The 70,931-nt window shown below is 46.5% G+C and overlaps 6 protein-coding genes and 1 long non-coding RNA gene across 9 annotated transcripts in view; 2 read left to right on the top strand and 5 right to left on the bottom strand.

Moving 5' to 3' along the window:
- Nucleotides 1–31,438: 31,438 nt before the first annotated feature.
- On the top strand, nt 31,439–32,011 carry LOC112270859. The gene has a single exon (XM_024459296.1). It carries the CDS (start codon nt 31,491–31,493, stop codon nt 31,710–31,712), a length of 222 nt encoding a protein of 73 aa, XP_024315064.1. The 5' UTR covers nt 31,439–31,490; the 3' UTR covers nt 31,713–32,011.
- A 3,516-nt stretch (nt 32,012–35,527) lies between these two features.
- LOC100840308 (aspartic and glutamic acid-rich protein) lies at nt 35,528–38,827 on the bottom strand. The gene is made up of 3 exons (XM_003568761.4): nt 38,190–38,827; nt 36,358–36,604; nt 35,528–36,182 (listed from the first exon to the last, which is right to left on the bottom strand). Exons 1-3 carry the CDS (start codon nt 38,508–38,510, stop codon nt 35,818–35,820), a joined length of 933 nt encoding a protein of 310 aa, XP_003568809.1. The 5' UTR covers nt 38,511–38,827; the 3' UTR covers nt 35,528–35,817.
- Nucleotides 38,828–39,817: 990 nt separating this feature from the next.
- Nucleotides 39,818–41,352, bottom strand: LOC100827367 (strigolactone esterase D14). The gene is made up of 2 exons (XM_024459294.1): nt 40,580–41,352; nt 39,818–40,451 (listed from the first exon to the last, which is right to left on the bottom strand). The coding sequence occupies exons 1-2, from the start codon at nt 40,933–40,935 to the stop codon at nt 39,995–39,997; spliced, it is 813 nt and encodes a 270-aa protein (XP_024315062.1). The 5' UTR covers nt 40,936–41,352; the 3' UTR covers nt 39,818–39,994.
- Nucleotides 41,353–42,925: 1,573 nt separating this feature from the next.
- On the top strand, nt 42,926–45,423 carry LOC112270862. 2 transcript variants are annotated; one of them, XR_002963389.1, is made up of 5 exons: nt 42,926–43,134; nt 43,263–43,381; nt 44,128–44,195; nt 44,822–44,892; nt 45,063–45,423. It is a non-coding gene; the product is annotated as an uncharacterized LOC112270862 (long non-coding RNA). The 2 variants fall into 2 exon arrangements; XR_002963388.1 differs by having other exon boundaries at nt 44,128–44,892.
- A 2,082-nt stretch (nt 45,424–47,505) lies between these two features.
- On the bottom strand, nt 47,506–49,685 carry LOC112270858 (cyanidin 3-O-rutinoside 5-O-glucosyltransferase-like). The gene has a single exon (XM_024459290.1). The coding sequence runs from the start codon at nt 49,527–49,529 to the stop codon at nt 47,859–47,861; it is 1,671 nt and encodes a 556-aa protein (XP_024315058.1). The 5' UTR covers nt 49,530–49,685; the 3' UTR covers nt 47,506–47,858.
- A 6,714-nt stretch (nt 49,686–56,399) lies between these two features.
- On the bottom strand, nt 56,400–58,512 carry LOC100840002 (leucine-rich repeat extensin-like protein 4). Its single transcript, XM_003568760.4, has one exon. The coding sequence runs from the start codon at nt 58,265–58,267 to the stop codon at nt 57,035–57,037; it is 1,233 nt and encodes a 410-aa protein (XP_003568808.1). The 5' UTR covers nt 58,268–58,512; the 3' UTR covers nt 56,400–57,034.
- Nucleotides 58,513–69,150: 10,638 nt separating this feature from the next.
- LOC100827057 (MAR-binding filament-like protein 1) overlaps nt 69,151–70,931 on the bottom strand; it is a 6,905-nt gene continuing 5,124 nt past the window's right edge. For both annotated transcript variants that reach the window (XM_010233347.3, XM_003566430.4), the window contains exon 3: nt 69,151–70,931. This exon is cut by the window's right edge and continues 425 nt beyond it. In XM_010233347.3, coding sequence (XP_010231649.1) covers nt 69,599–70,931 — 1,333 coding nt within the window. In that variant the 3' untranslated portion in view covers nt 69,151–69,598.

The following is a 70,931-nucleotide window of genomic DNA, read 5'->3' as shown; positions in this document are numbered from 1 at the left end:
TTTATTAGTTCGAATCTCTGGCCTCTTTTCAGCGCTAATTTGTGCGATTCGGCACCAAACAACGTAACGTCTAAACAAGGGCCAAGAAATTTTTTGGACCTCGGTTCTAAATGGCCAGCGCGCGACCAATTGTTTTACACTAATCAGCTGTCATGTTAATGGGCATGCTCATGGATTTGGGTATGGGTATGTCATACGTTTGTCCGGCAAACCTGACCCCGACAGCCATCTTTAATGGCTGGTATGCACGACTTCGACAGTGTGCAGTGTTGGTTAAAACATGGTAAGAGAAAAAACATGGAACCTATTTAACTAGGAGCACCAATTTTTGACGAAAATAGAGTCAATTCCGGTCAAAAGAGAGAAAGAAATAGAATTTTGGAGAAAAACAACCATCTTCTCACATGGAAGCTGTTAAAATAGAGTAAAAAGGGTATTGGTGGTTCCTAAAACTAGAGTTTATTCCAGTAAAAATATAGAGTCTAATTAAGCAAAACCACGCGCGTTCTGATTCTATACGCCCCTCTTCAGACGTGTGGAAACACAAGACGGCTACGATTGACTCGTACCCTTCGGCCGTTAGGGCAGTTCTATAAATATCGCGGCCGTACAACCCAACGTATGGCCCTCGAAAACACATACGGGCCGCAAGGGAATTATACGCGTGTATTTCGTAGGCGTAGCCCTGGCTGATGTTCTCTTGTCGTAACGGACCCGTCATTTAATTCAGGAGAGCAAATTGCTTAATTAGTTCCCATGCATGCCTATAAATAAGGTGGGCCATTAATTGCTCTGGGAATTAAAACGGCAACATGATTACGTAGTTTTTTGCGATTTTTTCGTGCCTACCGTTAACGACGCAGACGATGTTGAGTACATTTTGCCGGCCGGCCGATCGATCCATGCGTCGAGTTCCAGGTAAAATAAATAGCGAACCCCGCATTAGCTATGTTCCGGTAGGCGGTCACAGTAATAAACCGCAGAAGTGAAGCGATCACGTGTATTTAGTGTCTGTTTGGTTCATGTCCAAATTTGCCCTACCAAAATTTTGGCAATCTATATTTATTTGGTTCATAGCCAAAATTTTAGTTGCCAAAAGAAATGTTGCCAACTCTACACACATCTCTTCACAAATCTTGCCAACTTTTTGGCAAACCATGTGCTAACAAATCCTTAGAAAACTAAAGGAAAAATTGAGAAACGGCCGGGCTCGTGGATCACACGGTGACGTGCCACCACGGAAGAACAGGATTTTAAATTGTTTCGACACGGCGTGCTTGCAGCGACCGGGTACGTACGATACACCATCGCGGTAGGTGTGGCTCCTGCAACGCGCCGGGGATCATGTTTTTCTTTTCCGGTGCAGCATTGGAGACCTGGATTAACTTCCGATTTTCCAAATTGCCCAATTAGCTGCCATGCATCGTGCCTATAAATAAGGTGGGCCATTAATTGCTGCGGGAATAAAAAAAGCCGACATGATTTTTTTTCCGCGGTTTTTCTTCTGCGCCTGCCGTTAACGACGCCTGAGAATTTGCCTTGGAAGATCAGCTCAACTAACCAAATCGGAGGGAGAGTAACTAGGGAGCACGTGGTTATACCGGGCTTGGACATGGGTTTCCGGGGCTATACCAAACAGGGCCTGACTTAAGTCGTCACACCCGAAAACCCGATGACTTTGAAGTTTGGGGGTGTATTGAATAACACTTCTTAGTTTTTTAGTATTTCTTATCACCCGTGCATGTGACCTTTTTTATAGCATCACCACATTGCTCATGGCATAAGAGTCTTGAAATGAATAGTGCTAAAAAGGTATAAATGTAATTATGAAAAGTCAAATCTATTCGGATGTCTGTAAAAAATAGGTGAAATTTAAGGTAAGGATGCAAGAAGGACCTACTTTATATCCACTTCTAAGTCAAATTTTAAATCCACTCGTCAAATATCGTGTTCATATTTGGCTTGTGAATTTATAGATGACCTAGAAATGGAATCCCGCTCGCATGCGTAATTCAAAACATCTCTTTTTCTTTAAGAGAGATAAATTCTCGCTATAATTAGACAAGAGAGAAAATCCCACATTAGTTCTTGGCTCACGTCTTTACGTACTTGTTGCTAGCTAGTACTCCGTACGATTGCTATATGTTAAATAAAAATTGAGGGAAAGAAAAAAAGTTTTTTTTAAGAAGAGCCTGCACAAGTCCGTCAAAGTGATATTCTAATAATACAGTAAGAAAGAAAAAGGCCTCTCTTAGTTCGATATAGTACAGATCGATCTTAGTTTCAAAAAAATAGAGTACAGATCGATCACATGGTTTTTATTGCTGTCACCATGCGAGGCTATGTGATTTGCGTGTATGGTTGGGGATGGGGGGAGGGGAGGTGGACCGGGGGGTATCGCTCACGGTTGAGTAACAGTGTGTGATGGGGGTTTCGATCGCACACGGTTAAAGAAAGGAAACATGCAAAATAGGACGATTTATCGCACACTTACGGTTGACCCTGTTCACCCGTGTGGGATCCTTATCACAAACACTTTAACTCGTAGGTGTTAACATTTCATAGTGACACAAATTTATACATATTAATATTCACAATAGAATGACATTGACATTTTTATATTGACACATATTAACAACGATAGCACCCAAAAGCTAATATCACAAGTTCTAACTACTCCATTACAACTGCCATCAAAGGGAGGGAACAACAGGTAGGTGGAGACCCTCTTCGTCTTCGACGAAAGAAAACACACGCATCTCGATCACGTCCACAACCATTCCCCAATTTGTAGTCATCGTCGCACGCCCATCAATCTTGTTCATCATCCGGACATGAAGATAACCTACGTAGAATTCTCAGAATACACATATTTCAATTGGAAATTCAAGAAACCTATTGGGATAGGTCTAGCTGTAATTTTCTGCAACGCTCGATCTGATCCATATTTAAAGTTATATGTGTAGTCTTCGTTACTTGTTCATTGTGTATTGAAAATAAAGGCAAGTGCTTACCATCTTGCTCTTCCCTCAGATGGCTGTTGACTTGTCATTGTGCACATAGTAAGGAATTTATGGTTTGTGATGGTTTCCTTTTCCTTTTTTGAGATATATAATTCTTAACTTTGTCATGTTCACATCATTTCCGAACACACATTGCCTTACGTACTTTGTAGTCCCCTTAATGTAGGGACCTACATGCAACATTTTCTTAGAAAGTAATCTCTAACTAGTCATATATAAATCTTGCCAATCTTTTAAATGATGACATCTCCATTAGCCATTAGGGTCAATATCATCATCGCTAATTGCATTCTATGGGAGCAGCTTATCAACTCCACTAGAACATTTTGTCCTTTTTCTCAGGGAAACAGGCCCTACTGTTTGAAGTAGTTGGAGATATAGTAGAACAAATGATTGGTGTTCTGCACGTTTTAATATAGGAACTTTCTTCCACGGTACAAGCTAACCATACAAAAAGGGAGATTCCTTTAAAAATGGCTTTCAAACCCAAACAAAATTTAAGCACGTCTGTGGGGATGAAATGGAATAGTAGTAGAATTGTTTAATTACGCATGACTTGGGCAACTGGCTCTCTCTCATATATAAAAGATCATGTGACCCGAGGCATTGCTCGTATATATCATTGTTTTGTTTGTACGTGGAAATTAAATACAGTTTAATTTGTCTACATCCCCGAACTAATCACCCTGTTCAAAGCCACCGGTTCATGATGTTGCATCCAGATTAATCATCATGAGACAAAATAAATAATGTTTTCTATACTCTGCCACTGACAAAAATGTAATTTAGATTCCAATCCGCGGATATGTATCTTACCGATATTATTAATTTGTTCCATCTTCATTTGTATGGTTCAAACTTTAAACTCGCATGGGACCATGTTTTCTTGTTCTCCAACCGTCAGTCCTCTTGGTGGCTGCTTGAGCCTTACCTAATCAGTCTGCAATCATCGCTAATCAATATCAGTACTTTCCAGTGCAGCGCAAAGCTGAGAATTCAATTATTTTTTATATGTACGTGCAAACACTGTAAAATCTGGTGGGTCAACTGAGGCAGATTCAACTGACAGTCTGATGGCAAGCTAGTTAGTTAACTCTGCCCTTGCTTTATCTCTTAATTTGGTCATGTTCTCAGCTTTGTGCTTTGAACCTAACTTAGTTAGGAATTGCTCTTTTAGTGCTACACTTGTAAATTGCACGCTACGTACGTTAATTATGTGAGACTTTTCATGCACAATCCCTCCTGGCTTCTTGCATTGCTTGGGTAATACAAAACCTAGCTTTTTTCTGGAGATTTAATTTGTGAAAAATAATACAAAGCTCCTCGAAATAATGCAACATATATTCAGAAAAGGAACGGGAAGGATAAGGCAGACACACATATACGTAGTACCAGACAACAACATGTACCTCATCTAGTCACATATCGAAAGTTCTGAAAGAAAGAAAAAAACATAGTGCCTATCTACATCTATTCATATAATTATAATTGTATATATGCAAATAAATAAGATAAGTGTGTGCATAAATCCAACAAATGAGAAAAAACTGCCAGCTCGCAGTGATGTTTGCATATCAGCTAACTACGAAACAAGGCCGTTAGGGAGTCAAAGCTTGCTGCCAAATTGGCTTCTGATATCACACTCTTTGGTGACTTGTGGGTCTTTCTGCAATGAAATCAACGGGAGAAAGCAAGTGGGGACAGCAATCTTCGTGGAAACTTCCAAAAGGAATTGCACTCATGCTGCACGCATTGATCTTGGAATATGCATGTATCATGGTTTGAAGGAATAATGACAGGGTTCTATGACTTATCTAGCTACCTACCCTTCAATTAGTTGGAAGTCTCTCTGTTCTTGACGTACATTAGCTACTAGTCTTTTTCAAAAACAAGAAAAGGTAGCCACTCGTAGCCTGTCCTTCCAAGTTCGAAGTTGGGTCCCCTTCACATTTCTACTCCCTCTGATCCATCCCCTGGCAGTGGACGTATTTTAAAACTTTGACTATATATCAATTACATCAAAACATATAGTTTTGTGTGCATCAATTGATGCAGAGGCCGGGGACTCTTCTCTTTTTCAAAAAAAAATATAGTTTTGTGTGCTAAAAAATTTATTATACCATTGAATTCGTGTTCGGAACGGTTTATAATAACATTTCTTTTGCAACTTATAATGACATTTTTTTGTGACACGTAATCAGCTATTATTGATTTAATTGATGGTCAAACTTAAACTTCAGGATGTTTGCATGCCCACTATCATGTGACGGAGGAGTACCCTGAGAACGTTGCCATTTTTTATTTTCTTGTTCTAACCGCCTCATAGGGGCAGCCTCGCAGGTGCGCCGTCTTGGTGGAGAAGTCTCCTGAGCATGGCCTTGTGGCTGACAGACGGCCTCACCCGGCCGCCTTCTCACCATAGCCACCTCCCAGACACACAAGAGGGACAAGAAGAGGAGAGAGATATGAGGAGAGGGGGGGAGGGAGGAGAGCTCGAAACAACCAACGCTTGCGACAGGTAAATGTCAGCATAATCAAGATCGATTTGGTCGAAGGAGGAGAGTGCAAAAGGGATCAATAAGAAATGGGTCGGCAAGAGTTTTGTAGGCCCATAGACCATTACTGATGGGTTTGGTTAGAGCCATTCAGTGATGGTGAAAATCCATTGAGAGGCAAAAGACCTCGGCTATTTATGTTATGATTAAAAAAGGACTCGGATGGCACCTACATCGATAGACAGACCACCGTCCATAGTTACTCTCGATCCTTTACCGCCGGGTTGTTCTCTATCTGGCCGTTAGTGATGCCCCCTCTGTTCTAGCACGATTTTGAATTAGCTGTAGTTTAAATCCGTGCCAATTTTTATAGGACGGAGGGAGTAGTAAACACCACTGACGACGGACGTCAAAGCGCCTTTCACTGAAGATAACAATGAGTTTGAGTCTGAATCAAATGTTTGCTAGCAGGCAACTGAGGACCAAATAAACACCTTTGGGTAATTTGAATTCGTGAAAAAGAGTGGCAGTGACCGGAGTACGGGACTCGCGCGCCCATCAAACCATAATAGTAAGCTAGCGATCGAGAAACGATGCGTACACACATAATTATTGTCCCCTGAGTTTGCTAAGTCTACAAGGAACGAATATGCTACGACGCACTCGACGGCACATCACTTTCGTGGATGGAGGTCGTTGTGTAGTGTGCACTGGGTCGTTGTGTTGCGCTGAATCGTTGTAGTATTTCCTCCTTGATGAACGCCGCAACTGCGCTGAAAGGGATCGACGACGATCGATGAAATGACTCAGCATCGCACCGTACCGAAACTTGTCGTACGTGAAAATGTTGTGCTAGCTGCATTCTCCCGTAAACTTCATGTGAACTGCACAGGCAGGCACATAACGAAATAATGCGGCTAGAACAGCTGACTTGAGTCAGACCATCGATGAAACGGATGTGGTACGTCTAGCTAGCGATAGCACGCCACCGTAAGTCATCACTCAATTATTTGAGCCAAGGTGACATGGATATGTGACTGTATATTCGCAATAATTATATTACTGGTACTCCTCCGGTCGGAATTACGTGTCGAAATATTACATGTATTTAGACACTTTTACTTTGGACAAATTTGAGACAAGTAATACCGGCCGGAGTGAGTACATGGTATCACGATCAATTCAGCATGCATGTAAAATTAAATCATCCATTTTTTTATCACTTTATTGCTTAATTATGAGTAAACAGCCGGTTAAGTATGGTCACTGATTAATTAATCAAACCACTCAGGAGCGCTAGCTGGCTACCAAATGCAGGGCTCATTGAGAACATGCATGCCATATAGTCGTGCACAGTAGGATTTGGGCAGATATTCTGCATGCAACTTAATTAAGGGGGTAGGCAGGGCCACTAACTTTCGCTATAGCCGCCCGCATGCTTTCGTGCCTACCTTTCATGCTGATGAGACAAACCCAGAAAGTACTGCCGATGAGCACACAATAAATATCATGCTGACAAACAATTTAGGAGGCAAAAACTTCGATTATTTATTAATACACTGGACTTAAAAGACACACTAGGTAGAGTGTGTTGTCAAAGGCTCAAAGCCACTGCTGTAGCAACAAGAAGTAATGTTATATATAAATACAACATGACATACACGAGCTCCATTGTCATGGAGAGAGAAGAAAACACAAGTTGGACTCGTCCGGACTCCGGAGGCTCAGCCATCATCATGATGGTCCGGAGACCGGAGGCAGTGGCAAACCTCGTTTTTCAATATTGTAAATATTGTGTTGGGCAAAAATGCGGTTTCTTTACGAATGAAAACAGGAGAAAACAATCCATTTGTCGGGGATGACCTCGGATAGGGTCATGGCGACACAACTCTAACCGAGATAACGGAGAGAAAGCCGGCATAGCAACGTATGCTGGCATCATAAAGTTAAACTAACGCTAAGCCGGCATCCCGTGCATATGCCGGCATAGTTTTCTTATCTTGTAAGTTTGCAGGATAAGGACGAGCCCCTTGACCTCGGCGGTGCCGAAATCCTTCAACGGTCTTATCCTGACCACGCGGTGCAAAGTAAAGCAGTGCCATCATCATCTCAGAAAAGCAGTCAGCGCCTGCGTCCCGGTGTCAGGTGACCACGCTAGAGAAGCACCGAAAGCGAATCTATGACGGAAGCCGGCAGAGGATAACTGTACCCGTTGCAGGCTAGCAGGGAAAAGTAAAGTTGTCTTGTCCCCTGCGATACCGCCTGGAGGGAACCGAGCCGCATGGCCGGCGGGGCCCAAGAAAGGTGACGTTAGATTCGGTCCGCATGTCAATGTGACATGCATGGCCCATAAATAGAGCACTACACCTCCCTAGAGGAGAGCGAGCACTTAGACATTTTAGGATTTCCTCTTCTTCTTCTTCTTCTTCTTCTTCTTCTTCTTCTTCTTCTTCCTCTTCCTCAACAATACAGCTCAAGGAGCGCCATTGTAAAGCTTGCCTATCTCGGCTAATACAACAAAGTAGGAGTATGAGTCTTTCCTCGACAAAAGGGCTCCGAACCTAGGTAAATCTGTGTGTTCTTGTGTGAATCGTGCGTGTTCTTCTTCACGTCCTCCCTCCTCCGGTTCCTCCTTCGTCCATCGGCCCCAAGTTAAGCCATCCTATGGCATCTGCCGTGACACCACCACGACAGTTGGAGCCCATCGTGGGGCACGCAGCGGCGCTGGCTGGAGTTTTCATCCGGACGGGAACCTTCCTCGTCACCAGAGAACGCGTGGTCTCCGGTTTGGTCCAGAGATTCGGCTCTCTAGGCTTCATCGACAACAACGCGGGCTGCTTCAATGGAGCACCGCTTCCCTGTGCAGGCCGCTTCATCAACTTTGGCATGCACGAGGTCTATGTTGCCACTGATAGCCCTTGCAGGTATCCGGAGCAGGTGGTGATGGCCGAAGATCCCCCCGCCATCCGCACGGGTCGCGGCCGGCACGTCGACTGCCCTACTGACCGTGTGGAGGTCATGGTGACCGCTCACGGTGTTGATACGTGAAGGGCGCTGCAGGAAGTGGCGCGGTCCCAACCAAGTCCGAGAGAACGGCGAAGCTCCCCTTAGAGAAGCCGGAGAACATCGCTGCTCAAGCCGGCACATCGGCTCTGTCGCCAAAGCCAACTCCGATCCAGGCCTCCATCGAGCAGCTAACTGCGCCGGTAGCATCGAACGCTAACCCGACCCAGCCGCAGGCGGAGTTGGAGTTGGAGAGACAGAAGCTGCTAAAAGAAGCAGTCGACGTCGCCAACGCCCGACAACAGCTCGAGATCTCGCTTCGTGAGTATAACAAAGCTCATGGTCTTAGTTCTACTGCGTTTACTAACCCTAGCAGAGTTGGGGAGGTGCATAATCGTGGCAAGAACTTGAATGCCGTGATGACAAGAGATGGCAGGGGTGTGCCAGCTGTGTCGGCAAGTTTTGCCTTGGCACTAAATCCGAAATACAATACCCCAGTCAAAAATCTCAGGGCTGCCGAGGCTGCGGCTGAGGGGTTGCCGAATCTTACGGGAGAGGCACTTTGGCAGCAGCAGCTGCGCGTAAAAGAGCTGCTACAAACAGCTAATGAGCAGAATGAGCCATACATGAGAATGCACGGTAAACCCGGTGCATCGCAGGTCATTCACTTGGCGGCAGATGCTGGTGGCCGGGTTGACAAGCAAGAGTCTTCGCCTGGTGGTAAGCGGGACAAAAGCGTTAACTCTGGCCGGGATAAGCAGTTAGAACGCTATGACCCAGCCCTGGCCGAGAAACAAATATTCAGGAGTGTTGATGACAGTCAAAGTGGTCTGCGTCCCGACAACAATCGTCGAGACCAGCAAGAACGTTACTCGTTGATCATGGGCACCGACCTCGGGGTCCGGCGCCCAATACTGCTGCGGGACAGCAGGGTGTCGGGCGCAACCCCCTGTATCAAGGTGAAGATCGCCGTTATGACTATAATGATGACGGATACTCGGCCATGGCTGACGAGGGTTATATCAGGCGGGAGCGCGACAATCTCGGCCCGCTTGGAGCCAGAGTTGGGAACAGACAAGTATCACCTCTGGATGCCCGACATCGGCTTGACAGGATTTATCTGTCCGAACTTCTTGAGGAACAAGGCCCTCTGGGACCGCATTGCTTTGCGCATCGGATCATGAGGGAGAGACCAGCTGCCCAGGGGTACAAGAACATATGACGGTAGCACTAAGCCGGAAGATTGGCTGGAAGACTATGTCACGGCGGTGAGCGTGGCAGGCGGCAACCGCAGATGGGCGGTACGCTATGTGTCCCAGATGCTTGTAGGGCCGGCAAGGATATGGCTGAACAACCTGCCGGAGGACAACATCAATTGCTGGATAGACTTTGAGGAAGCTTTTGTCAGTAATTTCACTAGCACTTACAAAAGGCCAAATCGCCCCCAACAGTTGTCCATGTGCAAGCAAAGAGACAACGAAACCGACCGGGATTACCTGACAAGATGGAACAATCTCCGCAATTCCTATGAAGGGATAGTGGAATCGCAAGCCATAGCGTGGTTTGCTCAAGGATGTCGACACGGCAGCATGTTGTGGCAGAAGCTGCAAAGAGAGATGCCGGCCACTCTGTCAGAAATGATCAGGATCGCCGACATGTATGCGCTTGGTGATCCGACTCAGCCATCGCTGATGCCGGCAGAACCAAAAGGGAGCAGCCGACATACAATCCTGCTGGGGCTTTCCGGAGGAATGATCATCAAGATCACCGCAACAAAAGAAGGGATGACAGGCAGGATTACCGATATGGGCCAGCCCATGTCGCTGCGATTCAGGACCAACCTAATGCCGGTTCCAACCAGCGTCAGAAAACAGGAAATCAGCAATGGGTTAAGAAGGGGGAGCAAAAGAAGCCCTGGCAGGATAAGCCGAAGTATACGTTCGAGGTGATGTTGGATCAGCCTTGTCGTTTTCATACGACTAAACCCAACAAGCCGGCGAATCATACCACTTGACAATGTAGCTGGATGTAGCGAGCCGAGAAGGGTGAGGCCCGTCGGTTACCCCCCCCCCCTCCACCCCTCACAGGTGCAAACGCACAGATTTAGGGACCCCCTCAGGCAAACAACGTTGTTAATCAGGTGGAGGAACAAGAAATCCAAGGGTATGTCGGGTGAAATGAGTACAAAGAGCATCACCAAAGCTACATGATTTTCATCACTGAGCCTACTGACAAGCAAAGTCAGCACAGGCGAGAGATGGAAGTCAATGCTGTTATGCCGGCAGTCCCAAAACTCATGTATTGGTCGGAGCAGGAGATCAACTGAAACCGGGCATACCATCCAAAGTTTATGACCAATCCTGGCGGATACACCCTGGTGGTTGATCCGACACTCATCGGGCCCGACATTAACGTCAAATTCACTCGGGTTCTCATTGATAATGGGAGCAGCATCAATATCCTATACCGGGACACGATGCTCAAGCTCGGCATTATAGATCACATGCTTGAACCCAGCCGGATTACCTTTCACGGTATTGTGCCGAGAATGTCTTGTGCTCCGGTAGGCAAGATTCGAGTGGATGTCTTATTCGGCACCAAGGAGAATTGTCGGACTGAGAACCTAGTGTTCGAGGTGGTGGATCTCAACAGTTCGTACCACGCCCTGCTTGGCAGACTGGCACTCGCCAAGTTCATGGCAACTACTCACATCGGCTATCTCAAGATGAAGATGCCGGGACCAAATGGTACCATAACCATCTCTGGCAATTACAAGCGTTCAACTGAATGCGCGGCGGCAAGATCTGCTCTGGCCGAGTCACTGGTCATCGCTGGCGAGAAGAAAAAATTACAAGAAGCTGTTGCGATGGCTCAGGGGGCACAAATTGGCCTGCCGGTTATGACCAATTGAAAGGGCATTTCGATCCCTAAGTGTTTTGGTGTTAATGACAACATGACTCGTGGACTAACCGTGTGCTCGAGTGTTTCAGATTTGAGATCATATGGCATAAGACGGTTCGTTGCCCTCAAAAAGGAAAGAAGCGTAGCGGTGTTTAGCGGCTTTTTATTTATATTGAGTCGTAGGAACTCCGTACTATTAAGAGGGAGTCCACATGGGAAGGTAATGGGTGAATCAACTTCACGCACACAAACTACCTTATTTGCACCCACATAAAGCCTACCCGTGCGAGAGAGAGCCACCCAAAGTCTAACTGTGTTGCCAGGTCTGTTCCAGGCCCGGAACTTCCGGCCTACCTCCAGTAGGGCGGAACTTCCACCCAACGTCCGGCCTACCTCCGTGATGCTACTGGAATTCATTTGTGTTTGGCGGAGGTTGAACCGGAACAAGGGCGGATGTTCCGGGGAACCGGAACTTCCGGGGTATGACCGAAACTTCCTCCCCTGGCAGACTTAGTGCATAACGGTTAGATTTCGAGACCCCCATAAATAGTCATCCCCTACCTTAGGATGAACTGATCCGAAGCCCAACTCTCTCCACACCATTTCTAAAACTTCAAAGTGCTATATCTCCCTCCATAGAGCTCCCCCCTTGTTGATTCTTTGAGAATTGGAGGAGGAGATCTAGATCTAGGGTTTCACCAAAGCAAAACGTTGATTCCCCTTGTTTCCTCTGTGGATTTGTTACTCTTGGGATTTTGGGATCCCTAGCCGGAAGGTGTCTCCTCAAGGCCACTAATCTTGTGAGGTTGTGCTTGTGGATTCGGGAAGAAGCCTCCAATTAAGTTGTGGAGACGTGACCTTCTCCTCGGATTGAGAGCTTCCAATTAAGTTGTGAAGAGAGCCCCAGTCAAGTTTGTAACGGTTGGCATTCGCCCTCAAGGAAGCCACTTAGCGGAACTCACCTCACCTTTGTGGTGTTGTGAGACCTCATCCCACCTTTGTGGTGTGGTGAGTTGGAGAATAGAGTGAGCCTTTGTGGTGCCTCTACCTTTGTGGTAGAGCACTCCTCCAAACAGAGACGTACACCGACCCCAATAGGTGGAACTCCGGTGAAATCTTCGTCTCCCCGTGTGGTATCATTCTTGCCCTTTTACTTACTCGCAAAGCTTAATTGTTTATCTTGTGCTTCGGCTATCAAGCAAGTTTCAATTGATTATCTATTGCTTGTGCTTGTGCTTCAGCTATTGCATCATACTAGGGGTGTTCATCATTTAGACGTTTTAGTGAACCCATGTATTGATGCTTGTATCCTTAAAAGTGAAAAGAAAAAGTAAAATTGTTAGTCGCCTATTCAACCCCCCCCCCCTCTAGTCGACCATACCGATCTTTCACCAATCCCCATGGAAGTTTGGCTTTTCAGGCAGCCAAGGAGACAAAGAAGATACAGGTCGACAGCAAGTTCCCGGACCGCACCGTCATCATTGGTGCCGGCCTGGGGGAGAAATAGGAAGGCGAGCTCAGCAGCTTCCTCCGTGAGAATCGGGATATCTTTGCATGGTCAACTCAAGACCTGCCAGGAGTTAGCTGAGCACTCATTGCATGTTAGACCAGACGCAGGACCGGTGAAGCAGCCCCTTCGACGCTTTGCTGACGACAGAAGGATAGTCATATCGGAAGAGGTATCCCGGCTTCTAACTGCCGGCTTCATCATGGAGGTGTTGCATCCCGACTGGCTGGCAAACCCGGTCATGGTCGAGAAGTAGAAAGACGACCAAACTGCTGCCAAGGTGTGGCGCATGTGTATCGATTACACCAGCCTCAACAAGGCATGTCCCAAAGATCCTTTTCCATTACCTCGGATCGATCAAGTGATCGACTCCACTGCCGGGTGTGAGTTGTTGTCTTTTGTGGATGCGTATTCTGGTTTTCATCAGATACCGCTGAACCCTAATGATCAAATAAAGATATCATTTATCACCCCGTTCGGGACTTATTGCTATCGCACTATGCCGCTTGGTTTGAGAAATGGAGGGGCTACCTATCAAAAGTGCATGCAGAAGTGCTTGCACGATCAACTCGGCAAAAATGTGCAGGTGTATGTCGACAATGTCAACATAAAAACCAAGAAAAGCGCCACGCTCCTGGATGATATCCGAGAAACATTCGCAAATCTGCAGAGATTTCGAATGAAACTGAACCCGGCCAAGTGCACATTCGGTGTGCCGGCAGGAAAGTTGCTCGGTTTCCTGATATCAAGCCGAGGAATAGAAACGAACCATGTGAAAATTGCTGCTATAAAAAGAATGAAACTGCCAAAGTGCCTCAAAGATGTGCAAAAATTCACGGGATGCCTAGCGTCGCTGAGTCGTTTCGTTAGTTGGCTAGGTGAAAAGGCTATGCCCTTATACCAGCTGATGAAGAAAATCGACAAATTTGTGTGGACACCACAAGCGGACCTAGCTTTTCAAGAGCTGAAGAAGATGATTGCTATAGCACCTATATTAGCTTAGCCGATGGAGAAGGAGCCTATGTTGTTATATATTGCAGCGACAAATCGAGTTGTCAGTGCTGTCATCGTAGTGGAAAGGGATGAAAATGGCAAATCGGTGCAGAGGCCAGTATATTACTTGAATGAGGTGTTATCGTCGTCCAAGCAAAATTATCCCCACTACCAAAAGATGGCGTATGGCGTATATATGGCGGCAAAAAAGCTAAAGCATTACTTTGAGGCACATCAGATCTGAGTTATATTTGAGGCACCGTCTCGGAAATCATGAGTAACAAAGATGCAAGCGGCCGAGTCGCAAAATGGGCCGTCGAGTTGGCGCCCTATGCGCTGCAGTACGACAGACGGGATGTGGTGAAATCTCAGGCTTTGACGGATTTCTTGGTGGATTGGGCCGAGATGGAGTACGAACCACCGCCCCGGAAACTAACTATTGAAAATTACATTTTGACGGCTCTAAGATGAAAAGCGGGCTTGCCGCCGGCATAGTTCTGACCTCGCCAAAGTGCGATCAGCTTAAGTACGTATTGCAAATTCACTTCGCAGCATCCAACAATGTGGCCGAGTATGAAGCGCTTGTACATTGATTGAAAATGGCAAAGGAAATTGGAGTTCGCCGGATCCAATGTTTTGGTGATTCAGATCTTATCGTCCAGCAGGCTTCTGGTAACTGGGATGCATTGGATGCCAATATGGCGCTATACCGGTTTCACGTTCAGAAAATCAGTGGTTACTTCGACGGGTGTGAATTTCACCATGTACCTCGGGCAGAAAATGAAGCAGCCGACACATTGTCGAAACTCGGCTCGACACGACAGGCTATTCCAGCTGGGGTGGCGTTAGAACATTTACACAAACCGTCCATCAAACCCTCGCCAGGATCGGAGTCGATATTTATCTCGGCAAGTTCAGAAGCTGACGCCACCCCCATGGACATTGACAGTGGCAATGGTTCCAATAACCCGGGGACTGAGCGCCTTAACTCAGCGGAAGCAATGGCGGTTGAACCAATGGAGATAGACAAACCACATGAGCCGATCTTCACCACTCACCCCGTGCCGGCCTGGGCGCAACCGATAATGTCTTACCTCAAAGATAGGAGTCTCCCGGAAGAGGAACTATCGGCAAGACAAATCCAGAGAAGAGCGAAAGCCTACACCATCATCAATGGCGAGCTTTACAAGAGGAGCGTCACTAACGTCCTACAGCGGTGCGTCGAGCCGGAGGAAGGACAAGAAATGGGATATTCATCAAGGAGAGTCTGGCCCATCACGCATCTTCGAAAATGCTAGTGGGCAAAGCTTTCCGGCATGGTTTTTATTGGCCGAGCGCACTACAAAAAGCAGAAGACATAGTCAGGAAGTGCAACGGCTGCCAGAGATATGCCAGCAAGATTCATATGCCGGCATCCGAACTCAAGACTATTCCAATCACTTGGCCTTTTGCCATCTGGTGTTTGGATATGGTAGGACCGTTCAAGCGGGCGCGAGGAGGCATGACGCATATCCTGGTCATGGTCGACAAGTTCACCAAATGGATTGAGGTCAAGCCGATAAAGAAGTGTGACGGCAAAACCGCGGTATCATTTCTGAAGGATATCATCTTTGAGATATGGGTACCCGCACAGTATCATCACGGATAATGGAATGAACTTCGTGGAGGAACCTTTCGCGCGATTCTGTGCTGAAAAGAAAATCCGGCTGGATGTTGCTTCCGTAGCACATCCTCAATCCAATGGGCAGGTTGAAAGGGCGAACGGCATGGTTTTGGCCGGCATAAAACCCCGGCTAATCGAACCATTGGAGCATACTCCGGGATGCTGGCTGGATGAACTCCCGACTATGCTATGGAGTCTCAGGACGACTCCCAATCACTCTACAGGCTACACGCCATTCTTCCTTGTGTACGGGGCGGAAGCTGTCCTACCAGCCGACATTGAACATGACTCTCCACGAGTAACCATGTATACGGAGGCCGAGGTGAAAGAGGCCCGAGAAACTGATGTCAACCTGCTTGAAGAAGCACGGGAATTGGCTCTATCTCGGTCGGCCATCTATCAACAGCACCTAAGGCATTATCACAGCCGAAAGGTCAGCCCGCGAGTATTCCGGGAAGGAGATCTTGTCATCCGGCTTGTGCAGCGCACAGCCAGCATGCACAAATTATCACCTCCATGGGAAGGACCCTTTATTGTGAGCAAAGCACTCCACAATGATTCTTACTATCTTATAGATGCACAAAATCCCAAGGCGAACAGGATGGACCGGTCAGGCGAGGAGACCAAGAGGCCGTGGAATGTAGCGTTGCTTCGTCCGTTCCATACTTGAGAGCTGAGTATTTGTATCATTTTTTCATTATGTTGAAAGTTTTAATTAAGACAACGAAATTATCCGCCGGGTTCTTAAAAGAAACTTGGGGACTTAAATTTAAGTGCTTTGTTACAATTCTCTTTTGTATGTCGACATGGCTTGGTTGCGTAATCTTGTGTTAATCCAGTAGGGTGTCGGTATTGAAAAAACTCCTCTATGACTTCATTGTTGTCCGCAACCCGGCTACATGGCAAGCTAGAGATGGGTATAAAATAACCGAGCACATGAAAAATAACTGCAGAAACAAGCAAAGAGGCGATCCGAGATACATGTTATGTTAACTCGGGATTTCTTTGTAACTCGATTATTGCCGAGCGAATTCTTCAAGTTACTTTTTCCGAGAGAGTGGCTTTATGACTTTGCGATTCATACGTCGAACGCCGGTTGGGCAGACAAAAGAACTGAAGTTGTAAAATTTCACTAAGAGAAAAAAATGCACTCGGGGACTCGGTCGGGAATTTGATAAACAAAAGACTTAGTTAAAATTGAGAGCATAGAAGTATGTCGGTTACACTTGCACCCGGCATTCCGGGGATCTAACCATTCTACAATTTTTCATGAATAAACTAAAAAGATACAACAGGGTTATTGCTGCTGGAACTCGGCGCAGTGGAGCCGACTCCACAACGGCTTCTTCTTCTTTCGCTTCCTCTTCCCCATCCGTCATCTCAGCCTCGGCGTCGGAGATTGGGCCTTCAAGAAACTTATGCACGTCGGCATATTTTATGAAGGAGTAGGCCCGCTCTTTGCGTTTGGCCACCAACTCCGGATCCGAGAGATGGGGGGAGCCAGCCCGCATTGTCTGCAGCACATCGAGGTTGATGCCTCGTACCAGGATAGTACGAACGACAGGGCCTCGTCGGCACCGACGCGTGCAGCCGACTCCCGCCATTCTTGCAGCCGGGACGGGGCCTCGTTTAGCCGCCTCGCCAGGTCCGGCATCTCCATCGGAACCTCTTCGACGGGCCACAACGCGCGGAAGGTTTGGAGGGCGGCGTCCAGCTTGTCGACACCGAATGACTTGAGAGGCTTAACCCGGCTCGCGATGCTCACCAGGTAGTCCACCAAGTCCCATTCGTAGGGCTCCCCCGCCGCTACCGCCGGATCCCTCTTCCGGCGAGCGACACTCACGCTCTCTTGAGCATGCTGGACGGATAAGGGGAAGAATTCTGGCAGAAGCAGAGGAATTGTAGTCAATCTCGGCATGTTAGTGCTACTATTCAAACAAGTAACTGAATGAAGAAGTTCAACTTACTCGTCAGCATGCTGTCGATCTTGATGATGTCACGACGGAGGACCTTAAGCAGGCTAGCCTTCTCGGCGTCCTCCAACTCGGCGGAGGTGGAGCGAGTCTCGAGCTGGGCAGCGAGGGCCTTGCCCTCCTTCACCTCGTCTTCCAGGCGGATTTTCTCATCAGCCTGGGAAGAGAGGGCCGAGGTGACTTGGTTCACCACGGTCTGGTGCGCCTCAGCCCGCGCCAAGATCTGCTTTTGCAGCCGAGTAATTTCTTCCCGGTGCTGATCGGCCAGCCGAGTCTTCTCGTTTGCTTAAAACGGATGTAGCTTACAGAGGCTGACATTTAATATGAATGGAACCCGGACTGAGGATGAAATGTTACCTTGAACCTCGGCGACGCGCTTTAGTAGTTCCGCTACTTGAGCGTTGTCCCCGACTATGAACAAGAACAAGTGTTAGTGTGTACAGAATACTGATACTCGGACAGAGATCTTATCTCGGTAGGATATACTTACTCTGGCTCTCGCGCTCAGCCTTTAGAGCCTTGTGCTCCTCCTCCAACTTCTTGTACTTCGCTAGCAAAGTCTTGAAGATGGCGGTGCGCTTATTCATGCAAAGCTGCAAAATAGTGATTCACGGCTAAGATTACTGCAGCAGGAAGTTAATACCTGAATCTCGGGGAATAAGTGCTCGAAGTATTCTAAGCTTCGGGCCGACTATTCTAAACCCGACCTGAATCTCAGGAAATAAGTGTTCGAAGTATTCTAAGCTTCGGGCCGACTATTCTAAACCTGGCCTGAATCTTGGGGAACAAGTGTTTGAAGTATTCTAAGCTTCAGGCCGACTATTCTAAACCCGACCTGAATCTCGGGGAATAAATGTTTGAAGTATTCTAAACTTCAGGCCGACTATTCTAAACCCGGCCTGAATCTCGGGGAATAACTATTTGAAGTATTCTAAGCTTCAGGCCGACTATTTTCTACTCGCCCTAAACCTCGGGGACTAGGAATACAGATATGATGCTAAATTTAGAAGTTAAAGTTTTTTGAAGGATTGTTCATACCTCGGTGGCTCGGCCGGCCTCGAACAAAGCCACCCTGGCTTGGTACATCCGGGTCGAGATCGACTCCGGAGTCGCTACCGGCGGTGGCCCCACCAAGGGGCTCTGCCGCGCCCACTGCACGCTGCTGGAGGTCACTTCATAGTGATCAGCATTGTTCCAGTCCATGACGGACTGGCCCAATGACCCCTAGCTGTGCCCACCGGTTGTCCGATGGGGAACCTCCTGCGGCCTGCCGGAAGGCCGCAAGCCAGCAGAGCCTGGGGCTGCCGACTTTGTTGCAGCAGCAGGGCCCTTGGCTTTCTTAGCCTGTGCGGCAGCAACTTGGGCGTCCTCCGGCCGCGACGTAGACGGAGGCGGTGTCGGAGTCTGCTGCGGCTCTTGGGGGTCCTGGCGACCCGTCGCCGGCTCTTGCGGCGTCTCGGAGGCCTGCGGCTCCGTTGATGTCTCGGCTGCGGTCGAGGAAGGGGCTACCTCGGTTGCAGCCTCGGTCACCGAGACCTCGGCCGAAGGAATTTCGGTCTGGCCGACGACCGTGGCGTCGGCACTTGAGCCGACATCCCGGGCGGGGGATGTCGGACCCCCGGCAGTCTCAGTCCCGCCCGTAGCCGGGTTTGAGGCCTCGGCATGGGAAGAACGAGCCACCGGGATCTCAGACGCGATACACGTCTGAGATTGTGTGGCCGTCAAAGCCTCCCTGCAGAAGTAAAACTTAGCTACTTGCTTGACAACGAAAGAAGAAGACCGACATAAGCGATCGAGGTGAGATTGACCTTACCCGACGACCAAGGGCTTGGGCTTGGGGCCACGAGCCGCAGCCCTCTTCCGCTTCACATTCGCCAGAAGGTCCTTTTCGGTGGCGCGCTTCTTTGAGACGGCGCGTTTCTCCTGAGTCGGCGCCTCCGCGACAGGCTCGCCCGAGTCGGCTATATCCTGAAAAAAGCAAGTATGAGTATTTTACTAACAGATATTGAAGAAATTACAGAAGAGTGTCAAAGGTCCTTACTTTCAGTACGGCGAGGACCGGCATGGGGGATCGGCATGAAATCCTCCGAGTCCGGATCCTGAGCGTCAGCGGATCTGCGCGGGGCAGCGAAGCACTTGTGGGGAGAGCCCCCGTCTTCCCTCCGCTGAAAAGAGAACATCTGCACAAAGGAGTCGGGTTGAACCGAGATAAGCTTATATCGGACAAGTGCCGGCGTAGCAGTATGTCGGATACAAGCATGAAAGGAGTAAAAGTTGAGGCTTGCCGGAGGAGCGCGACGATCCCGGGCATATGCCGGCATACCCCACGCCCATTTCTCCTACATGCTGGTTTTGACGATCGCCTTGACCCGGCGCCGAACCTCAGCATGGGAGAGCTTGATGGTCGACACCATATCCAGGTCAAATTGGCCGCCGTAATAGCACATCTTGTGGATCTGGCGCTGGAGTGGGCATAGGCGCCGGTATACGAAGGTTGCCAGCAGGTCGTCGGCCGACATCCCCTTCTCCTTGAGCTCGAGGATCCTGGCATGGATCTCGGCACCTTACGGGAAAGAATCCTTCGGGTCGAAGGACCAGTTCCTCTTCTCTTCTGGAGGCCGACCTCGAATCCCGGAAGGTTGATGAAGTCGGTGGCGGAGGAGTTCTTGATATAGAAAAAGGTCTTGAGCCATTTCTTACATGACTCAAGACCTTGGATCCTCGGAAAATCCGAGTTGCGGCGAGGGACGATGGTGGCGGCGCCGCACTGCGTCATCGGCTTTGGAGCGCCGGGATTGTCTCTGTCGGGGAGAACCTGTGGCCGGAACATGAACTACCGGGACCACAAGTCGATGGATGGCCAAAGGCCGAGATAACCCTCATAGCGGGTGACGAATGCTGAGAGGGTGAGAATGGCGTTTGCCGGAAGATTGTGCGGCTGGAGGCCAAAGAAATCTAGGAAAGCCCTAAAGAAATCACTAGCGGGGAGAGCAAAACCGCGCTCGAAGTGTGAGAGGAAGACGACGTACTCACCGGTTTCGGGGGTCGGCATGATTTCTCCACTGGGAACGCGGCACTCGACCTCCTCCGGGATTCACCGGGAGCGGCGGAGCCACGCAATATCTGCCGGGGTCACATCGGAGCCCTCCCAGGCGGCGCGCTCGGAGCTGGTCCTCTCCTCCGCCTGGGCAGCAAGGTCGACGGCTGGGTTGCGAGAAGAAGACGCCATTGAAGAAAAACAGATCTAGGGTTTGGAGCTTCAGTGGGGAAGTGCCTGCGCGAGGCCTGAGCTAGCAAGCTAGTGCGGCGGAGGCCTAGGTGGTTGAGAGCGAAGCGGCGGCTGCGAGCTCGGAGGCGAGAAACCGCGGTGGCGGGGATGCTCGGAGTTAGCAGATGGCGGCGAAGTGCGCGAGGAGCAGAGGAGAACGAAGGGGCGAAGAGAGCGAGGAGTGCGAAGGGTTTTCTGCCCACACCCTCCTCCTTTTATATATGAGGCGAAGTAATGGGGTGCGCGTTTCCCGTGCCACCACCTTAGTGGCTAACGGGAAGATTGCGCACGATTTGGGCAGTTATGCTCATCAAGGCGCACGCTCAGTTACTGCACGGCGTGCCGCCGAGAATCCCGCGAGATCCAGAGGATAAGTGTTCACGTGGGAACCGAAGTTCTATCCTTAAAGGCTCTGTCGGCTTTACTATCCGACGCGACAGCACGCTCGCCTCAAAAAGCGCGGTGGCAGTAACTCAAGCCTTATCCTCCCATTGGTGGCGGTTATGTCGGCAGAAGTAAGTTTTTAATTGTCGGTCATGGAGGAGAAAGAATCTCGGCTAAGGGCTGGATAAGCATGCCAACCCGGAGTCCCGGAATGAATTGATCTCGGCTAGGAGGACCTGGAGTTGTCTCGGCATCCCTCTCGGCTGGACCCAAGTAGGTGTTAGTGGTCTGTGTATGGGAAACTGTCGCAACCCGACATCCTTTTATGCCGGACCACAACAGCTTCGGGGACTAGTGTCGGGGGGATGACCCCGGGTAGGGTCATGGCGACACAACTCTTGCCGAGATAACGGAGGCAAAGCCGGCATAGCAATGTATGCCGGCATCATAAAGTTAAACTAACGCTAAGCCGGCATCTCCGGCGTATGCCGGCATAGTTTTCTTATCTTGTAAGTTTGCAGGATAAGGACGAGCCCCTTGACCTCGGCGGTGCCGAGATCCTTCAACGGTCTTATCCTGACCACGCGATGCAAAGTAAAGCAGCGCCATCATCATCTTAGAAAAGCAATCAGCGCCTGCGTACCGGTGTCAGGTGACCACGCTAGAGAAGCACCGAAAGGGAATCTATGACGGAAGCCGGCAGAGGATAGTTGTACCCGTTGCAGGCTGGCAGGGAAAAGTAAAGTTAAGTAAAGTTGTCTTGTCCCCTACGGTACTGCCTGGAGGGAACCGAGCCGCGTGGCCGGCGGGGCCCAAGGAAGGTGACGTTAGACTCGGCCCGCATGTCAGTGTGACATGCCTGGCCCATAAATAGAACAGTACACCTCCGTGGAGAGGAGATCGAGCACTTAGACATTTTAGGGTTTCCCCTTCTTCTTTTTCTGCCGACTCTATTTTCTTTTTCTTATTTGATAATTTGAGCTAATGAAACAGCCCCACCCAATCACTCGCCTGGGTCTGTTCCAATCTAGGTATCACATGTTTTTTTAGCTTCATCATGTGGTTATTTATATAAGATACACTAGCTAGTTTTCATGTAAATCATTATACATATTTTGTTATTTAGTTGCACAATAGCATTGATATTTGTTTGTGTTTTCCAAGATTACTTCAGGTTATGGCCGAGCGTAGCAATTCCTTTATCCAGTGAACCTATTAATATATTAGTGCCATTTTTAGTTATTTCTTTACCTTTTTTGCTTTACAGAAATTAAAGGATCTATCATTATATGCTTCATTTAGAAAATTTTTTATTACTTCTTTTTGCTACTCAATTTCAGTCATATATGTAACTAAAAATTCCCACAGTTAAGGTGTCCTCGGTAGTTAATTTTGTTTGGAAACATCATTGGAACGTGGATGGACACACTACCATGCACACACACTCAAACGTCATCTGCAGAAAAATGTTGGGGAGTTTCGAGATTTTCGATATGGACCTAATGACTGAAAGCAAGGAGTACTTACTTTAATTAGAACAGTCGAGTTTAATTAGGACAACCGGACGACAGAGTATCCGCTAAGCAATAGACATCTCATGACAAAACTCCAACGCAAACAAGATCGCGTGATAGCGTCGCGATGGTTTAAACGTAATGCACCAAAAATTTAATCAAGTGTTAAGAGATATCAATCACATACACAAGGAGCTAGCACAAGTTGGGGTAAAGGCGAGAGATGCGGAGGGTGGCGGGAGGCATTCAGATAGAGAGAAGCAGCGCACGAACAGTCGACGCCCCCGTGTGAATCACTTTCCCTCCGTTTCTAAAATTCTTGTGAACAGAAAAAGTATATTGCATCAGGATAAGCTTCATAAAACGATGCTAAAAAGTCAAAAATTAACCGATCCTGACGGAAACACACTTACACAACACAGCCAAACTCCACAAACAAAAGGAAAAAATGCAACAAAAAATAACAAGCAAATTTTAAAAATTGCCTGTAAATTTTATGCCCAATTTTAAAATTGAAGGGAAAACTTTATGCACGATTATAAAAATTGCAGGTGACATTTTATGCATGATTCTAAAAATTGCAGGTGAAAATTTATGCGCGATTCTCAAAATTGTAGGTGAAACTTTATGCGAGATTTAAAAAATTGCAAGTGAAAGTTATGTGCGATTCTAAAAATTGCAGATGAAACATTTAAAATTGGGTTTTTTACTTCTGTGCCATCGGTTCCTTAGTTGTACTCAGTTTTGCCCAGGTCTTAGAACACTGCTCGCTTCTACCCTCCTCCTTTGCGCAAATGCTCGCTTTTACCATCACGGAGCACCTCCTCACGGTCAACTCGGTCAAGCCGTTAGCTGCTGACGGGTGGGACCTGGTATAAGCCTGACGGGTGGGACCAATGCGCGCAGCTGATTGTGCGTCGGGCCGGGGATCGGCGAGCTTGACTCTGGCCACCGCGACGACGGCCGCTGCGGCAAGGGGATCGGCGCGAGCACGAGGAAAAGGACCGGGACGGGGACGTGGAAGCAAGAATGCGCCGCTAGGACGTGACGCTAGGATGCTCTCGGTCGGCGCGACGGACGCTAGGATGCACCACTGTCGCGTGCTCACGCCGCGAACACAACACAACACAGCCATGGAAGAAAGAATCTAGTTCATATATTCCAACAAGGGCTTACATTAGCGACATTAATTTTGAAAAAAAAAGCCGATCGATCGCTCACTCCTCGGCTTCGTCTTCAGGCGGCGCAGGCCCCTCGACAGCCACCTCCACAGGCGCTTCCGCCTCCTCCATGTACGGGAGGCCATGCATCTCGCCGGCGTGGGGGAACGTGGTCATAGTGTTGGTGTACACGTTGTGAAGTTCCTGGCCAGCGCCATCGAGCTCCGGCTACGCGACATCGCCCACACCTGGAGCGTCCGCTCCACACGCACGCCAGGTAGGAACAACGCCTCGTCAGTGAGGGGTGGCGGGTTGAAGGTGAGGCCTTCGAACGCCATTGCTTGTCGTCAGTGGGGGCGTTGGGCGGCGGGTTGAAGAAGTGGAGTGGAGAGCTGTGTAGAAGAAGGAGAAGAATGTAGAGCTGTGTAGAAGAATCAGAGCCATGGCGCCGGGTTAAATAGCGATGGTGACAGGGGAAGGGGAGAGGTTTTTCGGCGATCGGTGGGCTTTGAATGCGGTCGCCGGCGCAGTTTGAAATGCATGGGAAACTGGCGTACGTGGGAAGTTGGAGCGAACAGGCATCAATATCAAGCGTGCGCGGGGGCGCGGCCCAATGAGAGCGATCCCAGCACGTTTCCCACTCACTCTCAATAAATGTGAGATCGTCCCGTCGGTTTCCTCTCCCCACTACTCTCTCGGTCCCGTCGGCTTCCTCTCCCCACTACTACTTATGTGCATGCCTAGTAAACCGATTCTCTCGTCTCCTCTGATCTCATCTACATTCTTCCTCTCGCTCTCTCTCGAGCTCTACCGCTTCTCTCCACCATGGCCAAGGACAAAGAGCTAGTAGACGGTACCGAGAGCTCGGCCGGCGGCGGCCATGGGCGTGAGCTGGCCACCACTCCGCCGTCTGGCACCCGCCGACATGCGCCGGCGGCATTGTCCCATGCATTGAGCACGGACGCCCCGCTCGTCGCAGCCGCTCGCCACCGCCAAAGCGTGCCCGCATCGATGTGGACGTCCCGTGCTCGTCCTGCGGCCGACTCCCCCTCAACGACGATGACGACGACGACGATGACGAGGACGAGAAGGAGACCGAGTGCAAGATCAATCGGCGCCACGCCGAGCTCCTGCACACCCTCCAGCAGCGTGTGCGGGAAGCCGAACGGCGGCACATGGCTGCCGTGAAGGTGGCTTCCGTGGCGGAAGATTTCGCCAACGAGTGCGGCCGGGAGGCGGCGGAGGCGAGGGAGCGGTACCAGTTTGAGCTCACGACGCTAAACTCGGAGAGGAGCAACCTTCTCGAGGAGCGGGGGAGGAAGAACGTTCGGGAAATCCGGGCGGAGCGCGACGCCATCTTCGGCCTCAATGACGGCGACAGCGACGATGCTGCATAATGTTATACGTTATTTATCTCTAGCTGCATATGTATATGTTGCTACATATCTCTATTTTTATTCCTATTTTGTAATCGATATTGCGTACCCATCGATCTATATATATATATGGAATGTTATCCGTTTTTCTCTTATATATATGGGTATGGTAACGGCATAAGGTTGTAGTATTTTGAATGAAACAACGTTGGTAAAGTAAGGCCGGTCACAAATTGATTTTGGTCTGAATTTTTTCCCCAATTGGCCGAATAGGCAAAAACAGTAATTTAGGTGCAAAAAGGATTCAAATGCATTTGGACCCGGTGCATTCCAGGTTTTTTGGAATGCCAAGGCAAAATCATGACTTTGTCATATTGATTCCACATTGATTTGTGCGAAGTTTCATTGAATTTTGAATTATGAGCCGAGAAGGCTGGAAATTCAAAGAATGCACGAAATATCGTTCCTGAACTCCAGAAAATTTGAAATTTGGAGAGAACATCAAGGATGAACACTAAACGCTATGAAAATCTTCTTGAAAAAAATTGTGAATCTAAGTGCTGATTGAGGTAACAGTTCCCCAGATTTGTTAGAATTTAAAATTCAAAAAATAGGTAAACAATTCAGATTTGAACAAGCTTTGAGATAATGACATTAATAGGCATATGTGACTAGTGTGCAAAGTTTGAGTTCATTTGGATAAAATTTTGTGATTCAATTCCAAAATTTACATCAAACTTCCAACATCTCCTTTAGAGATTCTAAAACATCCCACATAGATGTGCTACTTTGAACATCATGCATGTGATCACAAATTGATTTTGGTATGAATTTTTTTTTGGTAACAAGTATTGACAAATAAAGAGCCCATGCAGGTTTTCAGAATTTTTCTGGATAAAAATTTCCTTTTTTTTCCAATTGGCGGAATAGGCAAAAACAGTAGTTTATAGGTGCAAAAAGGATTAAAATGCATTTGGACCCGGTGCATTCCAAGTTTTTTGGAATGCCATGGCAAAACGATGACTTTGTTATATTGGTTCCACATCGAATTGTGCGAAGTTTCATTGAATTTTGAATTATGAGCCGAAAAGGCTGGAAATTCAAAGAATGCACGAAATATTGTTCCTGAACTCCAGAAAATCTGAAATTTGGAGAGAACATCAAGGATGAACACTAAACTCTATGAAAATCTTCTTGGACGAAAATTGTGAATCTAAGTGCTGATTGAGGTAACAGTTCCCCATATTTGTTTACTTTGAAATTCAAAAAATAGGTAAACAATTTAGATTTGAACAAGCTTTGAGATAATGACATTAATAGAAAGTTTGAGTTCATTTGGAGAAAGTTTTGTGATTCAATTGCAAAATTTACATCAAACTTCCAACATCTCCTTTAGAAATTCTAAAACATCCCACAGAGATGTGCTACTTTGAACATCATGCATGTGATCACAAATTGATTTTGGTCTGAATTATTTTTTGGTGACAGATATTGACAAATAAAGAGCCCATGCAGGTTTTAAGATTTTTCTGGATAAATTTTCCTATTATTATATTTTTTTTCCAATTGGCAGAATAGGCAAAAACAGTAGTTTAGGTGCAAAAAGGATTCAAATGCGTTTGGACCCGGTGCATTCCAAGTTTTTTAGAATGCCATGGCACAATCATGACTTTGTTATATTGGTTTCACATTGATTTGTGCAAAGTTTCATTGAATTTTGAATTATGAGCCGAAAAGGCTGGAAATTCAAAGAATGCATGAAATATCGTTCCTGAACTCCAGAAAATATGAAATTTGGAGAGAACATCAAGGATGAACACTAAACGCTATGAAAATCTTCTGGGACGAAAACTTGTGAATCTAAGTGGTGATTTCAGCAACCGCAGACCGCACGAGCCCGCGGGCAGCAAGATTTCAGCAATGAGAAGCTCCAACGCCACCTCAGGGTGAAGCGGCCTTGCGCCTACTAGACACCCACCCCCTGCATGGCCTCTGTCGCGCAGAAGAGCAACTCCGGCGACGGCAAAGCGTCGGCGAGGCAGTGGCCAGAAGCCGCCTGATTTTTCCTTCCGAAGGTGGACCCACTTGCAAATTAATCATTTCTTCTACAGGCAAAAGGATCATTTTTCTCTTGCTTCAGCCCCACATGTCAGTAGCTAGGTTCGCCCCACTCAGCAAGATTTAACCTGCCCCACCCGTCAGGAGGTAACGGTCAAAGGCCATGAACGTTAACAGGTCTGCCGTGAGGACATTTGCGAGCATTTGCCAAAGAACGAAGTGTAGAAGCGAGCAATGTTTTAAGCTTTGGCAAAACTGAGTGCAACTAAGGAACCGAGGGCACGAAAATAAAAAAACCCTTTAAAATTGCGGGTGAAATTTTATTAGTTGCACTGAAATTTTCGGAATATGCAACTCGTCCAAAAGAAAATTGGGATACAAAAAATAAAATAAGTTTACGTATTATCTTATACTTTACGTTAGTGCACGTATATGAAGTAAAAAAAGGTAAGAGAAAAAATTTAAAAGCAAAAATGAAACGATTTATAAATTAAAAACTAAAAATAGAGAAAGAAAACAAAACAGGCAAGGTTACCTCTGCAACAGACTGAATATCAACACACCACCAAACCAACTGCCTTTTGCTGAATTCAATTTGGTTATTTTCTTACTTGAATATTTTCGTTTCCACTGTCGACTGAGAAATTTGTTTTCACAGTCGGTTTTATAAATCAGCAAACTAGGAAACCATGCATGTTTGGTAGAGCACTTTGTCGACCGACCGGCCGGTGTGGTGAGTGCTCTCCGATGGGACCCTCGCCGAACCAACCAAAGCCGTCGTCGGTCGGCCAGGGTAGCTAGACGTTGTGTTATTCCGAATCTATTCTTGAGCGGCGCCACTTGCGCGTCGACTGATCGATGATGCCCATTACGATGTTCGATGTGACGCACTTGGATTGGTTGGATGGTGGATCACAGCAAATCTGTGCTTCGCTAACTTGAGCGCATATGCAAGTGCAGAGTTCCTACTTCCTAGCTAACAACCCGTTGGTGCTGCATGACATCTATCACAGGTAGGCGTGTACGTACCTTGTGTCTTTTATACACCATCCGTCTAATAAAAGATGTCTCAACTTTGTCAAAATGTCGATGTATCTAGACATGACTTGGTGTATATATGTATTGAAATTTAGTCAAAATTAAGACATCTTTTGTTGAACGAAGAGAGTACTGCATTTCTCGTGCCTAGCGAGTCAGGCTCAGCCTCATCTGACATACTTATGAACGCTGCCTTTTTCAAAAAAAAAATGTACGCACCGTATATATGTACGTGTACATTTTCTGAGGATCATTCCGTAGTCCAGTCAAAAGAATTGGTCGAGATGTCATGCAGCGAAGGGTTTCTTTTTTCCCTTGCGGATAAACAAAAAACATACGACTGATGCAAGTTCTATTCCATAGACAGTACGTGTGGCGTGGAAATTCTGTGTTGCTGTAATTAGGATTTGGAACTTGGGGATCTAGTTCACTGAAGATTATTACAGTTCATTCAGTTTTTCCTTTTCTTCTTCGATACCCGGCCTCTGGGCTCTGGCACAATCATTCCGACATAGCGCCGGTTGAGCACTGGGCGACGCTTAGGCCTGTTAGTTTCTGGCCTGCAAGTCTGTCGATCGATGCACAGGCTAATACATTCTAGCCCAACTGCCGACACGCCCAAGCACTTCAAATGGCGATTTGTTCAACCTGGAATGAAAACTTGTATACTTTCCAAAGGAATCTAAACTAATCACTTGCGGGGAGAGCACGTGTGCAGGAAGCAACGCAGATACGTTTCCACACATTGATCGACTCATTTGGTCTGTCCTGCAGGTAGTATGAGGAGCTCCTCCTTAGAAACATAACCTCGTTTCGGTTCTTTTTTTTGTTCGGTCGTTTTTGCTTTTCTTCCTCGCTGTTTTGACATGACTTGTTCAGGATGATGTTGTAATTCATCCTTCTAGTCTGTTTGGAATATGTAAAGTAGACAATTGTCTACCTTCTTATCAGCCAAAAACAAGGAGCTCATTTGAAGTTGTACGCCTCTGAGTTTTAAAGTGCTCTTGCAGATCACTGACTCAGGATTTGTCGTAACATCCTGAAGGCATGTATGCATCTCGAAATCTAGGAGCATGCCACTACCCAGCCTGTCTGATTGAAGATATTCCGTGCGACCATCTCCATACTGCTGCACCCAAAAACCAAAAGCTTTTTGATGTGTAGGTTTAAAAATGGTGTCGGCCGCATGATTTTCCATTCACTTGGGATAAATAATCTTTTATTGAAGGCTAACCAATTCTGCCATATGCCAAGGAGTGTTCGGGTGTTGCTCTCTAAGGTAAAAAAGCCTACATTGACCAGTCACTACTACAGAAAACCCTTTCCGTGACCCTCTCCCTCGACTAGCGGTTGAGACAGGCCCAAAAACCCACCGCAACTAGAGGTTGTTCGAGGCATCCACGAGCAGTACCAGTGACCACATATGCTGGAGCACCGGTCGCGGTGATTCTCGTCCCAAACAAAAGCACCGCCGTTGGGACTGCTCAGGGAAACACTAATTCTAGTTTCCTACTAGGGTTGGGCATAAAAACCAAGAAATCGAAACTGATTCCCGAAAAACCAAGAACCAAGACCGAAGGAGCCAAAACTGAAAAATCGATCAAAAATTTGGTTCTGGATTCTGAAGAACAGTCCGATTATTGGGCTCAGTTAACCGAAATACCTGAACTAACCGAATAATATTGATAACTAGCACAATCCAGCCCAGTCCATCTAGCCACACCCTTGTCCAACCCAGCCAACTCCACGCGACCACGTCTGCCTCGCGTGACCCCCACGATCGATCCCAACGAACCGATGCCCCTCTCACTCCCGATCTGCCTGGCGCCATGACCTCTGTATAAAACAACGGCAGCCATATCTTTTTGGTTTTTTTCGTTCAAAATCGAACCGACTTTATGAGAAACAGAAATTTCGGTTAGCAGTTTTAGGAGGAACCGATCGATTCTTGTTTCTGTAGGAACCGAATTCCTCAAAAACCTAAGGAACTGAACCGATCGGTTCGGTCTAACTGAACGCCCACCCTGAATTCCTACCAATGGCGGGATTCGTAATGAATCGCCACTGGTGTATGGCCCCATATATGATGGTGCTACGCAGTCATCAGTATACTTTCCTTTACCGCTGCAGCACCAGACTGATCACGCAATCAGTTTAGTATTGCAGCGGAAGGGAAAGACACTGATGATTCGGTAGTAACCATCAATAAGTGGGGTGGCCGAACCCTTTTATGCTGGGCAGGCGTACGTAAATAAGTGAGATAGGACTAAAATTGATAATTGCATCCCGGGAGAGCACCAGTGGCGGACATAGTACCTAGTTACTTGTTAAGCCATGAGTTTGCGGACATAGTTACTTGCTGCTGATAGCCAAGTGGCGACCTTCCTGTGATAGCACAACACCCACTCCACGGTTGGACGCAACTGCCTCTACCAAAAATTGCTTGCTAAAATCAGGCAATGCCAAAACTGGAGCTGATACTGAAGCTGCCTCCAGTGTTCAGAAAACTTCTTTAATCAGAGGGCTCACAAATTTTGCAATAGTACCTAGTCAAACCCATTGAACTGCGCAATTCCTTCAAGTATGATGGCATCGTCCAATCTGTCACGTCAATAATTTTGGAATCTTGCGTGGAGACCCCTCGGTTACTGATGACATGCCCTAAGTATGCAATGGAGTTGTATAGGAATGAGCATTTGGAGACTTTAGATATATGCATATGCCTGAGAAAAGTATGTGCTTGACACAGTAGCCGGAGAATTTTGCATGACCAACAAACAGTCTAGATTAATGCATAAGTGGACGGCGGGAGATTTCCTCAAGAATCCATCCAAGTGGACAAAATATAATTTGACAATGTATGCAATTCTTTAGAGTGAGAAATGCAGTTAAAATGCGCTTATGTGTGGTGTGATCCAGAAAGAGAAAGAACCTTTTGTGTGTGCGGTGGCCCGAACACTGAGGCATGCAAACCAATCTGGCACCCAAACACACTTCGGCCGTAAATCTCTCGTGTTCTCATGATCTTCCAATATAAAGCAACCATTAACTTCCCAATTCCCCATCGTAATCAACTCGACCGTTCTAACTTCTACAATCCTTCCCAAAGCTCTCCGGAGGTTAATTAATCAGCGATGGCGCAGAGCAGGATCTCCGTGGTCGCATTGTGCCTTGTCGTCGCCCTGGTGGTGGCGGCGGCAGCGGTGCCGGCGGCCAGCGCCTTCGGCTGCTACGACGACTGCTTCGAGCGATGCTCCAACGGCAAGGAAGACCCCGCCTGCACCAAGATGTGCACCGAGGCCTGCGGCGCAGGCGCGGCGGCACAGGATGCCGCCGCCCCTGGTGCCAAGGCGTGAGCGCTCGTCTCCGGATTCATCACACCGGCGGCGCGCCCCCTGGCTGCTGAACATGCATGGCCGGATATCTGTCTTTCGCTAGCTAGTTGTGGTGGTGTTCTATCGATTTTATTCTCATGCATGCATGCATGCATGCATGCTTAATTTTCCATTTGTTCATTCACTTAACTGGTACTAACTGTTAATGACCAATGGTTAATCTATATAACCTATAAAGTTGATTCAAAGTTGATCCCCACTAACTGCAATCAATGTTTGCAAGCTTGACATGCAAAGTGTTTACATTATCATCCACATCATGCATATCATGGGTATTCAAAAGCTCCACATCATGTGTTGTTGTACACTAGAAATTTATTTTGGTGGTCCATTCTTATTTAATATTTTGATACCTAACACTTTTCATTTTCACGTTGCATATAAATATTTCACCAAACACTCCCTCAAAAAAAAAATATTTCATCAAACACACATTTTCATGATATGTATGTCAATTTTTCTAAGATCTGCAAATATTCAGGTTGACGAAACTTCACTTTTCGGTTTCTTTGAAATTATTAGTGTTCATGCACATCAAAATTACACATATTGTTTTGTTGCATAGGTGTTATGAATGATAAAACCGTTTTGTCCTACAATATTCAAATTTATTTTATATTAAATCATATTATTATCATTTGTTTTTAAAATTATATTCAGATGTGCATATAGAATTTTTCGCGGCAACGCGTGGAGCATACCTAGTTTTTCATTGGTCTTATGCCCTAGCTATCGTGGTGGTGCTTCTAGTTTTTGTCCTCGTAACAACGTCGTCTCTTTCACACGCGCCGTCAACCGTGCCAATCGACCTCCGCCGACATGCTCACCGGCCTTCTCCTTTGGCACGATGTCGTACGCGCAAGCGTAGTGCTTCCACCTCCGCGTTTCGGGGCCGAGGCTCGACCGTTGTCACTCACACATTTATGCTATCGAGGACCGGTGAGCTTTGGATTTCCCAAAATCAATGATCAAGCGTGTGATTGTTCCACTGGCATAAGAAAAGCAGATCATTTTGCCGTCAATTGACAGAATTGACAAGCCTAGACGCATCATGCTCTTTCTTTTTTAACCAATGAGCTTCTCCCATGGATTTCCATTAAGGAAACCGCCAACAACCGTCATATAGTCTTGTAATCAGGATCTTTCTAGTTCGCTGCTTGATTTTTGTTGCTACCCTTTGTGATACGTGAAGTGTAATGTCTTTACTTTAACTTGGTATAAAAATGGATGTGTGCGACGCTCAATACGGGTAATAATAGACTTTCAGATCACTGGTCTGGTTTTCTGAGGAACGGGCCCTCGACCCCGCGTCGCCCTCCTCTCCCCCGCGTTACTGCTGCCGGAGGGAGTGACGGCAAAGCCCGCGCACACCCGAGGAAGGCGGCGGTGGGGTGGTTTCTCCCCCTCACGGCTCTCCCTCCCAGTTCCCATGGTGTGGGGGCCTCTTCGACGGCGGGTGCTGTAGACAGGCGGCGCGGGGCTGCGAGGCTCCGGAGAGGCGTCGGTGTGCTGCAGGCAGGCGACACGAGGAGGTGCCGCGCCGGCGGGGTGGCAGCTTGGTGGCCGACAGGGCCAGATCCGCCGGTGGTGGCGCCGGATCCGGTGCTGCGCATGGCCTCGGTGGCCGTTGCGGTGGCCCAGCGATGTGGTGGCCCGGCTTGGGCGAGCAGGGGTGGATGGTTTCGGGCTGCAGCGGGTGCAGTGGCCTGCGGTGCTTTGTCGGTCCGGAGCGTGGGGCGGTTGCGGCGCCCTGGCCAGTGATGGTTTGGGTCATGTGGCGGTGACGGGCCTACGTTGGTGCGCACGGTGTTCGATGAACTCTGGTCAGTCCTTTCGGTTGTCCGGTTCGCCGCAAAGCTGCTGCTCCTGTCCGCCTGGGGATGCGGGTGAAAACCTAAAAGATTGGTATGGTTGACTAGAGGGGAGGGTGCATAGGCGACTAACAAATTTTAACTTTTTCTTTTTCTTTTCTTAAAAGATACAAACACTTAATCCTAAGATTCAATAGATTCTCTAAAGTGAATGCAAACTTTGTATGAAATGCAATAGCCGAAACAACAAGATAAATAATATAACTTGCAAGAATGTAAAAGAGTGAAAATGATACCACACGAGAGACGAAGATTTCTCCGGAGTTCCGCCTTTTGGGGTAGGTGTACGTCTCCGTTTGGAGGATTGCTCTATCACAAAGGTAGAGGCGACACAAAGACTCACTCAATTCGCCTCTCACAACACCATAAAGGCGAGGTGAGCTCCACCAGTGGCTTCCTTGAGGGCGAAGACCGGACCCTTAAAAACTTGACCGGGACACCACTCCACAATCCAATCCTCGAGCTCGTCAACACCAAGGAGGAGCACGAGGCGACCACTTCTGTCTAAGGTTCCCAACAAGCCAAGAGAAACGAAATTCACAAAGCAAACAAGGGGAATCAACTTTTTGACTTGGAGAAACCCTAAATCTAGCTCTTCTCCTCCAATCCTCAAAGAATCAACAAGGGGCTCTATGGAGAAAGATCCAGTAGATTTTGGCTTATGGTGTTCTTGAGACAGTGTGGGGTGTTCTTGGCTTGAAGCTCGGGCCGAGGACTCATTGGGAACGAATGGGTATATAAATGGAGTCCCCAAAATCTAGCCGTTATGCAGGGGTCTATCTCAGGCCGGAACTTCCGGGAAACAGCCGGAAGTTCCGCAAATTCCGAGGGGCTAACCGAGAGCACCCGAAGTTCGGCCAGAAGTTCAATCGGAACTTCCGGTGCTTGGGAACCTGGAATCATTGGAACTGCAATTTGAAGTTTGGCTTCTTCTCTCTCATTTTCGATAGGCTTTTTAGTGGGTGCAAATATGTGTTTGTGTACGTGAAATTGATTCACCCTTTACCTTCCCTTGTGGATTCCTTCTTAATAGTACGGATGTCCTACGACTCAAATCAAACCAAAAAAGCCGCTAACACCGTTACGTTTCTTTCCATCTTGAGGGTCAACTCATTGTTCCGTGCCAAGTTCTTTATAAAATCTGAAATGCTTATCCCATGATTAGATATCACAACATGTTGTCATCAGCACCAAAACCACTTAGGAGAGAAATGCCCTTTGAAAACCCTGCACCATCTCTATTGCCGGTGACGACGGCATTCTCGGACGTCGCTCCCTTCTTGAAGGCGTCGCCGTGCAGACCTACTACATCCCACCATTTGCGAACAAGGTGCCTCCAAGCGAAATCTCACATTTTCGGACCGGTCAACGGCGGCGTCTTTGGACTTCGTGTCCTCCTTGGAGGCATTGTCTTTGGAGCACTCGTCTGGCGGTGGAGTTTGCTTGTTGCGATTGGATTGGCTAGGGTCTTGGTCAGGGATGGCGACTACGTGCTGCGCGAACTTGCCGATGCACTAGCTTCTTCTGTCGGGGCAGCCTCTTCCTTGCTCCAGTCGTCATAGAAGCACAGTTCTGCCTACCTTCTTCTGGCGTAAGGATCTGCTCCATGTTCGGCGTCGCTGGAGCGGGACGGGTTTCGTCTTTGCGGTAGCGGCTTGTTTATTCGGTTTCGTCCCGTGTACGCTCGCAGTCAAGGTTTTTGGTACGGCTTTAAGCCTGGATTGCATGTTTTTGGCACGGCGGCACGGCCAGATCGGAGCGACATCCAGGGTTGTTGATGCTGTCGGCCCATTTCCAACCATAAAATTTTGAATTTCAGAAATCTGTTTTATATTTCTGGCTTCTGTTTTGCAACCGGGGCCATGTTTTTATGAATTGCCTTATCACTGTAAATTCTTGTATGAGTAACATCAACAGGATGACTTGTACAATAAAATAATATCAACAGCTTGATACGAACATCACAGTTTGCAGACCACCGCAAGCAACCACATCAGACAAACCAAGTACTACGAAATATCCCACATATATTCAAGAAGGTTCCTGTGATGAACAATTCAGAGTCTTAGAGAATTCCCAGATGAGCGTCACGAGGTGCCCACTCCAAGCGGTAAACACATCTCAAAAAGTTTGTTGCAGATCCAAAAGGACAATGTAACATCTGGAGTTTCAGCATCCAAAACTTAAGCCGCTGTTCACCGCAAAGGCTGCTGGTTGTAATGGTTCTTATCTTTCTTCTTTGCTGCCGCAAGCTTTGCTCTCCTGGCTGCAGCTTCAGATGCAGCGATCTTTGCTGCTGCGTCCATCTCTTTGCTAGACTTCTTTTTCTTCATTGAGGCTACCTTCTTTATGCGCTCCTTGACATCCACTGAAGCTGCATCTTCATCAGGTTCTGCACCAGCAGCATCGTCAGCCATGTCGTTCTGATCATGTGTTTCTTTTGCCTCCTTTGAGGACCTGTCTTTCTTAGCTTTCTTCTTCTTGGATGTCTTACTCTCTGAAGGAACAGTTGCATCTTCCTTTTCCTCCCCATCAGCAGCTTCACATGCACCTTTCTTGTCTGCAAAATATGCACAACACGTAAGCACGAGGCTTAAACTTTAAAAGTCACGCCTCACACAAAGAAGTCACAATATGTAAGCACAAGGCTCCGAAGATAGAGTTTTATTCAAATTTCACAGAATATTTCTTCTAAAGAAATTCTTGGAGAAACCCTTTTTTTTTTTACAACTTACCGTTTGCTTCATGTTGAGTAGCTTTATCTGAAATTCCCAACTCAGCCAACACAGCATCAAGCTCTTCCAACTCCTTTTTCTTTAACTCCTTTTTAGAGAGCTGTCTTTCAGTATCTTTAGCCGGTGCGATTGGAGCTACAGCTTTCTTCGCTGCTTGTGCAGAAGGGACATCATCTGCTGCTTCATATTCCTCCTCAGCAGCAGCATCAACCTCATCATCAAGGCTATCATCTTCACTCTCAATTTCCTGCAGTGTGTGATAGGCATCTGGTGAGTTAACACTTCACAGCACAGAATATAATTGGGGGTACTTAGAATGAAATGACAGTCTAAAGCTAACACCGTAAAATATGAACAAATGGTAAATAGAAGAAACAAGTTACATGGAAGTACTTTCTCTCTTTTGAGGATGGCACATCGCACATCGCACATGGATCACAGTAACATGCCCTCAGTTTCAGGTTGCGACAAAGGTATAGAAATATGGCCTACATCAGTGTCTTCTTGAAATGCCTTGAGCATCTAAAGTCAACATAACATATTACAGGAGAATAAACAGCGCAGTCATGTAGAACTCAACAGAAAGAAGACTGAAATATAAATGCAGAATGCTATTCACAGCAGAACTCAATACTGAGCACAAGCAGAAATTTGTACCAAGCACCAGGATGGGTACTGCGCTGTAATGAGCTACGCCAGACAATGTCCCAGGTTGGACCAAAAATCAGCAGGAAATACTAAGGGAAAGATTCATGCCATGGGCTGTGTCTTCCGCCCTGTGTTATTACTTATAGTTCCTTACTTATACAACAATATTCGCCTACAGGTTTTTTTTAACTCTTATTTCTTTAGTTTGATGGCAAGCAGTACGCTGACTAGAATTCTGGGGCATCTAAAATGAGAAACAGAAGACCAAATCTGGAAAGAGAAAATAGAAGAAAAAAGGGAACTAGAATGTCAAAATAAATATGTCAGAGGGTTTAAGGAACTACATTTTAGGCATAGATAAAAAAGACAGATGATAGTAATGCCAGCACCCAAATCTGTCTGTAACTTCAACCTGATTGTCCAAGGACTCTGACATCAGTACTCTTCTATATGGACCACTAGTAAGTTGTACTCGATTATCTAAACATGGTCATGACTCAGGATTCTCCCACTTGATTGTTTGCTTTATTGTTTTTCCTAATTCTATACATGTGCACAATAGCTTGCGTCACCACTGTATGGCTTATAACTGAATGAATTTCACATAAAGGAATGAAACCAGTTTAGCATATTATCTGTGCCACCAATAAATCAGTTTCTTAGAGCTATAGCAGATCAGGCATGAAAAGACAATGAAATGAAGTTCCTGAATTGACTGCCACGTAAGCTGCAATTTCGAGCCTTATAAATATGCTGTGTAGAATGATTTCAAGGCATTCCCGTAACGGATAAAATTGTCACGCAACAATCAATTTGGCAACATGCTGTGTAGAATGATTTTTCAAGACATTCCCGTAACGGATAAAATTGGCATGCAACAATCAATTTGGCTCAGCGTTTCCCCGTTCACGTGCAAACTATGAATGCACTACGTGAAGCCGCAAAGCATGATTCCTGAAACACTACAATAAATTTGACTCCTGCAGGGTAATTCATGTCCTAAAGCCACTTGCCACACATGACACGACATCGTGTTATGCATACAGAGATTAAAAAAAATGGGTTTGGCACAGTGAAGTGCCACTGGATTATTATTCGGTACTCTCTTATTATTCAGAGACAATGCATATACGAACAGACATATAAAGGGGGACGCAGGTGGGTTGTGGAGAAGCGAGATGGACCTGCTCAAGGGCAGAGTGCTCCTGGTCGTCCTCATGGACGGCGGCCGCGTTGTCCTCCTGGGTTCCCCAGACGGCGCTCGGCGGCGCGGTGGTGGCAAAGTAGTCGTCATCATCGTCGTCCTCGACGTCGGCCCATGACTTGGCGGTGAGCGGCGCGGGCGCCCAGAACACCTCCGGCTTTGCCGCCGGCGCCTCCTTCTTCTTCGCCTCCGCCGCCGGCTTCTTCTTCTTCTTGAGCGTCTCGAGCGCCGCGAACACGTTGCCGCTGCCGATCCTCACCTCCTCGGCGCCCGTCCCCCTCCTGCTCCCTCCACCGGCCATCGATCCCTCCCTCACCCACAACAAAAACCCGAAGAAACAAAAGGAAACCCGATCTCGCCGCAGCGCAATCTGGCGTTCTCGGAATTCCCCGATCTGCGGCAAGAACGCGAGACAGCTAGAGGCGGACGCGTGCGTGCCGGGGTTGCTTGCTCCGGATCGGAGAGGACCGGGCGCGAGAAACCAAACAGACAAATCGGCCGGTCAAGGTCGGATTGGATTTTGCGGGATTTGGTCCCGTCTCGTCTGTGGAGAAGAAGAAGAGGGCGGCGGCCTTGCGTGCTACTCTGCGCTTCTCTACCGCGACGGCAAATAGAGCACAACTTGTTATCTGCAGCTGAACGGGAACCTGGCTGGATCTTGCAGTTGGAGGACACGTGTCGTGGACATTTGGGGCACGGATTCTATCCACATCAGTGAACATCTGCGGTGGAGCTCTGAACCGTCGAGGATACATCGGACGGTGCAGGAATTTCTCGTCGGTCACGAGGCAATCATCAGCATGATCAGTTTACTACAGATCCAGCCAAATAATAACTCCGACTCAAATTTGTCTAAAACATGCATATATCTATTATTAAAATTGTGAATATTTTTCAAAAAAATTATGAATATTTCGGCACTTAATATGAAACGGATTAAATAAAAATAGATGAATCTACCTAATAATAATTTGTTGCTGCCATCAGTACCTCTTTTCTCAACGATTCTGTAGAAAAGAAACAACACTATGCACCATGATAGTAATCTGGTAAAATTCATTTTTTTTTATTCATGTGATGCAAAGATACTATCGTGGGCCGAGCAATTCTCGACAAGAGGAAGTAGACCACGAGCGGCCTCCTACGGACAAGCCCATTTGTGTGAAGATCAATATACATACGGGATGATGCTTTGTGTACCGATGACCGCAATATCAGGCACGTGAAATATCTAGACCGATGACTGTAATATCAGCCAGGTGAAAAGAAATTTAATAATTTTAGTGTTGGTTTGCACAAGAGACGATATTAGAACAATTCCAGTCTTTTTCGTCATAACGACTTGTTACATAAACAAAATGTTGACATGAATAATCAAGAGATTAAAACCTACTAACTTTTTTCGATAACTTATTGAATTAATAAATTTTATAGGCATTTGTTTTACAACCCCCAAAGTAATACTTTCATTTTTTTTGAGATTTAGAGTTCACCTGTCTGTCACACATGCAAACCTAAAAGAACAAGCTCATACTACTACTGATGACGGGCGATTGACTGTACTAGGGAGTAGGGATCGATTACAGCCATGCACATGCAAACAACTAATTAAGCAAACACAAATCCTTAATTAACATACATATTCAACACCCAGGAAATCCATGGCTAGTTGTACCTCCGTCCCATATATTAAGTGTTGAAATATTACGTGTATTTAGACGCTTTAGATACATTCAGAGACGCGAGGGATTATATGGCAGGCCAGCCGGCAAGTAGGTCGATCAGCTAGCGGTCGAGCAGGATGTCCTCGAGGACCCGGACGAACTCCTTGGGCGCACTGAGCTGCGGGAAGTGTCCGCACGCCTCGATCACCACGGTGTCCGCGCCACGGCCCCCGCCGGCGCCCATCCCCATCGCGCGCTGCATGTACCGCGCCACGGCCAGCGGCGCCACGGCGTCCCTGGCGCAGTGCACGATGGTGCACGGCGCGGCCACCGACGGCAGCACGCCCCGGACGTCGCACGTCAGCACGGCGCGCATCACGCGGAGCGCCGCGCACGGCCGCATCGTGCCCAGCTGCTTCGCGAACTTGGCCACGGCGCCGCCATCGTCGACTCCGGCGCCGACCGCGGCCTCGGCGAAGAGCGGCGCCCACGCCGCGAAGTCCGCCTCGATGGCGCCCAGCATGGCGTCCACCTCGCCGCGCTCGAACCCGCCCTCGTAACCCTCCTCGTTGATGTACCTGAGCCAAAAAAAAAAAAACGTTAACGTGGCACACGGTAATAATTCAGTACTACGTGACATCGTCCGTCTCAATGAACGTTTTACACTTAGAACGTGTTATGTCTCAAGTTCTGAACTTGGCCGGACCTAGGAGAGGCGCCAACGAGCACGAGGCGGCTGAACAGGTCGGGCCTTGCGACGGACGCAATGCAGCCGATCATGCCGGCCATGGAGTGGCCCACGAACACGGCGCTCTTCAGCTCTAGCTCGTCCATCAGCGCCACCAGCTCGTCGGCGAAGCCATGGTACGAGCACTCGCCATCGCCGCCAACATCGTTATGACGATCGGTCGCCGCCGCGCCGGAGAAGCTCCAGTCGAAGACGACGACGCGGAACTTCTCCGCCAGCGACGGGACGACGTCGTCCCAGATGAACCGGCTTCCCCCGTACCCGTGGGCCAGCACCAGCGTCTCCCTCCCCTCGCCGAAAACCCTCGCGTTCATCTCGATCGCAACAAGGGAGCAATTGCAACAACTGAGAAGCGAATGCTCTTTGCTTATTGTTGCCTTCGGTTTTTCTTTTGTGCTTATTTCTGTCCCAGCGATGAGAACGTATAGCTACTTTTGGGCTCCATTTATAGGGAGAATCCAAGTATGAGGCCACTAGGATAAGATCGATCAATCACAAAAGAGAGGAGGTAACTGGTAAGCAATGGCATGCTCTTGTCAGAAATTATAAATTGATGGGCCGGGGAGATAGATGTGTACGTACAGCCGAATCAGAGCAGCCATTGGGGTGGCTACAAGGTTACCACAAGAGAGACCTTTTGCATTGCATGTCGTCTCAGCGACTGGTTCCGCCCCGGAATGATTGTCTACCTCGCGTCCGCATCGACGGTGACGAAGGGCGAAAAAGGTGTCACTTGGCGTCTTGCTTGGGTACAATGCGTGGTGATGGTGACAAAGGCAGATTCCACGAAGCAGAGGGGCTACGGCTCCGGATGGTCCGATTTTGTCGCAGTTTGCCGTGGCCCATTTTGAGGGAACTCGTATGGAGCTTTGTCACTGTCGGGTTCCAAAGAAATAAGTACTGAATTACCTATGTGTGTCACTTGTCTGGAAACCACGGGTTTTATTTAGCGGATATGTCTTTGTCCTGCGGTTATTTTCTCTGACGTCCAACTCATCTGTTTAATAATAGTCGGTCGATCACTTGATCTATCGATGAATGTTTCAATGTGTGTGTGTACTAGTTAATCAGAGAAAATAGTTGATAAATGTTTTCGTGCTAACAGTTCAGAGACTTGGTATCATATTTATGTACAGCGCCGGTGCAGTTTTATTTTCTGGAGTACATAATGAAATGGAACTCCGGCATCACACGATGCACCCCGTGACATTGCTGGATCCGCCTAGTGACAGGCCAGCAGGGGCAGACCCATAATTTGCACGATCCCTATACAGAAAACTTTTCATTCCAAATTCTGACATGATCATGTTTGGAATAAGTTTTAGCAAAAAAAAAGAAAGTATATCAGACTGCAAAAACTAAAAAAAATTAAGCAGGTAGCACTTCCTCTCACTTGAGCTATTGCAGCTTTTTATATGTGATTGCAGCCAGAGCACCAAAATAGAGGTAAACAAGTACTCCCTTCCAATCCATATTAAAAAAGTGTCCAAAATTTAGTACTCCCTGTGACCGGAATTACTTGTTGAAATTACATGTATCTAGATGCTTTTTACACATAAATACATCCGTATTTGTGCAAATTTGAGACAAGTAATACCGATCGGAGGGAGTACAAACTTAGTACAAATTTCTACTAATTCTCATACACTTATTCTGGATTGAAGGGGAGTATGTGTTTGAATGCTTTTTCATTTATTTATTCTTTATTGTCTTATCCCTGCATATCCAGTTCAATAACTCTAGGATGAGTGATTTTGATTTTATTTTCATATATGGGTCTTTTTTGGATCATTGGAATTTTGAAGAAAAAATATAGGATTCTAGTCCTAAGGAATAATTTCTATATATGCCTTTTGATAATAAAGATTTCTACCAAAGGAATTTCATATGATAGGAAGATTTCCTCCAAAATTTGTAGGAATCTAAGAATGAAGTCTAACCTGAAATTTTCCTTTCAATGTTTAAATGCAACTTCTCTCTGTCTCTCTCCTTTTTTACTCCAATTAAGTACAATGCAATCTCAAAATTCTTGTGTTTTTCTTTTGTGGCATTCAAACACTTCTTTCAAATAGTTCCTGAGTTTTCTGTTCACGTGGTATTCAACATGTCATGGCATTGCAATCCTACGATTTTCCTATTCCTGTGTTTTTGGATTTCTGTGATCCAAAGAAGCCCATAGATTAGTGAGGTTGGGAATCCAATGTCACTTGTTGTTCTTTGCGTGCTAGTTTCCCATTATAAACCCCTCATTTTTCGGTCATCCTAATTAGGCGTTGTAATTGGATTTCTGGTGGATATGTGACTGATGCCCGAGACCTGCTCCCCTGCCCAGCCCCCTTATCCTGCCTGACCTCTGACTCTAATATCTGTCACTGCATGTTACTAATAGGTTGATTTCATTTTCTCTTTTCCATGTTCCTCGTGATTCCTGGCCACTAGCGGAGGGTGAATGATATTGCGCTGGTCAGATATTGTGCATGTGTGATTGTGCTTTATATACGTCAGGTAGACAGGTAACTGATCCAAGAGAGATCAGTCAAAAAGATTGCATAGCGTCAGAGATATAATCTTTCCAGTTTTACTTTGCAAGAGTTCCTTTTACGTTGTATTAATGTGACCATGACTGTCTCAACGCCCCCAGGCCTTCTCCTTGCCGCTGTTTGTCAAGCTTGATGCATGACGCCCGCTAGGTGTTCGATGATTTGCCCCAAATAGGACAACATCATCGTGGTCATCCCACAGCCACAGAGAGCGTTGCTGGTACTAATCGACTCATCATCACGACCATGGTTTTTTTGATAAAGGTGTAAGCAGCACCTATCGCTCATATATCGTGTTTACTTTTGAATCTGAAATTAACACACACAAAAATTGTACACTAAAGTATTGAGTGCTGGTGCATGTGCTTTTGATTGGAAACAGTAACTCATGTTGCTTTTGTATAGATTTAGATGGTTATCTTTAACAGGCAAACCGAAAAAAAAAATTAGACATTAGTAACATCTGTGTTTTTTAACTTTGTATTTTCTGTATTGCGTATCTGCCTGAAGGTTCGATATGAGAGAGGCCTGCCTGACAGATGGAACCTCACAGTTATCTTATCCAAACAAACAGTGCTGAGTACAAAAGCAATGCAAGCCACCAGAGAAAATATTGTCATGTTTTTGGGTTGACACCATTTTTTAATTGTATTATCATGCAGTGTTAATACTATCTAATATGGGGCGACATCCTGTCATACTCCATTCTTTAGCACTACCAGTAATTCCATGATTTTCAGTTTTTCACACTACTGTTTATTTTAGTAATTGCAAACAAGAACTTTGTGCAGGTCTTTACGATTTAAGTTTATGTTTCTGGAGATATATGGACTTTTGGAGCATAGTTTATTTTGATGGGGTTATATTTGTTTTTTTACTTGGCTGTGTGCATCGATTGATGCAGAGGCCGGGGGTTTTCTCCTTTTCAATTTTTTTTTTCTTTTTCCTAAAAAGGTAAATTTACAGATTATTGCAGGTTGTGGAAATTCATGGGCCTTATTCAGTGATGCGGCTATTAGTGGGAAAACACTCAGGTGACTGCATCTGCTTTAATATATTTGTAAATTAATTTATGTGTATTGCATCTCCCTATTTCGTCAGCTGAGTATATTGCTTTGTGGTGTTTTGGTGCCACTTCAATCTAAGGTTTGGACTAATCATTTAATTATCCTTTTTCTTAATCTAGTTTGCTACCAGAGAACTTTAAGCCTGACCTCAGCCTTAATCTTATATAGAGTGTATAGTGTTTCATGAGAATTAGGAACATGTAGTTATGTTAGCAAGCTTCTTTGCGATATGCACGACACTAAATACAGTAGGTATTCGTGCATTCAAACAGCAGATCGGCAGCCTACCATTCAAATAATAGGTTTAGTGTTTAGTGTTTTTTTGGAGTGCATGTTGTGCTGCAGCTAAAGTGCTAAACTGAGTGGGGTTTCCCTCCTTTTCGAAAAAAATAAAATATGCTTGAGTTCTTTGGAATGACTGCATTTGTATTGTTTTCTTGAAGTGCAGCTATGTGATTCTAAAATAATTACTTCAAACATTTTAGGCCACCTGTACTGAAATCAGAGCTATTCTGGTTGAAATTCAGACCTACAAAATCATTATAATAGCCTATCAGTAGTTTCTATGGGTGTTTTTGTGGTTTCCTCTACAGAACATGGTGATGTGCACTTCGGGATTCCAAATGACCATTCTGCAGGAAAGTCATGGGTGTTCACGTGAAAGGTATTCTCATGTGCTCCTTTGATCTTTTAAATGCTCTTGTACTTTGAAGCTTTGTTGACAGAGTTCAAATTTCGCTGTACGAGTGGTATTTGTCGCTTATTTAAAGGGCCAGCATGTATATTGTACGAGTCATATTTGTGACTTATTCTGTATGTCATGCCTTTTAGCAGATTGTCAGGGACATTACAATGGCACATAGAATTGGAATATTTTTTCTGTATGTACACCACATACTTGCCGAAACGTTTGAAATAACTTCAGTATGATAGAGGAGGAAGATAATGGACAGAAGAGTCTTCCAGGCCATTCAACAAATTATATTCAGATGCAGGAAATTTTCAAGAAGGAGCTAAACTCGATCTTCCATAGCGCGAAAAGAAGATGCATGCCAGCAGATACATTTTCTTCTCTTTCATTTGCATTTTGTATACGGCTTCATTGTAATAATCGCAGGCATTTTGCCTCCTGTAATTCCCTAAAAAAACCTTCGGTTGAGGTGATATGGAATGAAATGCAGACTGGATCTGGTTACTAATTCTGTAATTGATGATGATGATTTGATGGTAGTAACCTATTTTTATTATATACGAAAAGCAATATGCGGGTACAGAGGGTGGACACCACGTTGAGCCACATCACCTCAATTATTTTAAGCGTTGGATTTGAGAGTTGTTGAAACATAACCATTAAATCTGCGTGACAAATAAATTTGCTTTTAGATCGTTTAATTAGAGCGTGACACATATCTTTTATACCTAAGCAAACTCTAACTAACGTGTCACGTACCTGATAAAAAAACTCGAACGTGTCACGTTTTTTTTTCCTTCCGTGGAGTCCGAACGCTGGCAGAGCCTCGAACCAAAAAGTCCAAACACCGGCCGGGCGCTGCGGTGCCGGACGCAGACACCCCGAGATTGCCCGCAATGCCCCAAGGTTCGGTCTTCTCTAAGCTAATACACCTGACTTCCTGTACGGATGGGGATAATTGGATCGTTGGATGCATTATGTGCTGAGATCGATTACCTGAAGGTGCCCGTAAATAGTCCGAGTAATGGAATAGAATAAAGCACGTACTGCTTAATTCCTTATTTGTTCACGCAAATGCTAGCATGCATAATTTGATTTCTTTAGGCAATACGTATAGTATTAAGAACCAAGAAACGATGGTGATTTCCACATCTTCTAAATTATTTGATGGCTAGGATTTAATTAGGTGGGTATATCGATGTGCTACAAACGAACATCGTATGCCCAATATGCTATATGAGCCAAATATATTTTTTGTATGGTGCCAAACACAGTATAAGGCAACATATTGCGTTGGATGATAAATATATTACTACAAGATTTATTATTATTTTTGACAGATCGAGATAATATTAAGTGGTAATCTCACCACAGTCAGTCATAAATCAATATTTTATAAGGATTAGTTATTAACGGGCATTCAAAGAATTATATCTCTAAATCCTAACACATGATAGGAACATAATGTGTTCATGAAAAAAATGCTACGACCATAGCCGGATCCATCATGGGGCCACCACCAGCAAGTGCGCAGGATTCCCGGCCGCATTCGAAGGGAAGCAACGACTCTAATGGCGCCAGGTGACAAAAATTGTGAAGCTTAAGCCTGAGTGTCCGGGCTATAGCCTTGGACTAGCTTTGGCAATGGTTACAACATGATCATTTTTTCATTAATTTTTATGAACCACGAGAATATTAAGTAGTAAGCTCGTGTCTATTCGTCACAATCTACTTTTGCAAAAATAACTTATTAACGAGCATTTAAAGAATTATATCTCTATGATCCTAAATTTAACTATGAATACTAATGAACATCATGTATGAAGAAGTGACTAGATATTGAATTGAACAAGAACACACAGTACTCAAATATCACTACAAAGTCAAAATGAAAACGACTAGATCATGGTCTAAATTTTGATCCAAGTATCAATAGAATATAATCACATAAAAATTGTATCTCACATGATGATCTATTATAAAAAAATACTACTTGGTAATATAGTTTGACGTGCACACGACCTATCAATGTAAACAAGTGATTGAACAATTCAGCTTATGAACTTCAAACTTATGTACATATATGATTTATATACCACACATGTTCAATCATCTTAGATAGGGATGACCATCATGCATGTCGCAAGTGATCTAGACTTTAATTCAAAGTGCACAACTAAAATATCAACCAAAATAATCAATTAGTTTGACGCAAACATTGATCAACCAATGGGCTCACATTGTAAACTCAAAATTGTGGATTAAGATTTAAAACCACATAAAAATTATGGCATATTCAAAACATGATATAATTTTGTACTTTTAGGTGTAGTCTCATTAGTTAAATATGATTTTCTAGATGTATATTTTTTAGCTGATCTGCCTTTACAGCCACTAATCTCCAAACTTTATTTGTGTGTACATCATGATGTGTATCGATTTTGCGTTTGTAACAACCAATCGTGTAATGATACATGATGCAAGTTTTCAATACTTATATATCTTTATACTGGTCTAATCGTATGAACAAGTTACACACACACCTATCATCTTTTGATGTTTTTTTAAATAATACATCAACACATATCTTCTGTGAATGAAAATATATCAATAAAAATGTTTCCCGGGACACCATGCCAGTACAATACAATGGCAATCTGTAGTAGACGAAAGACATGCTCGTGATCCTGGCCGTCCTTTTGCGGCAGCGGGGACGGCGCACGTATCGGCTGACGCGTGATCGTGATCACACTGATCAGTCGGTTGATCACCATCATTTCCCTTCAGTTATGGAGTTGACAGATACGGCCAGATCATAATGTCACGGCCGCACGGCCATTCCAATTTACTCCCGCAGCATTTACACTCACCAACAGTAACAATCCTGAACCAAAAAAAGAAAAAAAAATTGCAGCAGCAGATGCAGTAAACAATTTCAGCTACTCCGTATTACATCTGGCCATGGCGATCCGGCTGACGAACTCCCTCAGGTTCCGGTCCGACACCCCACCATCAGCAACGGCGGCCCGGGCCTCCTTCTTCCACGCCGTGGCGTGCGCGCTCACGGCCTCCGACATGGCAAACTCCACGCACCTCCTCAGCTCCCCTGCCTCCAGCACGCCGTCCTCGGCGCGCGCCGTCGCGCGGACGCCGGCCCCGAGCTCCCGCTCCACGAGCCACGCGCAGGTGCCCTGGTCCGAGTACTGCGGCGCGGCCACCGTGGGCACGCCGCACGCGACGCTCTCCAGCGTCGAGTTCCACCCGCAGTGCGTCACGAAGCACCCCACGGCCGGGTGCGCCAGCACGCGCGCCTGGTCGCACCACTCCACCACCACGCTCCCCGCCGCCGTGGCCGCCGCGAGGAGTTCCTTGATGGCCTCTTTTTCGTCGTCTTCTCCGTCCCTGCAGTTGTCCTTCCGTAGCACCCACAGGAACGGCCTGTGGGACTGCTCCATGGCGTCGGCGATCTCGGCCACCTGCGCCTTGCTCATCACCGACGTGCTCCCGAAGGAGATGTACACCACGGACTTGGCCCGCTGCGCGTCCAGCCACGACAGGTAGCCGCCTTCCCCATCGTGGCCGAACAGGTCGTTGGGGGGAGAATTGTTGTTCCCGTCGGCTTCGTCGTGGAGGAAGGAGAGCACGGGCCCGATTGTGACCACCTCGACGTGGGGCCTGAGCGACGCCAGCGCGTCGAGCTCCATGGCGTCGAACGTGTTTGCGAGGACGTAGGTCGGAGCCGGCCTCGCGGGGTCGCCGTCGCGTTCGATGGCGTCGATGAGCGCCGCGAACTCCGGTATGACGGCTGCGAAGCGGTCGTCGTCGGAGGTGATGGCGAGGAAGGACGGCAGGTCGCGGAGCCGGAGCGGCGGGAGGCCCGGGAGGCGCACTTCCTCGGCGCCGCCGCTGGGCTCGCGCGCCGCGGCGGCCATGAGGAAGCGCTCTCGGCTGCCCCGGAAGTAGTGGTAGTACGCGGCGAGCGCGGTGGCCGGCTGGATCCAGAAGACGGCGACGTGCGCCACGCCGTGCTCGGCCGCCACGCGGGACACCCACGGCATCAGCAGCGTGTACACGGCGCACGTCACGGGCCCGCGCCGGCGCGGCCCGCCGTCGCGGAGGCGGCCCAGCAGCGCCGACAGCGTGCGCGCGCCCTCCTGCCTGACGCGCGCGAGGTACTTGGCGTGGTCGTCCGCGGCGCGGTCGAAGCCGCCGTCGTACCCGTCGGAGTAGGACGCGTAGGCCACGCCGTCGCCTTCTTCCTCCCTCTCCTCGTCCTCGCCGCTGCCGCTGCCGTCTCCCTCTGCCGCGGCAGGGAACATCTTGCGGAAGGCGGAGACGGGGATGCATACGGTGACGCGCGCGCCCGCGAGCACGAGGCGGCGTGCGAGGTGGCGCGCCGGGGTGATGTGGCCCTGCGCCGGGTACGTGACGATCAGGAAGTGCGGCGGCTGCGGCTGCTTCTCCTCCTCGGTGGATCGCAGCTCCATTGGGAGCCCCTCGCGCTTTGGGCTCAGGATTCTGTGGGAGTGAGTGAGGCAACTCGACACGGTTTGTGCGATAAGCAGTACGGAGTAGGATTCTACTGTGAGTGAGTATGATTGCCGAGCCATTCTGCTCTGCTTTTCGATCTGTTTGGTGTTTGGTCTTATCTTATCCCTTCTCGCTGCGAGAATTGATTGATATCGCTAGAATGTCATATCGCCCAGGTTCATCGGACACACAGACATGTGTCACTTGACACCTCACACCATCCCGCCGTAATGCCGAGGTTAAGTCACTCTGATAAAGAATTAGCAGGGGTCTGACAGCAGATTTATATTAGCAGGGACCCGCGGCTGAGCACGGACTGCATGGATGATCTGGTATCTCTAACTTCCGTGTATGATGATCCCACGTGCCATGAACCCCGGCACATGGCCCTGCAGACGCAAAATCGAGCTATCGGATGTTAAGCGAAAGCCTGCAGCCACATGCTCTTGCGCCGCGTGCATACGATGGGACCATAGCTCCATAGCAACGTCAGAGACTTGGACACGAGCAAACGCGACGCGTCGTAGGAAAGAAGTCCATATGTTTCAGTCTCGTGTCTGATGCTGGGAGAAAAAATAAATCAGCTAGACAGCTAATTAGGGCCCGGTACTTGTCAAAACCGGTTACAGATAACGCTATGTGGCTGTCTGCTCTTTCTTTGCAAAGGCTGTTTTGGAAAGGTGGCAATTCAGAAGACACACACAAAAAGTACAACAACAATGCTATACGTACGACATGAGTTTGTCTCTGCTCCGTCTTCATACGACAGTGCTTGTTCACTATTCATTTTGTTTGTTGTGTGGTCTAGATGAACGTCCTATGAGATGAACTTCTCTGAAAAATTATACTGTATACTCTGTATGAAGATCGGACAACTTTTCATCGCACGAAAAATATATAAAGGCTTGCCAATAGGCCAAGGCTGTCGCCAGCAAAGCGAGAGAGAGAGAGAGGTCGTTGAAAAAACACTAGGAAGGTGGCACGGTTAACCCCTCTGCAACCTGTGGACGATGTCGACACGGAACTCGAATGGCAGCAATGTCTACCATCGCACAAAGAACAGTTGACGCATGATAAAAAGGAGAAGAGACGAGGAAAAAGAGTGGATGCTAATTAAACTTTTTCCCTTCATACATACTTCCTCCGATTCTAAATTATTATCGAAATATTACATATATCTAGACGTTTTTTAAAAACAGATACATCCATATTTGGGCAAATTTGAGTCAAGAATTTAGTATCAGAGGTAGTATTATTTAAAACGATAGCCTCTTTTGCTTAATCAACAATAGAAGTGAAAAAGATCGGACAGAAATGAAACAAACACCTTCAAATAAAAATCTATTCATTTTCAAAAAAATAAAAATCTATGATAATAAGAAAAGTTAAGTCGAAGACTTCCACAATTTTATCATTAAAATGAAGAAATAAAAAATTAGTTGCAGGAGGTATGGTTAAAAATAGCACATTAATCTCCTAGCCGATCCTTTTGCTCTAACAAAAAGACATAACTCGTCAGAATGGGCACCAGACAACTCCGTTTGTTACACGGCACCTTGCAAGGACGTGTGACTGGGCCGGCCCACTAGGAGAAACTGCGCACGTGGTTCCGGATTGAAGTAAAAAAGGCCACGTCCCGTTTAGATACGGTCCCAAAAAATGGATACGGTTGGACAGACCACCTACCTACAGGCTACAGCCCCATTGAGGGGGTGCTAGTACTTGGGCCATGCAAAACGGACCCTCCTTACGGCTGCCTGTGACCGTGTAAACGGTGAGATATGGACCAGGCAAAATCACCTCTTTCGACCCCTTCAATATGTCGGCGAGGGTCCTCTAAAAAAAATGTCGGCGAGGCATACCGAGATCTCGTGCTGCCGTTAATTTATCCACACGATCACAGGCTTTGCTTAATTTGGCCCAGCCCCTCGCATGCCCAAAACGATTCTACTGTACTGAAATAGGAAGAGTTTGAAATACCAACAGAACAAGTAGCCGCTGCTGATTCGCCTAAAAAAAAAGTTTAGCCGCTGCTGACAGGTTTCCCCTATCAATTAAGAAGCTGTTTCAGAATGCTGATGGCTTAGTCAAGCATGCAAGGACATTAAAAAAATGTGGTTGTATCTCGGTGCTTGATTTTTAAGAAAAAATGTTAGATCTCAGTTCACACATAAGAGCTGTTGATTAAGATTTGAGTGTAATCTTCACTCCTTATCTCTCGTGTCGCCAACTTATCTCTAAGGGCTAATTCGGTTTGCAGGATTCTTAAAAGATTTCTACAGGATTCCAACCCTTAGGATTTTTTCGTATGTGCAGCATCGTTTCATAGAAATGGTCATGTTAGATTTCTAAGCAAAATATTCTAATTCCTAAGGATTTTAAGCATTATGTGAGACCTCGTTTTAAAATCCTATGGATTGAAATGTGCATGACATTACAATCTTTTACTTTCTCTAATCTTATGTTCTCAAAATCCTGTGAGCCGAATAAGTTCTAAGTAAAAAACAGACGACTCGTCAAAAACATAGTTTCGATGCTACAACATGATCTGCAGTTTTTCGCCCAGCACCTAAGCGAAACCGTGCAAGCGGGCCATGGGCCCATGGCAAGGGAAGCAGTGGACTGCGTGTTCCACGCTCCCACTGTGATTGCTACCTGGGATTATGGCTAGTGTCGCACCGAAACGACGAAACACACCAAAACGACGAAACTCTTGTTTTTTTTTGAGAGAGAGACGAAACTCTTGTTGCTGCCGACGGCGCACGCACGCAGGCGACGATCTCGCCGGAACCATGCAAAGACCAAAGGCCACCATGCATGCTACGAATTATTTCGGCGGGGCCGGGCCGTCCGTGTCCATGCACGAGGGCGTGTGGTCTTTTGTGAAGCAGAAGCAGCCTCGGCGCGCAGCAGTGGAAAGTCCACTAGCGAAAAAAGAGTAAAAAAGGCCATCTGATCTTCTAGTCTTAGGTGTATGTAGTAGGAGTATGGATGCAAGAACAGCGACTCCACCCGAGAAGAGAAAATATCGATGCGAATCCACGAAAGCCAAAGGGGAGAAGGAACCCATAGGCGTGCAGTGCCCCCCTACACCTCTGCAGTTGTAGCCTAGGCGCCGTCCAATGTGGCTGGTGCGATCGAGCAGCAGCAGATTGTTCTGGTTGCTTGGGACGTGTAGGGTTGGATTTATGGACTGAATCAGATGCCAAAGCGTAGCGCGTAGCATGGACACCACACTCTAGCGACCAGCTATATACACAAAGTGCCACCATCTAGTCACAAACGATCTCTGAACTGGCGATACCTACAAGGCTACAGGCACACCCTCCCTCAGAGTTTCAGACCCTCTTGAGTGAAAAATCAAAGTTTTTTTTTTCTTTTCTGTAGGAAGGTGATCGGCAGCTGATGTCATGTCAGGAGATGACTGCCTGACTGGAGTTGGCTGTCGAATCCTATCACTCAAGCTAATGACTAGCGAGCGATGCCCTCTGATTGAGACGAGTTGCTCTCGTCCCGTCCCCTTCCCCTCCCCGTGCACCGGCCGTGTCGGTGTGCCACTCGCACCGACGTCCAACTTACCAACATCAACGGGTCACTTTAATTTCCCGGTTAATCGACACTCTTGGCGTAACGTACGCGGGTCTCTAATCCGATCTCTCGAGCTAATTATCAATAGAACATGGGCAATGTAGACCCAAGGAACGGATACGAGAGGCAGCCGGTACCTGGGTTTGACCCTCTGACAGACAGACGAAGGGAAAAAAGGCTTGTCTTTTGCTTCGTCCTCTGGTAAACTTGGCTTGGACCAAACACTTGCAGGCGCTGCAGCTGGTGGTCATCAGTGGCTAGCTGCGGTGCACGCACACGCTGCAGCCAGTGCACGCGCCTCGCTGCAAGTAAACAGTGGTGGTGGTTACCTTTGGCTGGCCGGCCCCGCATGGCAACTGTTGCGTGGCACCGGCACCGAAAGGCGCGGCGCAGGCTTGACATGTTGGGAACCCCAGAGAAAAGAGAGAAACTGATCCAGCGCAAGTGGCGGCCTTCTGGAATTTCATTTCATTCCTGCACATGCTGCCCATAGCCGTCGTCGACTGCACGGATCCCGTAATTTTGTTGCCACGGAGCACCAATACGATGACCGATTCGCCAATCAAAGGTCGAGTCGACGCAGCTGACTGCTTAAATTTAGTTGGTTGATAAAAAGATTTCGTTGGGCTATTCCAATTCTTTACTCAAATTTGTCCGAATATAAATATGAATGTATCTATTATTAAAAAAACGTTTAAATACATGCAATATTTCGACAACAATTTAGGATCGGGGAAGTAATATACACTTTACACACTTCAGACCGACCAAACGATGTACTAGTGCAGCGAAATTGGGAAACGGCAGTTTGTCAGTTTCTTGTCCGTTGGTCGATTTCGAACACCCATTAATTTAGTAACATCCAACAAATTAAAGATCTCGACGAGATCCCGTTTACCAGTATTATATGCCAAGAGGCGCAGTAATCATTCTTTGTCAGAGGCATAAACCCCACTGCAGAATGGCATAACCCACTAGTTTAATCGCGGAGCAGAAAGGGGTTGTGAAAGCTGGGAGCAAAAGTTGGGTAACGGTCGTATCTTACGCAGGAAGCAAAGGAGGACAGGTCAGTGAGAAACTGGAACCTGAAGAAAAAAGGAGATCGATACCGTTGCTTGTTTCTGGTTTTGGAACAATCAGATTGCCTTCTTGCTTCTTTTTCAGTCTCTCAGACTTGGAACTATCTCAGTGTTTCTAATGTAGTAGGAACCCTTGAATGTATTCTCGATTGGTTTACAAAGCAAGAACTCCAAAAATAAGCGAATCGAGAATGAGCCATGTGACAAACGACAAGAAGAATGTGAATAAAAGGTTGCTTCACGATCTTTTCAATCCTCGACAATAGAAATGAGGACGGAAATGATGTTAGAAACCGGTGCAAACTTGAGGGAAGCTTGCAATAACCAACAGACAGACACAATTTTGGCAGCCGTTTAGTCACCGGTCAAAGTTCCTTGGCTTATGTCTCACTCGCATGGACATAATCTAATTTTGGCAGCCGTTTAGTTCACAAACATAGTTTCTCAGCTTATGCCTCTCTCAGATAGACAATTTTGCCATCTCAAAAAAAGATAGACCATTTTAGCGGCCATTATGTTAGCCGCCGAATAGTTTGTTAGCTCATGCCTGGTTATGGATACAAATTTTGCACATTTAGGTAGCCATCATATTTTTCTGAAACCGTGTCTCACTCAAATACACACAATTTGGCCATTGGATTAGTTAGTTGGCATAGATTTCTACCTTAACTTCCGCGCCCGTTGGGTCCTCACAGTCCCAATGCATAGTTTTTTTATGTGTTGTCTAGAGCGAGGTGGAATGGAATGGAATGGTTCTATTTTATAAGAATGTAATGTAAAATGGAACGGTTCTACTTTTCAATATCCTAAGAACCAAACACTTAACGGATAATTAATGGTTTCGCTTGAAACCAACCCATTCCTACATTTTGAAGAAATGAGATGGTTAGGCATATTGAGGGAAATGAGGTGGAATGGAATGGAATGGAATGGTTCTATTTTATAAGAATGTAATGTAAAATGGAACGGTTCTACTTTTCAATATCCTAAGAACCAAACACTTAACGGATAATCAATGGTTTCACTTGAAACCAACCCATTCCTACATTTTGGAGAAATGAGATGGTTAGGCATATTGAGAGAATATTCCCTTTTGAGGAACCATGTGGTTCCATTCCACTTCTCTGTGTTTTAAAAACCAAACATAGGAATTATCTCAGCTTTTGGAACCATTCCATTACATTCCACTTCATGATCTCAACCAAACACTACCTTAATGTACAATGTAAAAGCATTGGGAAGCCTTAAGGGGTAGCTAGGTTACAGATGACTATGGCGAAGACACTCGTGGTCGATTCCGTCGTACTCGGGTAAGGAGGGGACCACCGCCCCGCCCTGCCGCCCTGTCCTGCCCCCAACCACCACCGCTGCCCCAGGCAATCCCGCTAAGCCCGAGGAGGTATGGGTTCTTCTTTGAACCGGCATGCCCCTACCCCCCAACCCTAACTTGGGAGGGGGGGGGGGTGTCTCGTCATGCTCATCACCTGCGCCTTTCATGCTTCTCGCTTTCGTTATGCTCGCCTTCGCTTTGGTTTGTCATACCGTGCTACATAACTGTCGAATGAGAAACATCTCTTGGTGTAGTGGTGGAGTCATGGGTGCATGAGTCCACCCACTAGGATTCAAATCCTGGTGCTTACAATTATGCTTTAGGGTTTTTTTCTACGGTCTTTCCATAAAAAAAAGTTGTCGAATCCAGCCCGGCCTCGTCTCGGCCTCTGGCATTGCCTTCATGGCCCGTCATGGTATCTCCGTCTTGGAGTCGGCTCGTCCGCACCTTTCGCTCGATGTGTCGCTGTTGGCCAGCCCGATGACGTCTTGCCTCGACCATCACCAACGTGGTACACCACGTTGTCGCAGGCTACTCCTCGCGTGAGAGGAAGCGAGAGAACGAACAACGAGCGTGAGAGACAAGGTTTGAGAGAAAGCAACGAGGGTGAGAGAGCCGAGAGAAGGAGACAAAGGCTAGATGAAGAGATAAGGGAGAAAGGAGGTGGTACCACGGGCGTCACGTCTAAGACTCGACCACACCACACGACGAGCGTTAAGACTCGACCACACCACACGACACATCACCGGAAAAGTGCCACCCGAAAGTGTCTCGGTTTCTTAGCTCATAACATACTTTACATTACAGCCCATGTATTCTCCTCACAAAACACAGTCCAGCTTGTGTACAGGCTTCTTTCTCCTTTTCGGAAAAAAAAAATCTAAGCTCGACAAATTTTGATTTAAGAACCAATAAAAAAATGGCCTACAGATAACATGGACTCAAAATTCAGATGACACATGTATGATTGTAAATACTAAGAAAGACAAATTGGGCAACAAAATAAGACAGTATAGATATCATAGTGTCATGAAAATACATAGGAGAAAAAAAAAACCTCCCCAATAAACCCAACTAAATATCATAATAATCGAATAGCTCTAAGTAGCTGTGACACAAGAGGAATTCAGTAGGACAAATCTCTTGATCTAGAAACTTATCTCTGACCCTCAACCCATCCCCAATGGCATCATAAACAGCTGTCTTTCCTCAGCCAGCTTATTATTCACAACCCAATTAGCCATCAAATCCAAGCTCAAATCGTCCCCACCTTCCAAATTTCCCATCGCCAAGCTCCAATCCTTTTCGCCATCACCACCACGCTAGCGGATTGACGAGGAGGAGGACTGAGGACGCGGAAAACAGACACCAACCAATGCAAAAGAAAACACCAAAATGGATTATATATGCACCATATTCTTCTTTACGCCGGTAGCTATCAATCAGGGAACAACAGCAGGTAATCCACGCACAACAATGACCTCGTACATATGAGCATCGCTATCTCTTGATTCTCTTCCACTCTGGCGGCGAGGGAGGGCAGCTGAGGGAAATTGAAATCGGCAACGCTTTCTCTTGTCAAAAGGAATCATCGGTAGTGTGCAGGCGGCGGCGGCGACGCGTACGGCATGGGGTATACGGGCGGCAAGGGGCCGGGGTATGCGGGCGGCGGCGGCGGCGGAGGCGGGACGAACGGCTTGCATTGGAACGCCGCGCAGTCGACCGGCGGGCGGGCGTAGAAAGCGGCGCACTGCTGCGGCACGCGCTGGGCGGGGCGGTTCGGGAGGCAGTTCCGCCGGTCGCCGCCGTCGGCCGGCACGACGCGCGCGCAGGAAGGCGGCTCGCCGGTGAAGAAGTTGTAGGCGAAGGTGAAGTTCTTGAGCCGCGGGAGGCCGCACACGGCATCCGGGACGGCGCCCGACAACAGGTTGTGCGCGACGTCGAGCTGCTCGACGCTACGCATCCCGGCGAGCTCCTGCGGGAGGGGCCCCGCGAGGGCGTTGTGGCTGACGTCGAACACCGTCACCTCCCGGAGCAATCCGACCTCCGGCGGGAGGCAGGAGCTGAGCCCGTTGTTGATGAGGAGGATCTCGTTGAGCGTGTCGGACATGTTGCCGAGGCTGGCCGGGAGGCAGCCGCCGAAGTGGTTGTCGGCGAGGACGATGACGGAGACGGGGGAGTTGCCGAAGTTGTCGGGGAGGCTGAAGCGGAGGCGGTTGTGGTTGAGGAAGATGGCGTCGAGCGGGCGGTCGAAGAGCTCGCGGGGCACGCCGCCCTCGAAGTCGTTGTAGCGGAGGTCGAGGAACCGGAGGGCCGGGAGGTCGAGGACGACGGCCGGGAAGGCGCCCACGAAGCGGTTGTTGCTGAGGTCGAGCTCGTGGAGGAGGCGGAGCCGGCGGAGGGCGTCGGGCACGAGGCCGCAGAAGCGGTTGGAGTTGAGGTGGAGCAGCGCGAGGTCGGCCAGCAGGCCCAGCTCCGGCGGGAGGTACCCCGCGATGTCGCCGTGGTTCAGATCGATGCCAGCCACGGAGAGCTCGCCCGGAGACGAAGGCAGCGGCGCGCAGAAGACCCCCGTGTAGTTGCAGACGCCCGGGCCGATCCAGTCGGCGGTGAGGCCCTTGGGGTCGGAGAAGATGGCGCGCTGCTTCCACGTCTGGAGCGCCACGTACGCGTCCCGCAGCCGCTGGCTCGGGAACCGCCATGAAGCGTCCACCTCCACCGCCGCCATGGCCCTCCCTCCTTCCTGCCCCCACACGGCAGCGCCGCCGGCGAAGGCGAAGCAGCAGAGGAGGAGCAGCAGTGCCACCGCCGCCGTCCTCATCTCACTCCCACGCTAGAAGATAAATCAGGGGAAGGGACTGAGGCAAAGCCGCGTTCCTCGGTGCAGTAATGAGATTTGGCAGCAACTGAGTTCTCCGCGGAGGGAAAAAGCGGCGAGAGGAGAGTTCTTGGAGGAGCTAGTGTGGGACTGTGGGGAGAGAGGCCTAGAGGAAGACAGCTATGCCACAGCCCACAGCCCACAGGAGTTTTCCTTCGGGTACGCGCAGCGAAGGGAAGGGGGGGCGCGGCGGAGGGTGATTTATGGCTGGGACTGGGTGGAAAGGATTTATGGGCTTGGGGTCCCCTGCGTTTGTCTCCTGTTTACAGTAGTGTACTCCGGTAATTATGGTGATGATGTGGCTTTACTGGTTTTGGTTTTTTGTCTTAGTGTGCGATCAAGTGTAGAAGATTGTACTCACAAGAAAGTCTGGAAAGGGTAAAGAGCACAGTGAGGCCGCCGTGAGAAAGAAAAAAAAGGAAAAATGTCCTTGCACCTTTAGGACGGCACACAAGCGTATACATGTTTGGGTAGGAGATGTTGATGACGGTGTCATCAGCCTGAGCTTTAGGATTGCCACTCGTGGGTATGGCCATGATTGAACATTTTCGCATCAAGAAATGTTCATATGCCCACATTGTGTGCGCGTACGACACTGCACGTCTGCACCTACAAAGGCTGCAAAACTCTAACGTACGTGCTCCCTCCCCCTCGCATATTTTCTCTTGCCGACGAATATAAATGCATGTTTGGTTATGAATTAAGCCGAGTTTTGCTTGTATGTGCAAGCATTCGTCGGCGAGCTCAAGCTCCTTCATGGTGATATATACAAGCCGCCTCGTGAAGAATATGACCAACGACGACAAGATCAAGAAAGGTGGCGCTAGAGAGAACGCAGCGACGCTTGCCTCATGGATGGTACTTGGCGTCAAATCTGTTGCGGTTCTTGTGTCTTTCACGACGTGGTAGTTTTTGTTTTTGTTCGAGTGACCTGGGCACTTAGACGATGTTTCTATCCTTGTGCGCGTTGGGTGAGAAGACTCGTACGTCTTTTTGGCTTTGCACCCGAACACGTCACCCTTGACGCCGAGCGTGATACGCAATACGCAAAACAGTCCGGCGGGTGTTTTTGTTCACCCGAAACCCCGCTCGCCCGGGATGGACCCCGTCAGGGCGGTACGACGGCTATGGGCTGCCCTAGGTCGGCCTGAAGAACGACGAATAACGAGAAGAAAAATAAATAAGAGAGAGATAAAGTAGATGAACGTGAAAGAAAATAGTAGATGTGTTGGTTTGATTGGTGTTGTTGTTCAATCGGCCGTCACCCCTCATGTATATAAAGGACGGCTGGACTTCCCGTGTAAGAAACTGGATTGGATTCACGTCCAAAACACTAGTTTGAGTCTAATTCGGATGGTTTGGCCTGAACTTTCCAAATCTGTTCGGTCCAAAATCTGGCTGCACAATCCGATCCAGTTTTGAGGTACTAAATAAGCTCGGATCGCGATGACTCCGAAAGCAAAGTTATTCGCCGCGAAAAAATGAAGAACTTTCGTGTTGACAACTTTTCAATTCGAGTAGGTCTCAATGCCTATTTATCTCTGTTTGAACTACGGTTCAGACGGCTGTTCCCAGGGCGGAACTTCTGCCCGTACATCCGATTGTACCTCCGAGTGTTCTCTGTTACTGTACGAGGAAATTGCGGAACTTTCGGCCTTGCACCCGGAACTTCTGGTCGACTCCCCTTTGCAAGCCAAAATTGGTTGTCAACACTTTGCTTCTTCTATGAGAGTAGGATTCGGGTCCAAGCTTTATGATGGACCAAGTGGATGAGATGGTAGTTTCATGGTCCATGGTGTACCATTTGTCTTATCCCTCGAGCATTTGACCTCTTGCTTCTAGCCCCTTCTTCTTTCTTTTATTCTAGTTCTTTGATCATTTTTTCGTTTGATCATGGCTTGACTTGTTGACTTCTTTGACAACTAGTTGGCACTTTGACCCGAGAGGAGGTTTTGGTTGACTTGGTCACCAATAGGATTCGAGATCCGAGCAATATAATGGATTTATTTTGCCCAACAGGAGGTCCCTTGACTTGGAGTCATTGATAGTGCCTACGTGTCATATCTTGAGAAGATTGCATGATCTTTGCCTCATTTCTTGGCCTTGGATATTTTCCTAGGCTCCTAGAACTTTTGTCAGAATTTCTAGGATTTGCTCAAAATTACTAGGATTTCATTTGAATTTTCTTGGATTTTCCAAGCATTCCTATGTTTTTTCCAGGAATTTTCATAGAATATTTTAGAGTTTTCCAAGAACTTTTAGGATTTCGTAGCAGTTCCATTGTTTTATGGAATTCCCGAGTTTTCCTAGAATTATCCAACAGAATTATCCAACTATCTATATGCGCGCCTTTGTCTCCCCCATAACTCGGGTGTCCATGTCCATGCCAAGATTATTTGGAAAATGAGTCAAGATGGCAATGGATAGTCAAAATGTGGATATTCATGGATATCCAGCCCATGATCGTGGGTTTTCGATACATGGATATCCACGAATGGGTACACGCCAACTCGTGGAGCGGGCACATATATCACATTTGATCCATGGATATCATGGATACCCGATATTTATTAAAATATATAAATTACTGACATGTGGGTGCATTAGTTAGCTATATGAGTCATATAAATAGTCTCCTTCTCACTCAACCCTAACCCTAACTGCCTCCTCTCCCTCAGTCCCACACTCCCACCACACGGTCTTCCACAACACTCCTGATCGTGAGTTCTTCCCTCCTTCACTCTTCATCTATTTGCAGCCTGGATTTACTCTCTTTAGAGCATTTGGATTATAGAGTGTTGATTTGCATATTGTTGCTGTTGTATACTGATGTATATGTTGATGTTGATATTGTATATGCTGCGGTTGATGTTTTTTATGATGTATATTGCATGGATATGGATAATCCATGGATACCCAGATACCCGATTGATATGGATGTGGATATGGTTTTGCATCCACGGATATTTTCGTGGATGGATATGGATATGGATTTGATCGACCTGTTCAGACCCGTCCCATTGCCATCCTAAAAAATGAGCGGTAGTACGTAGGATAGTTTCCGGATAGTTATGAGATAGTCATAATGCAACCCAAAATATCTTGAGTTGACCTTATTAAAAATGATCCAACATGCTTAGGTAAGCGAGAAGCTCAAATGTAGCAAGTCAATATATGTTTTCACGGTAGTTTAAATCTGGCTTGCTAACAAGAGTAAAAAAGATGGGTATTGCAAGTGCTACCTAACTTATGATTGTTCTTATTGTCTTGACAGAAGTCATATTCGAAGAATATCTATGTTGTTTATTATGTGATGTCTAATTGAATATTACCCTATTCGACGTGTATTCTTGACCGACATAACCTGGCTCCGTATTCGTATCCAAGCACTATCCACTCCTACTCCATTTTTTTTAGAACAAATAAGATATATGGATGGACAGAGCACTAGGATGCTATTTTTTTAAAAATAATACAAATTATTTAATCATTTTTGAAAATAATATGCGTTTTTCAGAATTTTCAAAAATAATACGCCCTTGGTCTGGGCCAGGCCGATCATTCTGAAAAACGCGTATTACTTTCAAAAATGATTATTTAATTCGTATTATTAAAAAAAAATAGCGTCTAGGACAATACAACAGCGCTTAGATGACGCTTCGTCCATTCAAACCATTTAATTTCTGTTTAGAATGTAGAAATCATACATTTTGCTAGTACCAATTTTTGCACGTTGTACCATCTTATTTATGACCATTAACCATCCAACGTACACAGCGAGATGCACAGAATAAAGTCTAACTGGACCAAATCCGAGTACGATGATTCACTCCGGTGTGCTGGCGATGAAACCAGACTGCATTCACCATTGTGTCCTTCAACATTTGGGAGGCTTTGCATCTCCTTTGCAGCATCTTTATTTTTACCTTTGGAGTCAAGCAAAGATAAGATAGAAAGTACTGTATGCAAACGTGCAAAAGTTAAAAGTTGCGGAACTAACCGTTTGCATGTAGTGCTCCCTCTGTGGTAACAGATGACATGAATAAGGTACGGAGTAGTAAAATTTTGGAGTTTCGTATTTATGGGAATACTTTTCACAGACAAATTTATCATGTTACATTTGCCTGACAAATCCAAATATTTTTAAAACTTTACGTCAAACCAAGAGAAATTTATGCGCATGTGCAATCCTTGTTAAACAAACCATAAATTAGATCCCACTTTATATGCTATAGCAAAAAAAAAAAATCCTACAATGGTCAGGACATGAACTGGGATTAATATGGAGCCCACACATTGAATTTTTCGTCACCCTAAACCTCTTTGGGTCACAAAATTTATTAGTTCATCCGATTCATATGACTTCTCGCAGTTTTTTCTAAATACACATGTATCTATAATGTTTCATTGTGCAGGTACATATATATTTAGACAAAGTTGCAACAACTAATATGGATGATGGATCGGAAAGAATATTATTTATCGTACAAGTGTTAGTATATGTATACTATAAATATATTGGCTTGTGGCACGTTCAAAAGGAAAAGACCCTGTCAGAAGAAAAATCTGTTAAAATTCACTCTCACAGTTTCTGGACTCAGAAGTAAGTTCTACTTTATTGTTTAAGACCCAGTTTATTTTAACACCGGAGACACCCTAAATCTGTCTAATCTCGAACAGGTACGTAGCACGTGGTAGGTAAGATAGAATGTACTGTACGATGGTTTCAGTACACGAGGAATTTAAGGAAGTTATCAGAAGCAACTGCCCAATCGACCTTCGAATAATTTGCAGGGATAAAGAAACCTATTAAAACCCCACGTGCTCATTCTTCTTCCTAGCTAAACATACAGTTCCTGCTGCCATCAAAAGCAGTTGGCGGAAAACAGTAAAGCAATCGCTGGAGGCCCACATATCCAGTATTCCAGCTCGCTAGACTGTGGCTCACATGAAAAATGAGCTCCAGTAAATGAACATAAAACTTGAACTGAAATGTGTCGGTTAGCGCACTAAGTTGTGAAAGCTCCATCCTCGCAAGAAAATTAAATGAAAGAGAAATAAAAAGTTGCAGAAGCTGCACTGTCAAAAATTTGTCGGTCAGGCAGGCGTTGCAAAAGGACTGCACGTTCTTTGCTGATTTTTCCGTTATAACCTTTTTCTGTTCTGACGCGCGTGATCTATCCCTACGCACTGTTTCATGGATTGGCTAAAGTCTCATGGAGCGGACCCATGGAGTCCAACTAACATCAATGAATTGGCTAAAGTCTCTCTTCTAAACTAACAAACTTTAGAATCTTGTGTTAACGGAGGCTAAGCAGCCCACTTTACTCCCTCCTCCCAAACTATAATTCACATGCAGATTTTGTCACTAGGGATTAACCAAGGTTATAGGGAAAATATCAGTACAATATTTTTTCAGAGTGTATGGGTATGACATTGGCGTTCATGGCCCGTTCTTTCGTTCTTGCTGGGATGTGATAAAAGAAAATATGACATTGGCGTTCTCTCGCTTGCACTCTCTTCAGTACGATGGCTTCGATCTCCTAAATACGGCCAATATTGTTTTGCTCCCAAAATCTTGTGATGCCGCTGCCATTCCCACTATAGGCCGATTAGCCTCGTCCATGCCGTTGCAAATTTTTTTTCCAAGCTCCTCGCGAATCGGCTCGCCCCGAGACTTGACGATCTTGTCTCCACTGCCCAAAGTGCCTTTATCAAACGGCGTTGCATTCAAGACAATTTCTTCTACGTCCAAAACATGGTCCAGTCCTTTCAAAAGTCCAAGTCACCGGCTCTTTTTCTCAAGCTTGATATTGCTAAGGCTTTTGACACTGTCAATTGGGGTTACCTTTTGGAGGCTCTTTTGGCTCTCGGATTTGGTGGTCGTTGGCGCGAATGGATTTCTTTTCTCTTCGCCACGGCCACGTCTCACCCTCTCCTCAATGGCTTGCCGGGTGAGAATTTTTCGCACCGTCGTGGCGTTCGGCAAGGCGACCCGCTGTCCCCCATGCTCTTCATCCTAGCGATCGATCCTCTACACCGGCTCTTCCACCTCGCCTCGCAGCAGTAGGTTCTTTCTCCTTTGCCGTTGCTCTCGGCAAAGCTTGGAGTCTCTCTCTATGCGGATGATGCGGCGATCTTCATCAACCCCACCGCTCAGGACTTGTATGCCACCCAATGCATCCTTGAGTCCTTTGGTCAGATTTTAGGTCTCGTTATGAACTTCTCAAAGTCCTCTGTGCACCTCATCTGTTGCGATCACTTGGACCTTGACCAGCTGCTCCTCCCTTTCCCAGGCAGCCACATGGGATTCCCATGCCGTGACCTGGGTCTGCAGCTTCATGTTCGCAAGTTGAAGCGGATCCATGTCCAGCCCCTCATCGATAGACTTGCGGCTCGCTTGCCGAGGTGGAAGGGGGCATGCTTGCGTCAGCTGGCAGGCTTACCTTGGCCAAGGCAGTCCTTTCGGCCATTCCGATCTTCCACATTACGGTGTTCCCCATTGCCAAGTGGGCCATCAAGAAGATGAATAAAATCACTCGGTCGTTTCTTTGGAAGGGAAAAGAGGAGGCAAATGGTGGTCATTGCCTGGTCAAATGGTCAAAAGTTTGTAGGCCAAGAAACCTTGGAGGCTTGGGCGTCCGTGACTTGGAGAGATTCAGTCGTGTTTTGCGTTTGCGTTGGCTTTGGTTCGAGTTGACTTGCCCGAACAAGCCGTGGGTTGGTACTCCCCCTCCGATGAACAAGTGCGATCGTGCCCTCTTCTCCGCGGTGCATATTGGGGACGGTCGTAAGGCCACCTTCTGGCATGACTCTTGGCTTGATGGTGTCGCTCCTAAGGTCATCGCTCCTATCGTTTTTGCCATCACTAGGAAGAAGAATTGCACTGGCTTGGATCCACACCCTAAGGGGCAAGATCTCCAATGAGGTGCAGCTTGACGAGTTCGTCTCCCTTTGGCAGAGGCTTTAGGTCGTGGTCTTGCACCCTGACACCCCCGATTCCATCACTTGGCGTTGGACGTCCGATGGCATCTACACCTCTAGCTCGGCGTACAAGGCCCAATTCCCTGGCTCCATCCACGCCCAACACATTAATATTGTTTGGAAAGCAAAGGCTGAAAAAAAGTGTAAGTTCTTCGCATGGCTCCTTGCTCAGAACAAGATTCTCACCGCCGATAACCTCGCCGTTAGGGGCTGGCCACACACTCCGAGTTGCTCCCTTTGCACTGAGCCTCATGAGACCGGGACGCTTATCTTCCTTCGTTGCCCCTTCGCTCACCAGGTGTGGGATACTGTCCTCGGCCACTACGATCTCAACATCCTTTGACAAGTCAAGCTCTCTGACTACAATGACACTATTGCGTGGTGGATTTATTCGACTTACATCCTCTTTGGATTTTATTTTTTATTTTTTATTTTTGGGATTTTTCTTATTTGAGTCCTTGACCCCTGTTTCTTAGAAAATCTAAGATGAGATCAAACCCTTTTTTCCCCTTGAGAAGTCCAATGTAGTTGTGTTTATTTCTCTCTGCTCTTTGCTTAAACGATTTCCAAAATTCATATGTTCATTTCTGTTGAAACATCCAAAAGCTCTATTCACAGTCAGGTTTGTCATTTTTGCATTTTATCACATTGATCGAATTTGAGTATTTCCTCCGTCCAACAAAGGATGTCTCAAATTTCACTAAATTTGAATGCATGTATATAGTAAGTCATGTCTAGATACATCCAAATTTTAATAAACTTGAGACATCTTTTGTTGGACGGAGGGAACGACGAGGGAGTATAAAATTTTATGACATTGTAGATACATCGATCTTTTATCAATGTTAGTAAAGAAAATCAGAAGAGTAAACTTTCTGAAGGACGAGTTAAATGTCTAGTGCAATACTAGTGTATTAAGGTGTCGTTGTGTCAGTGCACCGATGTCCCAAAGAAACCTCGGGTTAACGAAGAACGTGAACACGCCAATATTTTCTAAGGTCTCAGGATAATGCCAAAGCAAAGTCGCACAGGTGGAAGGAGTCAATATTAGCTGGACTCCTCGTCCTTGCTTTTGCTTGGCCGCTACACGCTGCATCTAGAAAGCAATGTGCTGCCCTAGGGACGTGCAGACTGTATAGAAAGTTCTTTTGCATCTGGAGAGGAGCCGAGCAGACACATGTAGCACAGTACAGTAGCAGTTCAACCGGTTGTGCCGGTACTTAACGAGTAAAGTAACAACGGTTTGGAAAATAAAGCGGACATGTGCTGGACTGTCCCAAGTCGCAACGAAACCAGCAGCAGAGACGTGAACACCTGAGTACCTACCGAACGACGATTATCTTGGGCAACATATTGGCCACTTGAAAAACTCGCTAAAGCCAGAAGAAAGAGCCAAACACCAGAAATGGCTATATTGTTTGGACTTTGGCGTCAATGCCACCCACCAATTCTACAGGACATGATGGATGATGCCCATGGAAGTACGTACGTGCAAAGCTGTAGCCGAGATACGAATACGAGGGGTCACGAGATCTTACACCAAGATATCCTCCTCATGCACCCACACTCGTAAAGCTCAGCTTAGCTTTCAGGATTTTTCGCATCTGCATAAAATATGCCAAAAAAAAAAAATCATCGTCGCAGCGCAAGCAGACAGTTCGTGAACACAGTAACTTCAATAGACTAACCGAGAGACAACGTCAGAATGCTGTGAAAGTTAAAGCAGTCATGGTGGACGCCGGCCTTGGCGTGCCGGGTAGTATTTATGGCCATGAAAGGATCCGGCCAGCCGGGAAACCTTGGCAACGGCTGGTGCTGTGCTGGGGTCAAGCACAGGCTATAAATCAGGGTACTTCACCAAATAAGTTCACCAAACCTGTCCAGTGGTGCATGAATTTTGGTCAGGGTGAAAAACTATGGACGAGCAGGACAGAAAATTAAGGTCTTGCAAGTTGACCCCCTGTGTCCAAGATAAAAGGTGGCTGGCTCTGCCTCAACTGGTTGCCACCTAAAAAAAAGGGTCAAATCCAAGTGGTTAAGCTGGGCAATTGTTGGAGTGCATTCAGGTGTGACGCTTCCAGCGCCATATTGGTCGCGGTGCGCCGGTGCGTTAGGCATCCCATTTTTGTATGCCACTCGCGCTAACCGACTAGAAGTTCATATATGTGCTTCTCATTCCTAGCATTGTGATCATAGATGATGTGGCTCCAACCAAGTGGCCCAACTAACTGAAACCGCTCACCACAAATGGGTCAAGAGTGTGCACTTGAGCAATCCCCAGGACACCGAGATGAACATGACCAAAAGTTTGGGATATTTACGTAGCCTCACCATCATCACAGGATCCCACCTGAATGGGCCACTGATCTGCTGCCTGTTGTGCTGTATGACTGTGCCCAAGATGCCCCCATACCCTTTTCTCCTCTTGTTCTAGCAATGGCCAATGAGGTCAATTTTGAGCAAGTTTATTCTCGGAAAAAAAAAAGAGCAGGTTCCCTGTGCACCCTATCTTTTCCTGTAACTATAGTACAAGAAAAACATTTGTGCTTTTAAGGTTTTACGAGGGAAATAAGAAGGGTGCATGCTCATGCCATGCTATATGGACCCAGAATACTAATTATGAGAGGTACAGAAAAATATGCAAGGGTAGGAGGCTAAAGGATGGGATTGATATCAGGGAAGGAATCTGATCTAACCTATCCAACCTTGGAAAGTACGCTCCAATGCCAGCTATCCATGAAGACAAGACAGCTCCATTGCGCTTCGGTTCTTTGCATCTTCAATCTACCGAGTCTCGTTTCCTGACCACCGGCTTCAATATGCCCTATGTACCTATCCAGAAAGCGGTACTCATTAGTCACCATTAACATAACATAGCATCGCAAATGATTTGGATCCTTCTGTTTCTTCAAACACACATACCCACTGGCCACTGTCGACATGGAAGGTTACATGTACTGTATGGCAAGTGGTAAAGATAAACACTATACATGCAAATGTAGCATCACTTTGTAACCCTTCAAATTCATATATAAATACAAAATTACTTAATAATTCATCATAAACAGTATGACCAGCTACATGGAATCAGGGATATCCTGTCCAGCTCCTCAACAATACTAGAATAGAAAATTAATCTTTGACTGGTTGTGACTATGACTTATAGTTATTTATTTATTAATATATATGAAAGTAAGAGCCCATACACTGTTGCAGTGTCAAAAAAGAAGAAGAGAAATACAAAAAAATTGGTCTGGTGAACCAAAGCAGCACACGGTGACAAGTGACGGCACATCATCCAGGAAAAATAACAGTAAATTAACAATTTAGAAACAGGTAAATATTTAGATCAACGATAACAGATTCTTTCAAGACCAGACTCCGGCAAGATACAGATGAATATATAAATAATAAAGCATGCAATAAAACAAAATAACAGTATGCCAAGACCCGGCATGGAATAGTCATGGTTTTCATAAATAAGCAAAACAAGACAGAGTTTTCACAGCACCAATTGTTTCAGAAGCAATGATGTGAAATAAAGTTGATACCTTTTAGTTCTTCAACCCTTCAGGAACTTTCTTAAAATCATATTGTCGTCAATCCAGCAGAAGTTGTCAAGGCATGAATAAACTTCCACCCAGCATCTCATAAATTGAACCCAAGTTTAATGAATCAGGAAAATGTAGGTTGGACACAGATGCAGCACATGAGACTGACAAGTAAAGCACCGTGAGGATAAGTGCATTACTGAGTAATGCTGGATAATTCAGGTGCAATTTGAAGTGTTTTGAGGAAAATATACCCATAGTGACCATATATACATGAAGCACTCAGGACAATTCCAGAAGAGTGAATCCTCCATTCTGAGAGCTCAACAGCACATTTATACATAGATTAACATACACTCTCACTTTCCTAAAAATCCACCATACAGAACTAGTGAACTACTCCCTCCGATCCATAATAAGTGTCTTGAATCTAGTACAACTTTGTACTAGATTCAAGACACATATTATGGATCGGAGGGAGTACATTAAGGGTTTTTCAGAGCAACAACAGAAGTGATACTTAGATGCATTCTTGATTTCCTAACAATCCACCGTCTGGAACTACATGAAGGGTTTTTCAGAGTTACAACAGAAGACGTGGAACCACTAGAGAGGCAAATATGACTGTAGGGAAATCTCATGATGCTACCTTTGAAAGCTTCAGAAGCTTCAAAGTGTTCTAATAAAGTGAGATGTGATGGAAGATTTGGTGGTTCTAGATCCCATTTTCTGATAATGCTCATCTTGCTGGTCTGTCTTTTCTTCTATAAATCTTCTTAGCAGAACGATGAGCTCCAGCATCCGTACGATAATTCACATGTTGCTGTTTCGAAGGTTGACTGAAATTTGGTGCTACACTTGTTTCCAGAAGACTATTTGGATCCTGCGACCCAATTGCACTAATCTGCCTCCTCAGACACAATATCTCACCTTTTGCTGTGGCCAATTCCTCTTCAAGCTTTTTAGAACTCATCTCAAATTTCTCTCTCTGCACCCCCAGACTTTGAATAAGATTCTGAGCATCTGCCATATTTTTCTGAGCCTCAGCTGTACTTTTCTTTTGCTCCACAAGAGCCTCTGACAGCATCTTTTTATCTTCTCTAATATTGGAAATCATAGAATTACTGCTACCAAGCTTATTAGACAATAGCAATGTACTCTCACTCACCTCATTTAGGGAAATAGTGGCCTCATTCAAATCTGCCTGAAGAGTTCTTCTTGCTTCTGAATCTACCAGCGATTGTTTCACTATAGCCTCCAGTTCCCTATTTAAAGTAGCATTAATCTTGCGTTCTCTAACAAGATCATTTGTTGTGGACTCTAACTTTTTATATGCATCAAGCAATTCTTTATTAAGTTCATCATGTGCTTCGGTAGTAGACACTAATTGATTAGAGGCGGCTTCAAGATCTTCTTGTGACTTCTCAAGTATCTCTCTGGTTGAGGCCAGTTCACCGGAAAGAGCCTTTGAAACTGATTCGGCCTCTTCTACTTTGTTAGTTAGAGCCTGTTTCACTTCAATGGACTCATTGGTGAATTTCAGAATCTGGGTTGTCAAGTCCTGATTTGATATGTTTACTCCATTAAGCTCTTCAGAGAGTTTGGACACCTCATTTCTGGACTCTTTAAGCACCTCTTCAGTGAACTGAATAAGATCTGATACACTTTTCCTGGCCTCAACTTCATTATCCAGCACTGTTCTGTTAGCTTCCAGTTCAATGTTCAACTCAGCAATTATAGCTCTGTCTTTCCTAGAGTCACTTAGTGCACTAGAAAGTTTTTCTTCAAGCTGACTGAACTGACTATCTTTATCAAACAATAGTTCAGAATCACGAGATGCCCTCATCTCGGAAGCAGCTCCCAATTCCGCATACTGTTTTGTTAACTCACTTATTTTTTCTCCAGCTTCACTCTTTGCAGCGTATAATCTTTGGACTTCCTCATTCAATGAATCAACTAAGGATATCTTTGATTTTATATCATCTTTAGCTGCAAGAACATCCTTCTCCAGCTGCTCTATTCTGGAATTTGCATGCTCCAGGCATCCTTCAGTTTGACTGTAGATCAAGTGC

Source organism: Brachypodium distachyon, chromosome 2 (genome assembly GCF_000005505.3).
Source record: "Brachypodium distachyon strain Bd21 chromosome 2, Brachypodium_distachyon_v3.0, whole genome shotgun sequence".
In the NCBI taxonomy this organism is placed as follows: Eukaryota; Viridiplantae; Streptophyta; class Magnoliopsida; order Poales; family Poaceae; genus Brachypodium; species Brachypodium distachyon.
This window is presented reverse-complemented; position numbering and strand designations above follow the sequence as displayed.

Coding starts and splice junctions, on each gene's coding strand:
- LOC100827367 (XM_024459294.1), bottom strand. CDS start 40,935: ATGAACGCGAGGGTTTTCGGCGAGGGGAGGGAGACGCTGGTGCTGGCC. Junction 40,452..40,579: donor CTCGTTGGCGCCTCTCCTAG/GTCCGGCCAAGT, acceptor TTTTTGGCTCAG/GTACATCAACGAGGAGGGTT.
- LOC112270859 (XM_024459296.1), top strand. CDS start 31,491: ATGGCGCAGAGCAGGATCTCCGTGGTCGCATTGTGCCTTGTCGTCGCC.
- LOC100840308 (XM_003568761.4), bottom strand. CDS start 38,510: ATGGCCGGTGGAGGGAGCAGGAGGGGGACGGGCGCCGAGGAGGTGAGG. Junction 36,605..38,189: donor AGCACTCTGCCCTTGAGCAG/GTCCATCTCGCT, acceptor CACACACTGCAG/GAAATTGAGAGTGAAGATGA. Junction 36,183..36,357: donor TACTCAACATGAAGCAAACG/GTAAGTTGTAAA, acceptor CATATTTTGCAG/ACAAGAAAGGTGCATGTGAA.
- LOC112270858 (XM_024459290.1), bottom strand. CDS start 49,529: ATGGCTCGGCAATCATACTCACTCACAGTAGAATCCTACTCCGTACTG.
- LOC100840002 (XM_003568760.4), bottom strand. CDS start 58,267: ATGAGGACGGCGGCGGTGGCACTGCTGCTCCTCCTCTGCTGCTTCGCC.